The sequence below is a fragment of the Episyrphus balteatus genome, chromosome 2, assembly GCF_945859705.1.
Source record: "Episyrphus balteatus chromosome 2, idEpiBalt1.1, whole genome shotgun sequence".
NCBI lineage: Eukaryota > Metazoa > Arthropoda > Insecta > Diptera > Syrphidae > Episyrphus > Episyrphus balteatus.
The window spans coordinates 88,367,096-88,439,184 of NC_079135.1; the positions used below are offsets into that span (position 1 = coordinate 88,367,096).

The window sequence follows — 72,089 nt, forward strand, 5'->3', positions numbered from 1 at the left end:
TGTTCTGTGAGTCGATATCCTTCGCATACAATTGAATTGGAGTTGAAAAATTCACGTTTGGAGAAAATGACTTTTAAAAATGTTTAAATCGTCATAACTCCTTAACCAAGCGTCTGAACACTATCAAACTTGCAAAATTCAAAATTCTCTAAAAACAAAACTACAAGTCCAAAACTTATAGAAAATACATTTTTGTGCTCTGTGAGTCGATATCCTTCGCATACAATTCAATTGGAGTTGAAAAATTCACGTTTGGAGAAAATGACTTTTAAAAATGTTTAAATCGTCATAACTCCTTAACCAAGCGTCTAAACACTATCAAACTTGCAAAATTCAAAATTCTCTAAAAACAAAACTACATGTCCAAAACTTATAGAAAATACATTTTTGTGCTCTGTGAGTCGATATTCTTCGCATACAATTGAATTGGAGTTGAAAAATTCACGTTTGGAGAAAATGACTTTTAAAAATGTTTAAATCGTCATAACTCCTTAACCAAGCGTCTAAACACTATCAAACTTGCAAAATTCAAAATTCTCTAAAAACAAAACTACAAGTCCAAAACTTATAGAAAATACATTTTTGTGCTCTGTGAGTCGATATCCTTCGCATACAATTCAATTGGAGTTGAAAAATTCACGTTTGGAGAAAATGACTTTTAAAAATGTTTAAATCGTCATAACTCCTTAACCAAGCGTCTAAACACTATCAAACTTGCAAAATTCAAAATTCTCTAAAAACAAAACTACAAGTCCAAAACTTATAGAAAATACATTTTTGTGCTCTGTGAGTCGATATCCTTCGCATACAATTCAATTGGAGTTGAAAAATTCACGTTTGGAGAAAATGACTTTTAAAAATGTTTAAATCGTCATAACTCCTTAACCAAGCGTCTAAACACTATCAAACTTGCAAAATTCAAAATTCTCTAAAAACAAAACTACAAGTCCAAAACTTATAGAAAATACATTTTTGTGCTCTGAGAGTCGATATCCTTCGCATACAATTCAATTGGAGTTGAAAAATTCACGTTTGGAGAAAATGACTTTTAAAAATGTTTAAATCGTCATAACTCCTTAACCAAGCGTCTAAACACTATCAAACTTGCAAAATTCAAAATTCTCTAAAAACAAAACTACAAGTCCAAAACTTATAGAAAATACATTTTTGTGCTCTGTGAGTCGATATCCTTCGCATACAATTCAATTGGAGTTGAAAAATTCACGTTTGGAGAAAATGACTTTTAAAAATGTTTAAATCGTCATAACTCCTTAACCAAGCGTCTAAACACTATCAAACTTGCAAAATTCAAAATTCTCTAAAAACAAAACTACAAGTCCAAAACTTATAGAAAATACATTTTTGTGCTCTGTGAGTCGATATCCTTCGCATACAATTCAATTGGAGTTGAAAAATTCACGTTTGGAGAAAATGACTTTTAAAAATGTTTAAATCGTCATAACTCCTTAACCAAGCGTCTAAACACTATCAAACTTGCAAAATTCAAAATTCTCTAAAAACAAAACTACAAGTCCAAAACTTATAGAAAATACATTTTTGTGCTCTGTAAGTCGATATTCTTCGCATACAATTGAATTGGAGTTGAAAAATTCACGTTTGGAGAAAATGACTTTTAAAAATGTTTAAATCGTCATAACTCCTTAACCAAGAGTCTGAACACTATCAAACTTGCAAAATTCAAAATTCTCTAAAAACAAAACTACAAGTCCAAAACTTATAAAAAATACATTTTTGTGCTCTGTGAGTCGATATTCTTCGCATACAATTGAATTGGAGTTGAAAAATTCACGTTTAGAGAAAATGACTTTTAAAAATGTTTAAATCGTCATAACTCCTTAACCAAGCGTCTAAACACTATCAAACTTGCAAAATTCAAAATTCTCTAAAAACAAAACTACAAGTCCAAAACTTATAGAAAATACATTTTTGTGCTCTGTAAGTCGATATTCTTCGCATACAATTGAATTGGAGTTGAAAAATTCAAGTTTGGAGAAAATCACTTTTAAAAATGTTTAAATCGTCATAACTCCTTAACCAAGCGTCTAAACACTATCAAACTTGCAAAATTCAAAATTCTCTAAAAACAAAACTACAAGTCCAAAACTTATAGAAAATACATTTTTGTGCTCTGTGAGTCGATATCCTTCGCATACAATTCAATTGGAGTCGAAAAATTCACGTTTGGAGAAAATGACTTTTAAAAATGTTTAAATCGTCATAACTCCTTAACCAAGCGTCTAAACACTATCAAACTTGCAAAATTCAAAATTCTCTAAAAACAAAACTACAAGTCCAAAACTTATAGAAAATACATTTTTGTGCTCTGTGAGTCGATATCCTTCGCATACAATTCAATTGGAGTCGAAAAATTCAAGTTTGGAGAAAATCACTTTTAAAAATGTTTAAATCGTCATAACTCCTTAACCAAGCGTCTAAACACTATCAAACTTGCAAAATTCAAAATTCTCTAAAAACAAAACTACAAGTCCAAAACTTATAGAAAATACATTTTTGTGCTCTGTGAGTCGATATCCTTCACATACAATTCAATTGGAGTCGAAAAATTCACGTTTGGAGAAAATCACTTTTAAAAATGTTTAAATCGTCATAACTCCTTAACCAAGCGTCTAAACACTATCAAACTTGCAAAATTCAAAATTCTCTAAAAACAAAACTACAAGTCCAAAACTTATAGAAAATACATTTTTGTGCTCTGTGAGTCGATATCCTTCGCATACAATTCAATTGGAGTTGAAAAATTCAAGTTTGGAGAAAATCACTTTTAAAAATGTTTAAATCGTCATAACTCCTTAACCAAGCGTCTAAACACTATCAAACTTGCAAAATTCAAAATTCTCTAAAAACAAAACTACAAGTCCAAAACTTATAGAAAATACATTTTTGTGCTCTGTGAGTCGATATCCTTCGCATACAATTCAATTGGAGTTGAAAAATTCAAGTTTTTAGAAAATCACTTTTAAAAATGTTTAAATCGTCATAACTCCTTAACCAAGCGTCTAAACACTATCAAACTTGCAAAATTAAAAATTCTCTAAAAACAAAACTACAAGTCCAAAACTTATAGAAAATACATTTTTGTGCTCTGTGAGTCGATATCCTTCGCATACAATTCAATTGGAGTCGAAAAATTCACGTTTGGAGAAAATCACTTTTAAAAATGTTTAAATCGTCATAACTCCTTAACCAAGCGTCTAAACACTATCAAACTTGCAAAATTCAAAATTCTCTAAAAACAAAACTACAAGTCCAAAACTTATAGAAAATACATTTTTGTGCTCTGTGAGTCGATATCCTTCTCATACAATTCAATTGGAGTCGAAAAATTCACGTTTGGAGAAAATCACTTTTAAAAATGTTTAAATCGTCATAACTCCTTAACCAAGCGTCTAAACACTATCAAACTTGCAAAATTCAAAATTCTCTAAAAACAAAACTACAAGTCCAAAACTTATAGAAAATACATTTTTGTGCTCTGTGAGTCGATATCCTTCGCATACAATTCAATTGGAGTTGAAAAATTCAAGTTTGGAGAAAATCACTTTTAAAAATGTTTAAATCGTCATAACTCCTTAACCAAGCGTCTAAACACTATCAAACTTGCAAAATTCAAAATTCTCTAAAAACAAAACTACAAGTCCAAAACTTATAGAAAATACATTTTTGTGCTCTGTGAGTCGATATCCTTCGCATACAATTCAATTGGAGTCGAAAAATTCACGTTTGGAGAAAATCACTTTTAAAAATGTTTAAATCGTCATAACTCCTTAACCAAGCGTCTAAACACTATCAAACTTGCAAAATTCAAAATTCTCTTAAAACAAAGCTACAAGTCCAAAACTTATAGAAAATACATTTTTGTGCTCTGTGAGTCGATATCCTTCGCATACAATTCAATTGGAGTTGAAAAATTCAAGTTTGGAGAAAATCACTTTTAAAAATGTTTAAATCGTCATAACTCCTTAACCAAGCGTCTAAACACTATCAAACTTGCAAAATTCAAAATTCTCTAAAAACAAAACTACAAGTCCAAAACTTATAGAAAATACATTTTTGTGCTCTGTGAGTCGATATCCTTCGCATACAATTCAATTGGAGTTGAAAAATTCAAGTTTGGAGAAAATCACTTTTAAAAATGTTTAAATCGTCATAACTCCTTAACCAAGCGTCTAAACACTATCAAACTTGCAAAATTCAAAATTCTCTAAAAACAAAACTACAAGTCCAAAACTTATAGAAAATACATTTTTGTGCTCTGTGAGTCGATATCCTTCGCACACAATTCAATTGGAGTTGAAAAATTCAAGTTTGGAGAAAATCACTTTTAAAAATGTTTAAATCGTCATAACTCCTTAACCAAGAGTCTAAACACTATCAAACTTGCAAAATTCAAAATTCTCTAAAAACAAAACTACAAGTCCAAAACTTATAGAAAATACATTTTTGTGCTCTGTGAGTCGATATCCTTCGCATACAATTCAATTGGAGTTGAAAAATTCAAGTTTGGAGAAAATCACTTTTAAAAATGTTTAAATCGTCATAACTCCTTAACCAAGCGTCTAAACACTATCAAACTTGCAAAATTCAAAATTCTCTAAAAACAAAACTACAAGTCCAAAACTTATAGAAAATACATTTTTGTGCTCTGTGAGTCGATATCCTTCGCATACAATTCAATTGGAGTTGAAAAATTCAAGTTTGGAGAAAATCACTTTTAAAAATGTTTAAATCGTCATAACTCCTTAACCAAGCGTCTAAACACTATCAAACTTGCAAAATTCAAAATTCTCTAAAAACAAAACTACAAGTCCAAAACTTATAGAAAATACATTTTTGTGCTCTGTGAGTCGATATCCTTCGCACACAATTCAATTGGAGTCGAAAAATTCACGTTTGGAGAAAATCACTTTTAAAAATGTTTAAATCGTCATAACTCCTTAACCAAGCGTCTAAACACTATCAAACTTGCAAAATTCAAAATTCTCTAAAAACAAAACTACAAGTCCAAAACTTATAGAAAATACATTTTTGTGCTCTGTGAGTCGATATTCTTCGCATACAATTCAATTGGAGTTGAAAAATTCAAGTTTGGAGAAAATCACTTTTAAAAATGTTTAAATCGTCATAACTCCTTAACCAAGCGTCTAAACACTATCAAACTTGCAAAATTCAAAATTCTCTAAAAACAAAACTACAAGTCCAAAACTTATAGAAAATACATTTTTGTGCTCTGTGAGTCGATATCCTTCGCATACAATTCAATTGGAGTTGAAAAATTCAAGTTTGGAGAAAATCACTTTTAAAAATGTTTAAATCGTCATAACTCCTTAACCAAGCGTCTAAACACTATCAAACTTGCAAAATTCAAAATTCTCTAAAAACAAAACTACAAGTCCAAAACTTATAGAAAATACATTTTTGTGCTCTGTGAGCCGATATCCTTCGCATACAATTCAATTGGAGTTGAAAAATTCAAGTTTGGAGAAAATCACTTTTAAAAATGTTTAAATCGTCATAACTCCTTAACCAAGCGTCTAAACACTATCAAACTTGCAAAATTCAAAATTCTCTAAAAACAAAACTACAAGTCCAAAACTTATAGAAAATACATTTTTGTGCTCTGTGAGTCGATATCCTTCGCACACAATTCAATTGGAGTCGAAAAATTCACGTTTGGAGAAAATCACTTTTAAAAATGTTTAAATCGTCATAACTCCTTAACCAAGCGTCTAAACACTATCAAACTTGCAAAATTCAAAATTCTCTAAAAACAAAACTACAAGTCCAAAACTTATAGAAAATACATTTTTGTGCTCTGTGAGTCGATATCCTTCGCATACAATTCAATTGGAGTTGAAAAATTCAAGTTTGGAGAAAATCACTTTTAAAAATGTTTAAATCGTCATAACTCCTTAACCAAGAGTCTAAACACTATCAAACTTGCAAAATTCAAAATTCTCTAAAAACAAAACTACAAGTCCAAAACTTATAGAAAATACATTTTTGTGCTCTGTGAGTCGATATCCTTCGCATACAATTCAATTGGAGTTGAAAAATTCAAGTTTGGAGAAAATCACTTTTAAAAATGTTTAAATCGTCATAACTCCTTAACCAAGCGTCTAAACACTATCAAACTTGCAAAATTCAAAATTCTCTAAAAACAAAACTACAAGTCCAAAACTTATAGAAAATACATTTTTGTGCTCTGTGAGTCGATATCCTTCGCATACAATTCAATTGGAGTTGAAAAATTCAAGTTTGGAGAAAATCACTTTTAAAAATGTTTAAATCGTCATAACTCCTTAACCAAGCGTCTAAACACTATCAAACTTGCAAAATTCAAAATTCTCTAAAAACAAAACTACAAGTCCAAAACTTATAGAAAATACATTTTTGTGCTCTGTGAGTCGATATCCTTCGCACACAATTCAATTGGAGTCGAAAAATTCACGTTTGGAGAAAATCACTTTTAAAAATGTTTAAATCGTCATAACTCCTTAACCAAGCGTCTAAACACTATCAAACTTGCAAAATTCAAAATTCTCTAAAAACAAAACTACAAGTCCAAAACTTATAGAAAATACATTTTTGTGCTCTGTGAGTCGATATTCTTCGCATACAATTCAATTGGAGTTGAAAAATTCAAGTTTGGAGAAAATCACTTTTAAAAATGTTTAAATCGTCATAACTCCTTAACCAAGCGTCTAAACACTATCAAACTTGCAAAATTCAAAATTCTCTAAAAACAAAACTACAAGTCCAAAACTTATAGAAAATACATTTTTGTGCTCTGTGAGTCGATATCCTTCGCATACAATTCAATTGGAGTTGAAAAATTCAAGTTTGGAGAAAATCACTTTTAAAAATGTTTAAATCGTCATAACTCCTTAACCAAGCGTCTAAACACTATCAAACTTGCAAAATTCAAAATTCTCTAAAAACAAAACTACAAGTCCAAAACTTATAGAAAATACATTTTTGTGCTCTGTGAGCCGATATCCTTCGCATACAATTCAATTGGAGTTGAAAAATTCAAGTTTGGAGAAAATCACTTTTAAAAATGTTTAAATCGTCATAACTCCTTAACCAAGCGTCTAAACACTATCAAACTTGCAAAATTCAAAATTCTCTAAAAACAAAACTACAAGTCCAAAACTTATAGAAAATACATTTTTGTGCTCTGTGAGTCGATATCCTTCGCATACAATTCAATTGGAGTTGAAAAATTCAAGTTTGGAGAAAATCACTTTTAAAAATGTTTAAATCGTCATAACTCCTTAACCAAGCGTCTAAACACTATCAAACTTGCAGAATTCAAAATTCTCTAAAAACAAAACTACAAGTCCAAAACTTATAGAAAATACATTTTTGTGCTCTGTGAGTCGATATCCTTCGCATACAATTCAATTGGAGTTGAAAAATTCAAGTTTGGAGAAAATCACTTTTAAAAATGTTTAAATCGTCATAACTCCTTAACCAAGCGTCTAAACACTATCAAACTTGCAAAATTCAAAATTCTCTAAAAACAAAACTACAAGTCCAAAACTTATAGAAAATACATTTTTGTGCTCTGTGAGTCGATATCCTTCGCATACAATTCAATTGGAGTTGAAAAATTCAAGTTTTTAGAAAATCACTTTTAAAAATGTTTAAATCGTCATAACTCCTTAACCAAGCGTCTAAACACCATCAAACTTGCAAAATTCAAAATTCTCTAAAAACAAAACTACAAGTCCAAAACTTATAGAAAATACATTTTTGTGCTCTGTGAGTCGATATCCTTCGCATACAATTCAATTGGAGTTGAAAAATTCAAGTTTGGAGAAAATCACTTTTAAAAATGTTTAAATCGTCATATCTCGTTAACCGAGCGTATAAACACCCCAAAACTTGCAAAATTCAAAATTCTCTAAAAACAAAACTACAAGTCCAAAACTTATAGAAAATACATTTTTGTGCTCTGTGAGTCGATATCCTTCGCATACAATTCAATTGGAGTTGAAAAATTCACGTTTGGAGAAAATCACTTTTAAAAATGTTTAAATCGTCATAACTCCTTAACCAAGCGTCTAAACACTATCAAACTTGCAAAATTCAAAATTCTCTAAAAACAAAACTACAAGTCCAAAACTTATAGAAAATACATTTTTGTGCTCTGTGAGTCGATATCCTTCGCATACAATTCAATTGGAGTTGAAAAATTCACGTTTGGAGAAAATGACTTTTAAAAATGTTTAAATCGTCATAACTCCTTAACCAAGCGTCTAAACACTATCAAACTTGCAAAATTCAAAATTCTCTAAAAACAAAACTACAAGTCCAAAACTTATAGAAAATACATTTTTGTGCTCTGTAAGTCGATATTCTTCGCATACAATTGAATTGGAGTTGAAAAATTCACGTTTGGAGAAAATGACTTTTAAAAATGTTTAAATCGTCATAACTCCTTAACCAAGAGTCTGAACACTATCAAACTTGCAAAATTCAAAATTCTCTAAAAACAAAACTACAAGTCCAAAACTTATAGAAAATACATTTTTGTGCTCTGTGAGTCGATATTCTTCGCATACAATTGAATTGGAGTTGAAAAATTCACGTTTAGAGAAAATGACTTTTAAAAATGTTTAAATCGTCATAACTCCTTAACCAAGCGTCTAAACACTATCAAACTTGCAAAATTCAAAATTCTCTAAAAACAAAACTACAAGTCCAAAACTTATAGAAAATACATTTTTGTGCTCTGTGAGTCGATATCCTTCTCATACAATTCAATTGGAGTCGAAAAATTCACGTTTGGAGAAAATCACTTTTAAAAATGTTTAAATCGTCATAACTCCTTAACCAAGCGTCTAAACACTATCAAACTGGCAAAATTCAAAATTCTCTAAAAACAAAACTACAAGTCCAAAACTTATAGAAAATACATTTTTGTGCTCTGTGAGTCGATATTCTTCGCATACAATTGAATTGGAGTTGAAAAATTCACGTTTAGAGAAAATGACTTTTAAAAATGTTTAAATCGTCATAACTCCTTAACCAAGCGTCTAAACACTATCAAACTTGCAAAATTCAAAATTCTCTAAAAACAAAACTACAAGTCCAAAACTTATAGAAAATACATTTTTGTGCTCTGTAAGTCGATATTCTTCGCATACAATTGAATTGGAGTTGAAAAATTCAAGTTTGGAGAAAATCACTTTTAAAAATGTTTAAATCGTCATAACTCCTTAACCAAGCGTCTAAACACTATCAAACTGGCAAAATTCAAAATTCTCTAAAAACAAAACTACAAGTCCAAAACTTATAGAAAATACATTTTTGTGCTCTGTGAGTCGATATCCTTCGCATACAATTCAATTGGAGTCGAAAAATTCACGTTTGGAGAAAATGACTTTTAAAAATGTTTAAATCGTCATAACTCCTTAACCAAGCGTCTAAACACTATCAAACTTGCAAAATTAAAAATTCTCTAAAAACAAAACTACAAGTCCAAAACTTATAGAAAATACATTTTTGTGCTCTGTGAGTCGATATCCTTCGCATACAATTCAATTGGAGTCGAAAAATTCACGTTTGGAGAAAATCACTTTTAAAAATGTTTAAATCGTCATAACTCCTTAACCAAGCGTCTAAACACTATCAAACTTGCAAAATTCAAAATTCTCTAAAAACAAAACTACAAGTCCAAAACTTATAGAAAATACATTTTTGTGCTCTGTGAGTCGATATCCTTCTCATACAATTCAATTGGAGTCGAAAAATTCACGTTTGGAGAAAATCACTTTTAAAAATGTTTAAATCGTCATAACTCCTTAACCAAGCGTCTAAACACTATCAAACTTGCAAAATTCAAAATTCTCTAAAAACAAAACTACAAGTCCAAAACTTATAGAAAATACATTTTTGTGCTCTGTGAGTCGATATCCTTCGCATACAATTCAATTGGAGTTGAAAAATTCAAGTTTGGAGAAAATCACTTTTAAAAATGTTTAAATCGTCATAACTCCTTAACCAAGCGTCTAAACACTATCAAACTTGCAAAATTCAAAATTCTCTAAAAACAAAACTACAAGTCCAAAACTTATAGAAAATACATTTTTGTGCTCTGTGAGTCGATATCCTTCGCATACAATTCAATTGGAGTCGAAAAATTCACGTTTGGAGAAAATCACTTTTAAAAATGTTTAAATCGTCATAACTCCTTAACCAAGCGTCTAAACACTATCAAACTTGCAAAATTCAAAATTCTCTTAAAACAAAGCTACAAGTCCAAAACTTATAGAAAATACATTTTTGTGCTCTGTGAGTCGATATCCTTCGCATACAATTCAATTGGAGTTGAAAAATTCAAGTTTGGAGAAAATCACTTTTAAAAATGTTTAAATCGTCATAACTCCTTAACCAAGCGTCTAAACACTATCAAACTTGCAAAATTCAAAATTCTCTAAAAACAAAACTACAAGTCCAAAACTTATAGAAAATACATTTTTGTGCTCTGTGAGTCGATATCCTTCGCATACAATTCAATTGGAGTTGAAAAATTCAAGTTTGGAGAAAATCACTTTTAAAAATGTTTAAATCGTCATAACTCCTTAACCAAGCGTCTAAACACTATCAAACTTGCAAAATTCAAAATTCTCTAAAAACAAAACTACAAGTCCAAAACTTATAGAAAATACATTTTTGTGCTCTGTGAGTCGATATCCTTCGCACACAATTCAATTGGAGTCGAAAAATTCACGTTTGGAGAAAATCACTTTTAAAAATGTTTAAATCGTCATAACTCCTTAACCAAGCGTCTAAACACTATCAAACTTGCAAAATTCAAAATTCTCTAAAAACAAAACTACAAGTCCAAAACTTATAGAAAATACATTTTTGTGCTCTGTGAGTCGATATCCTTCGCATACAATTCAATTGGAGTTGAAAAATTCAAGTTTGGAGAAAATCACTTTTAAAAATGTTTAAATCGTCATAACTCCTTAACCAAGAGTCTAAACACTATCAAACTTGCAAAATTCAAAATTCTCTAAAAACAAAACTACAAGTCCAAAACTTATAGAAAATACATTTTTGTGCTCTGTGAGTCGATATCCTTCGCATACAATTCAATTGGAGTTGAAAAATTCAAGTTTGGAGAAAATCACTTTTAAAAATGTTTAAATCGTCATAACTCCTTAACCAAGCGTCTAAACACTATCAAACTTGCAAAATTCAAAATTCTCTAAAAACAAAACTACAAGTCCAAAACTTATAGAAAATACATTTTTGTGCTCTGTGAGTCGATATCCTTCGCATACAATTCAATTGGAGTTGAAAAATTCAAGTTTGGAGAAAATCACTTTTAAAAATGTTTAAATCGTCATAACTCCTTAACCAAGCGTCTAAACACTATCAAACTTGCAAAATTCAAAATTCTCTAAAAACAAAACTACAAGTCCAAAACTTATAGAAAATACATTTTTGTGCTCTGTGAGTCGATATCCTTCGCACACAATTCAATTGGAGTCGAAAAATTCACGTTTGGAGAAAATCACTTTTAAAAATGTTTAAATCGTTATAACTCCTTAACCAAGCGTCTAAACACTATCAAACTTGCAAAATTCAAAATTCTCTAAAAACAAAACTACAAGTCCAAAACTTATAGAAAATACATTTTTGTGCTCTGTGAGTCGATATTCTTCGCATACAACTCAATTGGAGTCGAAAAATTCAAGTTTGGAGAAAATCACTTTTAAAAATGTTTAAATCGTCATAACTCCTTAACCAAGCGTCTAAACACTATCAAACTTGCAAAATTCAAAATTCTCTAAAAACAAAACTACAAGTCCAAAACTTATAGAAAATACATTTTTGTGCTCTGTGAGCCGATATCCTTCGCATACAATTCAATTGGAGTTGAAAAATTCAAGTTTGGAGAAAATCACTTTTAAAAATGTTTAAATCGTCATAACTCCTTAACCAAGCGTCTAAACACTATCAAACTTGCAAAATTCAAAATTCTCTAAAAACAAAACTACAAGTCCAAAACTTATAGAAAATACATTTTTGTGCTCTGTGAGTCGATATCCTTCGCATACAATTCAATTGGAGTTGAAAAATTCAAGTTTTTAGAAAATCACTTTTAAAAATGTTTAAATCGTCATAACTCCTTAACCAAGCGTCTAAACACCATCAAACTTGCAAAATTCAAAATTCTCTAAAAACAAAACTACAAGTCCAAAACTTATAGAAAATACATTTTTGTGCTCTGTGAGTCGATATCCTTCGCATACAATTCAATTGGAGTTGAAAAATTCAAGTTTGGAGAAAATCACTTTTAAAAATGTTTAAATCGTCATATCTCGTTAACCGAGCGTCTAAACACCCCAAAACTTGCAAAATTCAAAATTCTCTAAAAACAAAACTACAAGTCCAAAACTTATAGAAAATACATTTTTGTGCTCTGTGAGTCGATATCCTTCGCATACAATTCAATTGGAGTTGAAAAATTCACGTTTGGAGAAAATCACTTTTAAAAATGTTTAAATCGTCATAACTCCTTAACCAAGCGTCTAAACACCATCAAACTTGCAAAATTCAAAATTCTCTAAAAACAAAACTACAAGTCCAAAACTTATAGAAAATACATTTTTGTGCTCTGTGAGTCGATATCCTTCGCATACAATTTAATTGGAGTTGAAAAATTCACGTTTGGAGAAAATTACTTTTAAAAGTGTTTAAATCGTCATAACTCCTTAACCAAGCGTCTAAATACCATCAAACTTGCAAAATTCAAAATTCTGAAAAAAACAAAACTACAAGTCCAAAACTTATAGAAAATACATTTTTGTGCTCTGTGAGTCGATATCTTTCGCATACAATTCAATTGGAGTCATATCTCCTTAACCAAGCGTCTAAACACCATCAAACTTGCAAAATTCAAAATCCCATAAAATCAAAACTACGCATCCAAAACTTATGTAATATACATTTTTGTACTCTGTTATTCAGTCCTCTTCGAATTGAATAAAATTTTGGCAAAAAAATATGCACCTTCAAAAAAATATCATATGTTTTCATTAAAACGGCCATAACTCGGTTAAACAGCCTCTTTTCGGGGTCAAACTTTGCAAAATTCAAAATCCCATAAAAACAAAACTACGCGTCTGAAACGCGTCCGAAACGCATCTAAAACACGTCTGAAATGCGTCAAAAACGCCTCCAAATCGCTTCAAAAACGCGTCCGAAACACGTAAAAACAAGGTGGACGCGTTTTGGACGCGTTTTGTAAGCGTTTCGGACGCGTTTCAGATGCTTTTCAGACGCGTTTCAGACGCGTTTTGGACGAGTTTCAGATGCGTTTTGGGCGCGTTTCGGAGACGTCTTTGACGTGTTTCGGACGCGTTTCAGATGCGTTTTGGACGCGTTTTGGATATGCGTTTAAAAGGCAAAAAACAATTTCTCTTTCTAGCCACAAGAGCTCCAAGAGTTTACGAATGTCTTAGTAATAAGTTTATTGTGATGTTCGAAATAAAAAAAAAAGACTTGGTTGACTTTATAAAATTTGGTTCTTTACATCTCGATGGTTTGACTAAGAATAAACTTTAACAAGCTTAAAACATAATTTACAGTTTTAAATTTACTCTGAAAGAACAAATAATATTTAATACATATGAGTACAATAATTGCAATATGTAATAAAAATGTAATAGATTTCCAAGTTTAGGTTAGAACAATGAGTCAATGATCCATTTATACAATTAAAATTAAACTGAAAGTTTAAATAAAAATTGAGAAAATTATAAGTTCAAATTTTATTGTTGTTGATAGTTTGGGTTACGCTCGTTCGTTACAGCTGGAAGATAGTTTAAAAGGATTTTTTTTAATACAAATCAATGAAGTATTGATTAAATTTTACATATACATTAAATTTACTTAAAAAAAAATAGTTAAAATTCATATACAATACAATTTTATATACAATAATTAAAGCAATTAGTTAAAAATTAAAATCATCAGTCTTACAAATGAAATACTTAGTAACTAACCTAATAGATTATTTAATTTTTGCCAAAAGAAACTGATTTTATTGTTCTCGTTGTTTTTTCTTCTCTGTTCAGCCAAATCGTATTTAAAAAGAATCCAACTTGTTCGAACTTCTGGATCAAGTGGTCCCCAATCATCTGTAGGTTTCATTATCGTCCTCAAGGTCTAAATTAATTAAGTGGAAATAATAAACGACTTATAGTTCAAATTACAAAAAAAAAAAAATTATTATTATTGTTACCAGCCAGGGATTACTCGCTCGATGATTAGATGCAACCCATATAAACCATAAGGGGAATTGAGCAAAACCAATTGCTAATATTGTCCATCCAGCAACTTTATAAAAAAAATTATTTAACTAGCTACAGGAAAGATATTAAATATGATTCTTACTTGTGGCAGAATCAGGATATTCCAGGCCACTATATTTAAGTGGTTCGATGGTAGCCATTGAATAAATAAAAATTATTATCATAAGTCCTGGGGTAAAGACTGTCCAACATAAACGCCAATACATTGTGACTTTCTTATTCATCATAAACTCAACATCATCACACAAATTTTGCAATCCTTTTTAGACAAAAAAAAAAAAATTAAAAAGAACAAAAATCAAATATTTAGACCTACCGTAAATCCAAGCAATGCCGATCATTTCGAAAATAGCCAAAGCGAAAACTACAAATGTTCCTCCAAAGAAATCTACCAAATTTAATATCCATTGTCCTCCCTAGAATAAAATAAATTATATATTATATATATATTATATAATTTAAATGCTAGCCTTACACATGCTGAATCTTATATCAAGTTCAAGTCTTGAAGAGGCTTGGATTTCTATTATAAAAATTAAGAACGAATTCAAAATACAAATTTTTGTATGGTATTAGCGGTATCTGACATAGAATCGTTTTCCTGATTTTGGACTTTCTCGTAAACGACTTATTCGATTTCAATAAAATAAATTTTATAGAAGCCATTGAGCGAATATTTTAAAATTACATTTATAGACTTTCAAATCAAATTCAAATTAAGCAACCTAATCCAAAAAAAACGAAAATAATTTGAGTTCCTTTTTTCAATAAAAAATGTAAGTATTCAAAATTTAAAACGAACCGGTCACTGTAGCGTATGTGTACCATTTTATTTTAGGCAAATTTTTTGTATTTTATACAAAATTTTCTCGTCACTTATCTACCTTAAACGATAGCTCAGCCTCTTAAATTCTGAACATAAGTTCAGAATTCTTTCATTGAACCTGATGAATCCTTTTTGTAATAAAATACTTACTGGTGTCACGTATACAATGCTGCATAAAAAGCCCAAGAAACAAGTAACAAAAGCCACATAAGCGAATTTAAGTGAAGTAAATCGATCGCAAATTATTGTAACTATTGTACTTTGCAATGCTACAATGGAACCCACTCCAAGAACGAATAACATGAAGAAAAATAATACCGCAAATAACTGAAATTGAACAAAATAAAAAAACATTCTAAATAAGTGATATTCGTATTATAAAAGATTCAAATATAAAAATAGGAAATTTTAGAGCGTATTAAAATAAAATGCACTCTGGGTTGCACGTACTCGCTAAAATGTTTAAGATTTATTTTACAAATTTGTTAAATTTAGAAAAAAAACACAAAATTCGTTCTTCAAATAAAAAACAACTCTTTAAATGAAATTGAGCTCCAAAATAAATAAAGATGTATTTCTAGAAAATTATAAGTAACTTTTTGAAAAAAAAATTTTTAAAACAATGCTGGTTTGAAATTATTAATCAACATCTAAAACATTTTTGAAAATTCCGTTTTTCAAACAAAATTATCAATTTTTTTTAAATCCAAAAATTACAATTTTTTTAAAAATCCAAAAATTAGTTTTTTTCAACATTTTATTTTTGATTTATATAAAAACTGTATAAGTACTTTTGTTTGAATTTCGTTGAAATTGAGTAATTTGTTTGGGCAGATTTTAAATAAAATGCACGACTGGGTTGCACGTACTTTTGTAAATTTATATGAAAATAAAATTTTTTGAAAAAAAAAACTCTTTTACTGAAAACGAGCTCCAAAAAAAGTATACAGTTTAATTTCTTTTATGGATTTTTGTAAGAAACACTTCAAAATCGTAAGAGTCGTTTTTTTTAACTAATTTTTTATAAAAATATTTTGAAAAAAAAAAATGTTTTAAAATAAAGTTGGTATGCAATTTAGCAGAAACTATTAATCACCACTTTAAACCAAAATTTCAAAAAAAATTCAATGTCTCGTTTTCGAAAATTCGATTTTTCAAAAAAAATTTTTTTTTTTAATTTTTGTATTTAAATCCAAAAATTTTTTTTTCTTATTTAATTTTTGATTAATATAAAAATTATAAAATTGCTTTTGCTTAAAAAATTTCGTTGGGAGAAAATCAGATTAAAAAATAAACCGTTCTATTGGAGGTACCGTTAATAACGATTTTTGCATTCTCTATCATCGTAATATCATGGAAAATTGTTATCACAACTTTTTTTTTTACGAATGGATAACTTGTTGTTATATCGCAAGTAAAAAAATTGTTTTATGGCAGACACCATTAAAAAGGAAACAGTGTAAACCACGTCGTTCCATCAAAGAAATACAATGCGTTTACAACGTGTAGTAGGTACATTTTGTAGTCAAAAACATTGTGGAAAGTATAAAATTTTGCAGACTTACCTGAGGTATAAACTGAAATTTAGCAATAGCATCAGGATATGATATAAATGCTAAGCCAGTTCCACCACGTACAACTTCAGAAATATTTTCCACTTTCAAATTATGTGCTAGATTGCCTAGAATTCCAAATATTGTTATTCCTGCTAGCAGACTTGTAAAAGTGTCCAATGTAGTTACAATCATAGCATCTCTAAATTGTATGAAAAAAATTAATACAAAACAGGATTTACGAGAAGATGTGGAATAGCGTTTTACCTATAAATTCCATAGTTAAATTTATTGTAAGATGAAAACATAACAATTGGTCCAAGGCCAACAGCTAATGAGAAAAAACACTGAACAACAGCTTCTTTCCATACCTAAAAAGTATTTTCGAAAATTGATGATATAAAATTGGACCAAATTTTAAAAAGAATTGTTACCGTTGGATTAGCCAATTCAGACCAGTTTGGCTTCAAAAAGAAAATAATTCCATCTATAGCGCCATCTAGCGTTACAGCTCTTATAAGCAAAGCAATAAGAACCACGTAAGGGAAAAGTGCTAAAAAGTAAGCAGCTTTTCCAGAACTTTTCACACCTTTCGCTATAACAAGGAATATGACAACCCATGATGCAAAGAGCGTTCCTGTAAGATCTAGATTTGGATATCCAACTCCGTCAGTGATATCATTTTTCTCGTTCAATACGTTTTTCCTGTAAATGATATATACAACTTGTATAAACAGCTGAACAAATTAACATTATAGTTTATGACTCACAAAAAGTACATCTCTGAACTGGTCTGCAGCTGACCGGTGACATCAGAAGAGTTATGGGAACTTCCATTTGATGCAACACAAAGTGGACCCCATTCATCTCTACAATAAGTCCATGGCAAAACAGCTTGAAAAGATACTATAAAATAATATAGTGTCAGAGCTAGCAAAGATGAGTAATATGTAATAATGCAAATTGTTGCAAAAGCTTGTCCCATTCCAACACCTGTAAAAACATTTCAATAAATCATTTAGTTAAATAGAAGTTTGAACTTTATCAATCATTCATACCAATAAAAGCTGGACAAACAGACCAAAGCTTGACTGAACTTCTACTTGTAAATTGACCCAAAATCATTTCCAAATAGTACATTGGTTTTCCTTTAATATAAAAGTTATAAATGTTAGTTGTATTTAATTAAAGGTTTCATGGTTATTTAATTTTACCAATTAGTATAAGAACAACAATGTAGGGTATCAAAAAAGCTCCACCTCCATTTTCGTAAGCAGTAAAAGGAAATCGCCATACATTTCCCAATCCAACGGACATTGAAATGCAGGACATTAGAAATTCAAGTCCATTGGACCAATTTGGTCTTTCTGATTCATCAGTTTTATTGTTTTTATCCTTTTCAGGCGCCTGTAAAGAGAGTATTTTATGGTATTATAAAAATACTGAGTTAATCATCTTTCGTAAAATAAAATTTATAACATTTGCTCTTGAAGAAAAAATTACAAAGAATATTAAAACTTTAAAAACACAAATTTTTTGGAGCTATTAAAAAGGATAAGGATGTTAAAATTAACTAAGAATCGTTCAATGGGTTATAAAAGAAGATAAAACCGTGGAGTGCGATTAAATAAGAGGGTTAAAATTGAATATAAGGGTTTTTTTTTAACATATCTCGTAAACAAAGCAACATTTTGATATATTGTATTTAACACTTTTTGTAGAGAGTTATTTGCTTCGACTGTTTTGGTATAGAAAGAAGTTGATAGTTTATTTCAATTATTGAGTGCAAGCATTTATTTAATTTCGATTAGATATTAGATCAAATTAGATTAGATTGGCATCCCACGCCAAAGTTGTTATTCACATTATTTGCACGTTGTTCACATGCACTGTGGCGTATACTTGATTTTATATTGGCTGCTTTTCTTTTTTCCCGTTTCTGCGTGAACCACGTACCTACAGCTAATTTTGCTCAGTTCTTAAAAGAAATATACATTTTTCTTGAAATTAAAAATATGAATTGAACAAAAGGAAATCATGTTTAAGACATATTGATTGAGTTGTTTCTAAACTAAAACCCTTGTATCTATTCTTTCTGTAAGTTTTAGAGCAATGTTTAAAAGAAAAAACAAATCTTTAAAAAAATGTACTTACGAGATTTAAGCAGAAACGGGAAGATATGCAACAAATAATGGAAAAAAAGATGGCTGATCACGATAGAAAATTTAGGTGCATGCAATCATATTATTTTAAAACATTTAGGTAATAAAGAATAATTGTGATTAAAATTAAGAGGGGTAATTTCAGTTAATTTTTGAATTTTGTGAACTTTAATGTATCTGAACAATTAAACATACTACATTAAAACTTTTGACCTTGGGTATAACAAATTTGAATTAAAAACTTTGGGTTCATTATGGAGTGTAATTATTTTTATTTTAAAAACTCCATTTTTTTAAAGGTTTCTGATCTACTACCATTGAAAAATACGAAACAGAACCATTTTTGACTTATTTTGGGGTTAATGAAAGATAATTTTTTTCAACATAACAATTTGTAACGGTTTTTGAAATAAATATTTTTCAAGTTAAATCTGTTTATATTATTAAGATATCTCCAGTGTTATTCTATTACACGCAATCTATTGTCAGAAGAATGTGATTGCAATAAGCTGGTTCTTGCATTCCGAAAGCCAGAAATCAAGATTTTCTAATACTATTTTTTTTTTTTTTTTTTTTTCAAATTTTCAACAAGTCTCTTTGAACAAATAAATCTATCTTTCCTGTATTAAAATGGAACAATGAACACAAATGATAAAACGAACAGTTATATGAGTACCCTGTACCTATTAGTTAATAATAAATACCTACATAATATGTAGTTTTTTTTAGAATGCACAAAAAATATAGGTAAACATTACCTATACATTTTTAATAATAAGTTTTAAATGACACAAAACATTTACTCAGTTCAAAAATCAAATAATAATAAAAAAAAAAATAATAATGCACAATATAAAACAAAAATTATTTACAACAGCATTAAAATTGTTAGAGTACTAATTTTATACCCTGCACGACACCTGGATAAAAATAAATAGATAAAATTATTCACTCAAAAGTTGTCATAATTTTTTGTTTTTTCTTCTAAATTAACATACATGGGGTTTTTTACTTGCATATGTCATAACTACCCACGTTTAAAATGTTACCGTCATTACTTTTTTTTGCAATTGTAATGTTATTTGTTGTACAGATACAGAATTTTTTTACTTGTGGATTAAATCAATTAAATAAAATTGTAATTTACACAATACGACCAGTAGAACAAACAGGTTGTCTGATTTTCCGTCAACATCAGAATTATTATATTGGTTAAGTTTTTCCCCCTTTTAATTCAAAACCAATAACATAATATGAAGTGAGCAGCATTGTAGGAAAATCTTTATGCTTAGTTTATTCAAATAAGTGTTTCTGCTTAAGGAGAAAAATTCTAGACAATTGGTTTTGGCGGGATTTATCGAGTTATTCTGTAAGAAAAATATGACAATCACAATCGCAAGAATTATTTTTGTTATGGTGTTTAATGTTCCTTAATATCGATAAATATTTATTTTTAAATAAATTAACACAGCACAGCGGTGCAGAAACCACTATTGCAATGTGGATTTGGTCTCATGTGTAATATTTTTTATTTTTAATCGTAAAATGGACTGCTAAAGTTTATATCTATAGAGTTATTTGATGAATTGCACTTTTGTGTAGGTATTGATTTTTAATTCAAAATTTAAGATTGAGTGAAATTTGGTCTTAAAGACGAGGTATCTCACTTACCGAGCTATTAATTAATACTTAAAAAATTATTTTATTTTGACAAAATGATATTAGAGGAGCAAATATTTTGGAAAACATTAATAGTACAGTCAAATAAGGCGAAAAAAGGGGTAAACCTCGGAATGAATTCTAACAAAATTTGTTTGCCAATATCATCGTTTTGGAATTCTACAACTTCCTCAAAAGTCTACAAAAATGTCATGTCCACAAGTCGCGATTTTAAGGTCAAACCGCAAAATGGAGTATTTCAAAATTATAATAGACAATGGTATTAATGCACATAATGAACATGGTAACTTGTTTAGGTAAAACTGGAGTTTATCCTTTTTGAATTTATTACATATAACATGAGCTAAAACAATCGATTAGTATACCTAATTGAGTAAATTAAATTCAGTAATAGTTTCCACAATGATTTACAGATACTAGGCGCGTTTATATCTACAAGTGTTAAAACACAAGATTTAAAGAAGTACTACAATGGCCGGGTTCACCAGGGAAGCGTCTTGAGTCCTCTGCTCTTTATTACCGTTCTTGATTACCTGCTTGAAGGCAAAGTGACGGACCCAAAAGTGCATCAGTTATTCTTTGCTGACGATGGAGCCATCATAAGTGAAGACCCGATATCCCTGCAACGAGCACTTGATGTATGGGTGGATGTTCTAGAAGGTAATGGGTACCGCATAAGCGCGAGAAAGACAGAATACCTATGCTGCCCATTTTCTGATCCACACAGGCCTATTCCTGACATTTATTTGAATGGTGTAGTGCTTCCCAAGTGTGAAAAGTTTAAATATCTGGGGTCTATGATAAATAACGAAGGTACTTGTGATGACGATATCAATCATCGCGTAAGCGTTGGGTGGATGAAGTGGCGGGAAAATTCTGCTATCTTCTGTGATCGAAAAATGCCCCCTAAGCTGAAAGGAAGGCTCTACACCGCAGTTGTGCGTCCAGCACTCACATCAATTCACTATGTTGGACAATGTACAAAAAGTATGAGAGTAAGTTAACGGCAGCTGAGATGAAGATGCTTCGTATGACAGCAGGAGTAACAAAGCTTGATAGAATTAGAAGTACGAAGATCCGAGGAAGCCTTCATGTTAAAAACACCATCTCCCAAAAAATTGAACACGACCGACTCAGTTGGTATTGCCATGTTCAAAGGAGAGATCCTGAGAACCCCGTCAAAAAAGCAATATCATACAACGTTCCAACACGAAATAAAAAGAAAGGTAGGCCTAAAAACTCCTGGTACAAGCAAATGCAAAAACACCAGCATTCAGTTGGCCTTAGAAATGGAACAATACAAAACCGGGAGGCTTGCCGCCGATTTCTGAGGTCAACCCGGCGAACCCCACAAGCGGATCACTAGTGTGAAGCAGTAACGTGGGATAGTTATGATCCCCTCGACATCGAGATCATAACAGCGCCGAGAAAAAAGGAAGAAGAAGAAGAAGAAGACTACAATGGCCGGGTTCAAAGCATCATCTGAACTTAAGATCAGATTTTTTTGACGTTGAAGCCTGGTACGCTGCTCGCGCTAAATTTTAGCTCCCATACCAATTATCGAAAAACTTTAGCTGAGCTAAAATGGATCCCATACAAATTATCGATAACTTGTATAGGAATTTTATCTTGGCTAAAATTTGCTGAGCAGCGTACTAGGCTTGAACGCAAAAAATCATCTGAATTTCAGATGACGCATTTACCAAGAATCTACTTTTTTTCTTTACTTTGATTGACTTTAAAAAAAGAACATTTATTTTTCTAGGATAATAAAAATATTTCGAGTGATTGTAAAAAAAGAGTTATGTATTTATTAATATTTTCAGTGAGATCACTTCAGTATTTGTAAAAATTATTTTTTTGATTCATAAAATTCCTTTCTGCTATCAACTTATGTATGCTTAGTTTTGATTTAGTTCCCATAAACATGCGGAAGAAGAACACAATAATATATTAATTATATATGCATTGTAATATCATATCAACAAATAAGAACAATACCGCAACAAATGCCCAAACACAAAAGAAATATAAACAAATCCATTTATAACTTGTATTAAAATAGCAAAGTTCAATTTTGGTGTGTAGCACATTTGGCACGTTTACCAACTTCACCAACACAAACACACCCATCTGAATTTTCAGATACAAAATTTCCACCTGAAAATCGTAACTAAATGTCAAAAAAACGTAACTAAATGCCACCTAACATCTGACCAATCAGAGCCTCTGAAAATTCAGATCTTAAAGCAGAAACACAATGGGTGCGTTCACGTACCGATCCAAGGGTATCCGATTACCTTTGTGTTGTTGTAATCCCATATAAAATCTCAGCTGATCGTAAACATGTGTTGACAATCAAAAAAAAAAGAGTGTGTGTACACATGTACACGCGACTGAAGTTATACTTCTCATTCAGTATATGTATGTAAATGATTTTCATTTGATATTTTTAATTTCTATTATTAAATTAATTAATCCACTCTTCGTTTTTTTACATTTTTATCAAGTGAACAATAAATTAATTCTTTCATCCTCCTTGCGTCCATGTAGTTTTCAATTTATTCTGAGAAATTAACTCATGTTGTGCGGTTCAGAACGTACGGTAAATGCTTAACGAAAGTAAATGAATTGCGCATAAAATGTGAAATATGGTAATTTTATGAGAATTGTGTGTGCTTCAGCACTAATAGTAGCAATATGGAACTTGCAGGGTTGAGCTGATGTTGGGTGAGCTGAGCTGTGATAGGTGAGAGGATACATTGATTTTTATTTGGAAAGTATAATGAAATATGAAGATATTTTAAACTTTTATAAAACACCATAGCTTAAGATGTTTGGTTCTAGTTATTAATGGAATTATTTTAACACATGGATATTTTTATAAATAAACAGATAATTTTTCGTGATCTTTTCTCTTGGTTTTTTTAATAGTAAATATATTCCTATTTTTTTAGTAAAATATTTCTTTTTTTATCATAAAAAAAAATTCCGGTACAATCCGGTTTTTCGACTTTTTTCAAAATTCCGAGAAAATCGCGTTTGAAAGTTGGGGTAAATTTTTTTTTTTCGAAAAATCCCCGAATCTTTGAACGCTTCTGGAAGCTAAACCGCTTGACAGCAATTTTTGGGAGTGATGCCAAATGATAGCTTGTGTCATGGGCCTACGCTTTGCACATTGTCAGATTTTTAAAAAACCGCCTTCCATGTTAAACCGCCACATCATGCCTATTTTTTCAGAATCGTGCCTATTTTTTATTTACTTTTAAGTTTTCCCGGTTTGAGAACGCGGGGACCTACAGGGATGGGAGTTGTACCCAAATGTAGGTTAGAATCCCCGCTACCTTTTGGCATCAAAAATTTTATTTTCATTTTCTTTAAAATTCAGCGATTTAGGCGTTGGCGTTGGAACGCTTTGATCTAGAGACAGGGGAGTGGTGCCATATGAAAGCTTATATTCTCAGCAACCCGATAGTGGTATAATCCGGTTTTTCGATTTTTTTCAAAATTCCGAGAAAATCGCGTTTGAAAGTTGGGGTAAAATTTTTTTTCGAAAAATCCCCGAATCTTTGAACGCTCCTGGAAGCTAAACCGCTTGAGAGCAATTTTTGGGAGTGATGCCAAATGATAGCTTGTGTCATGGGCCTACGCTTTGCACATTGTCAGATTTAAAAAAAAAAATGCCTTCCATGTTAAACCGCCACATCATGCCTATTTTATCAGAATCGTGCCTATTTTTTTTTTTTTACTTTTAAGTTCTCCCGGTTTGAGAACGCGTGGACCTACAGGCATGAGAGTTGTACTCAAATGTAGGTTAGAGTCCCCGCTACCTTTTGGCATCAAAAAATTTTTTTTCATTTTCTTCAAAATTCCGAGATATAGGCGTTGGAAGTTGGGGCGCTCACTTTCAGCTCAGCTCAAATGATCTGAGCTATGGTACCTGAAATGTGAGCTTTTTGCAACCCTGGCAACTTGCCACATGGAAATTACCACATGCAACTTGTCACATGCAACTTGCCACATGTAACTTGCTACATGTAACTTGCCACACGCAACTTGCCACATGCAGCTTGCCACATGCAACTTGCCACATGCAACTTGCCACATGCAACTTGCCACATACAACTTGCCACATGCAACTTGCCACATGCAACTTGCCACATGCAACTTGTCACATGCAACTTGTCACATACAACTTGCCACATGCAACTTGCCACATGCAACTTGCCATATACAACTTGCCACATGCAACTTGCCACATGAAACATGTAACTTGCAACGTGTTGTGTGTTTTATGTTTGCCGTACTGCGGCGTACTGCATTTTAAAATACTAAAGTACTGCCTACTCTAAAGGTGAAACGACAGCCCTGCTACCCAGTGTGATCGCGTCATAATCCCTTTGACATTCTTGTCAAAAAGTAAATTTTCATACCCACCCTCCCATAAGAAGTATAACTTCAAAAATGAAAGCTTTGATTTTGACACTTCTCACGAATCTGTTCTAACCTGATCTGACTCAAAAGCAAGAACAGAAAATCCTGTTCTAAACTGCTCTAGATTTGTCAATGAACAGGTAATTAGAACAGTTCAGCACAGAAAAAACCTCAATGAACAGCAAAAAGCTGTACTTTTCTGCCTAGAACAGTCCAGCACAGCGTCAGTGAACAGAGCTATAATTTGTTCTTTTTCTATATCAACTCAACGTACGCCTCTGGCAGCTTGACTTTAATTTTTATACCACGTAATCGAGTTCTCATCGAAATCAGTCTAGTAGAACTTGAAGGATTCAGGCATTTTTTGTTTAATCTTCAATAATGTTATACCTACATTTCCATTTTATTTTCTTTAATTTTTCCACAAATGCTAGTTTCATTATCCTTTTTATAAGAACATTCAAGTTTACCTACTTAAAATATCTGATTCAAACTGCTATGCTCGGGGGCGGTTTTGAACATGTTCGAAATTCCTCCAACACACTTGTTCAAACCAATAATACAAAATTTACAATCATTTAAACATTAAGCTAGCTAATATTTTTTTAATGTTAACTATTGTGTTGCAGTTTTGTCCTATGTTACAGGAAATACGTAGATTTACTAACTGCCTACTAACTTTTTTGTTTTATTAAAATGATATTGTTTAATTTAACATTAATTTCGCAAATTTATGCATCACTTTTTAATTATTTAGGTAGGTATAGGTATAATTTGTTATTTATTATATTCATATTTATACTTTAACATGTACATTTTGTATGTAGGTATAATGAAATATGAAGATATTTTAAACTTTTATAAAACACCATAGCTCAAGATGTTTGGTTCTAGTTATTAATGGAATTATTTTAACACATGGATATTTTTATAAATAAAACAGATAATTTTTCGTGATCTTTCTCTTGGTTTTTTTAACCCTAGAAAGATAATCATAATATACGTCTCAGAGACGTATGATTCTAAAAAAGATTTTTGGTCTTATGTTAACACTTTTTGTCATATTTATTTAACTCATTACTTAGATTAATTTAAAGAAGTGATATAATAAATCAAATCAATTTAACAAAAACCCAGAAATTTGAATTGAATTAGAAAAAAAAAGTTCTTTACACGCCATACGTCTTACAGACGTAGATTATCTTTCTAGGGTTAATAGTAAATATATTTCTATTTTTTTAGTAAAATATTCATAAAAAAATCAGGTACAATCCGGTTTTACGACTTTTTTCAAAATTCCGAGAAAATCGCGTTTGAAAGTTGGGGTAAATTTTTTTTTTCAAAAAATTTTTCAAGCTAAGCCGCTTGAGAGCAATTTTTGGGAGTGATGCCAAATGATAGCTTGTGTCATGGGCCTACACTTTGCACATTATCAGATTTTTAAAAAATCGCCTTCCATGTTAAACCGCCACATCATGCCTTTTTTTTCAGAATCGGGCTTAACTTTTTTTTTACCTTTAAGTTCTCCTGGTTTGAGAACGCGTGTACCTACAGGGATGGAAGTTGTACCCAAATGTAGGTTAGAGTCCCCGCTACCTTTTGGCAACAAAAATTTTTTTTTCATTTTTTCAAAATTCCGAGATATAGGCGTTGCAAGGCTTTGATCTAGAGACAGGGGAGTGGTGCCATATGAAAGCTTATATTCTCAGCTACCCGAAAGTGGTATAATCCGGTTTTTTGATTTTTTTCAAAATTCCGAGAAAATCGTGTTTGAAAGTTGGGGTAAATTTTTTTTTTCGAAAAATCCCCGAATCTTTGAACGCTCCTGGAAGCTAAGCCGCTTGAGAGCAATTTTTGGGAGTGATGCCAAATGATAGCTTGTGTCATGGGCCTACGCTTTGCACATTGTCAGATTTTTAAAAAATCGCCTTCCATGTTAAACCGCCACATCATGCCTTTTTTTTCAGAATCGGGCTTAACTTTTTTTTTACCTTTAAGTTCTCCTGGTTTGAGAACGCGTGTACCTACAGGGATGGAAGTTGTACCCAAATGTAGGTTAGAGTCCCCGCTACCTTTTGGCAACAAAAATTTTTTTTCATTTTTTCAAAATTCCGAGATATAGGCGTTGCAAGGCTTTGATCTAGAGACAGGGGAGTGGTGCCATATGAAAGCTTATATTCTCAGCTACCCGAAAGTGGTATAATCCGGTTTTTTTATTTTTTTCAAAATTCCGAGAAAATCGTGTTTAAAAGTTGGGGTAAATTTTTTTTTTCGAAAAATCCCCGAATCTTTGAACGCTCCTGGAAGCTAAGCCGCTTGAGAGCAATTTTTGGGAGTGATGCCAAATGATAGCTTGTGTCATGGGCCTACGCTTTGCACATTGTCAGATTTTTAAAAAATCGCCTTCCATGTTAAACCGCCACATCATGCCTTTTTTTTCAGAATCGGGCTTAACTTTTTTTTTACCTTTAAGTTCTCCTGGTTTGAGAACGCGTGTACCTACAGGGATGGAAGTTGTACCCAAATGTAGGTTAGAGTCCCCGCTACCTTTTGGCATCAAAAAAATTTTTTTAATTTTTTTCAAAATTCCGAGATATAGGCGTTGGAAGTTGGGGCGCTCACTTTCAGCTCAGCTCAAATGAGCTAAGCTATGGTACCTAGCTCAAATTTGAGCTGAGCTGTGAGCTGAGCTGAAATATTAGCTTTTTGCAACCCTGGCAACTTGCCACATGTAACTTGCCACATGCAACTTGCCACACGCAATTTGCCACATGCAACTTGCCACACGCAACTTGCCACATACAACTTGCCACATGCAACTTGCCACATGCAACTTGCCACATACAACTTGCCACATGCAACTTGCCACATGAAACATGTAACTTGCTACGTGTTGTGTGTTTTATGTTTGCCGTACTGTGGCGTACTGCATTTTTAAATACTAAAGTACTGCGTACTCTAAAGGTGAAACGACAGCCCTGCTACCCAGGGTGATCGCGTCATAATCCCTTTGACATTCTTGTCAAAAAGTAAATTTTCATACCCACCCTCCCATAAGAAGTATAACTTCAAAAATCCAAAGGTATCCTAAAAATTTCTGGATTCTCGTGTATCTTATGGGAGATTTGATGAACAGCTGATTCGTGTTCACAAACGTATCGGATACAAAGGTATCTTGGATAGGGTATCTGTGCGTACGTGAACGCACCCAATCACGCTTTGCCAGACGCGTCATCGCGTTACGTTGAGAAATCCTCAAAGCGCGCTTCTGTCACTTTGACTTCGAACAGCTGATTGAAACATAAAATCTGATGTCAAATAAAAAAAAACACAGTCACTCACAAAATGATTGGGCCTAGTCTTTATCTTGATTTAATTGTGGAAAAATGAAGAAGGATATTAATGTGTTTAAAAAATACATAGAAAATTGTTTATTCTTTAATCCTATAGTTATAAAAACAAAACCAATCAAAATAAATTGTTTTTACCAGTAAAACTCAGTCTACAACATCATTAAATTATTTTTGTTTTTAATAAGTAAATTGTTTTGATTTAAAATATCTCGATGTCGTTTTTATGTGCAACATCTATAAAGAGAAATCAAAAAACACACCTAGTTTTGCAATAATTTATTTTTTTTTTTTATTCACATTTGGCGCAATAATTATGTGGGTAACTGTAACTATGTCTGATAAATGTCAGAAAGCGAGCAAAAGTTCAGTCTGGTTGAACTTTTGCTCGCTTTCTTACGTTTCCTTACGTTTGTCAAAAAAAGCGTACGTAAGAAAAGCGTCATTGTGGGAGGTTACACAGATTTCGTATGGTTGAACTTTTGGCAGTTGTCAAAATCGACGGCAAAGCGTGATTGTGTTTTTGCTTTTAAGTTCAGGTGGCCTGAGTTGAACGCGGGGAATATAGCAATTGTCGTGCTTGAAAGTAAATAGCCACCTTTATCCAGTTGTTAGCCTGCATGTGTTTCTTTTCAATGCCGCACTATGACTTAAACCCCGCATTCAAAGCAGCACACTTATTCTGAATTTTTAGAGGTTCTGATTGGCCTGAACCAAATGTCACCTAAACGTCTTTTTTTATGACATCTGATGAATCAATACCCTCTAAAAATCAAAAACATTTTTTTTAAATAACATAAGGTTTATGAAATGGTGTAAACTCGTGGTAAACCTGGTAAAACTGTAACCAACTGTCTAATCCATACACAATTTTGACACTTTCGAAACAAATGGTTGATAACTTTATTCTAATTGCTGTTCGTGCGCTGGCGCTGCGTCAATTTATTGCTGTTGCGGCAACACTGCGGAAAAAAAACGCGAGAACGAACAACGACGCAGCCTTATCGAACTCAGACCTCTGACTTAATAGATTATCGCTTAACCATCGCGCTACATGGTACTACAGACACTTCAAAAAAAAAATAGGAGTAATTACACGAACAATCAAAGTCTGGTGGCACTGTCAACAATTTCTGCAAGCGATGTAATCGTGGGAATGGAGGGGTCTTACAAATCTATCCCGAATATGAAGGTCTGACATGGGATGCACATACTCATGACAAGGGGTATTCTTGGGTACTTTGTCAATTTGTGGCAAGATCAAAAAAGATGGGATTGGCTGGATTCTAATCTAGAATTTCACTTAACGGTTCATTACAGTAGCCATTACGGCTCGACGCACGGACATGATTTGTTTTTAATGTTTTAAGAAGTTTTTACCCGTTTTTTTTTGTCACTCATCTTTTTTTTAATTTTTTAACGATAAATAAAAAAAAATTATTTTCGTACTCTGTTTGGTAATTGAATTCGTAAAAATTCATAACAAATGATTTTTTAACACAAAACTCGAGCGTGAACACCCTAATGAAAAAAAGATTAATATATTTAATGATATGGGTATTCTAATTCGCCATATCTATGACACATTGATAATTCCATTTCAAAAAATTAAATCCCATATTTAAAATCTATAAACCAGTCACTAAAATACATTTAAATCTAACGACAAATTATCAAGTATTTTACATAATGTATAAACTAAAAACATTTTTCTTCTAAAATAAAACACTCTCTTGAATATAGAGACTCCCCGAGAGTTAATTACTCTGTTGGAAAATGTACCATACATGCAGTTATAACGACACTTTAATTTTGTATTTTCATATTTCTTTTCCTAGAACTGGGGGTCAATTCCCGAACTGTGAAACAGTGAAGTGATAAGTTTTATCATGTTTTCATAATAAATTCGATTCTGGATTTACAAAAAAATTAAAACAAACTTCGAAAATTTTTCATATGAAAACTTTGTAACGTTTTTTTTTAACCAAGCTAGCATTTGAAGCAAACTTACTTCAATGTTAGGTCCTGTGTTCTGTAGTTCCATAACGAATACTCTAATACTGCGATGTTTAAATTCACCAAACTAATCAATTAGTTTCCACGACAATTTTATTTTCAAATTGCGAACCGCGCTAAGATAACGTTAGATACTCTTCGGTGTTAGAATATAACTAAACGATCAATGCCAAGCTTACGGATCACTACAGCTAAGGTTAAGGTGAAACTAGCATTTCCATAACCACTATTGAAAGAAAGAATACTTTCAATGCTCTCATTGGGCACTTTTTCCCACTCGTAGTCGGGTAATTATTATTTTTTTTTTTTTTTTGTTAAATGCAAGTAAATGTATCTTCTAAATCTATTTATTTAATCATACAATTTAATGGAAGTGACTACTATTCTGTGAATAAATCAAGTTTTATTTAATCACTGTCGCATCTTGGTTTTCAAACGGTTTGAACAAGCAGTTTTGTAATAAATGCATTTTGTAACAATAAAAAGCTATTATTACAAACGGTTTGAAGAAAAAACAAAACCGAAAGTAAAACATTAATTAGTAGTTATTGAAATTATGCAATATTGATAATTATTGTAATGATTGTCATTTGTTTAGAAATAGTAATAATGCATTAGTACCTACTCATTTTCTATTACCAAAAACAGGTAAAGGTAGAGCACCCCTTTATTATAATATTTAAAATAGTTATGCATTTGCTTTTTAGTCATTTTAAATTTTATAGTCGGAGAGGCGACCGTCGTAAGTTACTAAGCTCATAAGGTAAGAGCTAAGAGGTCACAATTGGTGTCGATTGAAAGATAAGTTGATACTATAAGTGAGTCCCATGAGACATGTCTCATGAGACATGTACCATGAGACATGTCCCATGAGTACGGTGATTTAACCCTCTGTAGGCACACCTCTTTTTTGTGACGTGATAGGCACACGGGTGCGAATTTGGTTTATACTTTTTTCATGTCACTAGAACTTTTTTCGGTCTCAATATTTTATAGAGAATAATATATGAAATTGATGTAGAATTTTCCGAGGAATTCGAATATTGCATTCACAATTTCAAAAAAATATATTTTCACCCTTATAAAGATATTTTTTTGTGACCACTTTTTTGAAAAATCGTAATTTTTTTTATTTTTGTCCTGCCAAATTCGCACCCGTGTGCCGACAGAGGGTTAAGAAACCCGGGACGTATTCCCGTCCCGTATTTTGCAATCTGCCCAGTTTTTGTCCCGTATATTCTCTGATTTTTTTATTATGGGGAACAAGAATACAGTGGTTGGGAAATAAAAGTTTCCTTAATTTTTCAGATAAAAGCAATAGTTTTAAAAAATGTTCGTCAATTAAGTACCCAGTTTCAGCTTATTTTTGTTAGGTTGAAAAGCTACACCAGAAAAAGTTTTTTTTTTCTCAATAATGAACAATACTCATAAAGAAACCAGCTTCTTTTAAGAGCTTTCAAGGATATATTTAAGGCTGTACAAAAGAGTGACCGCAACTCCCATAGAAAAAAATTTTTGTCGAATTTTTTTCGGGGGAACCCGAAAATCGAGTTTGCACTTCAGCTCTTTTTGAGGTGAGTACTGAAAATTTAAATTGATGACAATATTTTGTTTTTTTAGTAAAACTTAACAAATTTAGCATCTGAGTTATGTGTAACACTACCTTTAATTTAATATATAAAAAGTGAAAATAACCCCCTCTGTTTGGAAGCTAAAGCTAATTTTCTGCGAAAAACAGTGAAAAAACAGAGATTTTTGATACTTTGAGCGAGTGTCGGCACCATTTAGACTTATCCAATCGAACTGAAATTTTGGCTATCTAAAAATCTGCAAAGGCGGAACATTTTATGGGGTTCCCCCGACCAAATTTCGAAAATCGATTTCTTGCTGTCACTCTACTGTACAATTTCAAAATCATGGGTAATTCCATGAAAAAGTGGACACGAATTTTGAACAAATTATGCCGTTTTTTTTACTTTTTGTAATAGCAAATTATTTTTTACAAACGGTAACACTTAATGCAAGTTGCAAGAAAAGATTCTTTGTTGTGTTCCCTTATGCATAGATAAATTCAGGGAGTATAAATAATCTTAAAACATTTTTAAAGCATAAGCTGTCAACTACAGAAGAATTTCACATGAAAATGACGGAAAAACAAGCCCACAGAAAACTAGATGAATCTAATAGTGACGATGACAATATCCCCTCGTGATTGCTAAAATAAGCAAGCTTCGTTACACAATATTCGATTTTAAAAAAAACTTAAGTGAAAATGCATCTTTTCTTTACTTTTGGAACCACAAATCGCAGGTAACATGAGTTACCAAAATAATGTAGCGTGAGTTACCTAAATATTTTAAAATTTTTCCTCGAAATATTGAACAAATGTTTGGTTTTGTCACTAATATTAAAAGCTTGTAATTTTGTATGTATGGAATCTTCATTAAAAACAAATAAAGGTTCTTAACTTCGCAGAAAAACTTCATACTCTCGGACTCTAAAAACTCTTGTCCGATTTTTGTATCGTGAGTTCGTGAGTTACCATCATACTTTTATTTCTCCCAAGTAAATGCTAAAAATAAAGAAAATTTTTTTTGTTAATTATGAAAGTAATAGTTATGCTCCATTCATGGATAGTAATTTCGTATCAATTTATATCAAAATTAACAAACAAAAAAATTATTTATGTATAGGAAATTTTTGTGAATGTAACGTGAGTTACCATGGAATTGCCCTCATATAAAATAAAAGCTAAAAAACAGGTCTCGCGATTTTGATTAAAAAAAAATATTTTTTAACAGCAGAACCGTTTTTTGTATTTCTGACTATTTTGTAACCGACTTAATTGATTTCAACTAAAATGTTAGGTACCCATAGAAATGTTTACATTGATATCAAAACTATGACCTAAACTAATTTTTGTCCAGGGTTTAGCTGCCAGAAATATGGTCACCGTACCCATGAGACATGTCCCATGAGACATGTACCATGAGACATGTCCGATGAGACATGTCCGATGAGACATGTCCGATGAGACATTTGTCATGAGAAATGTCCCATGTGTAAAGTCCCATGAGACATGTCCCATGAGAAATGCTTCATGAGACATGTCTCATGGGACATGTCTCACATGGGAATATCTTATGAGACATGTCTCATATGGGAATGTCTCATGGGACATATTGTCTCATCGGACATGTCTCATGAGTTAAGTCCCATGAGACATGTCCGATGAAATATGTCCCATGAGACATTCCCATGAGACATTTTTTCATATATGTTAATGTTTTACAAAGAGATACAAATACTTATGCTAGCAAAACTAGTTAAATACATTTTGTCATTCCAAACGTCAGTTTTCACGATTGTAAACAAATTCTAAACAATTTATGAAAAAATTAGTTTAGTAGCACAGATTTAAAACTGTTCAATCTATATGGATCAAATGGGATAGTAAAAAAACGGCCAGTATTGAAAGCGTTTATATTATGAAAACAAAATGGCTTCGATTTGACTGATAAATTGGCATTTTGCCAGTCGTGTAAATGAGACATTAGGGGTATTCACGATCCGGTGCAACAAAAAGGTGTAAGATTGCTAAATTTTGTTTTTCTACTACTACAACTACAACAGACAAATTTTGCACCATTGTATTTTATTTTTGCAATAGGGTTAGGGTATAGCCAAAGTGTAAAAGTGTAAAAAAAATTGTAGTCTGTATATTTGGTTGTTTTATTTTAAGAAAATGTTACACTTTTGCACTTTTACAACGACAACGATACAAGACCATTTGCATCGAATCGTGAATTGAATACCCCTATTGCAAAACTAGCATCTCTATTCTGGCAAACCTCACAAGTTATGAGAACCTCACAAGGTCAACTGAATTTGATTTTGTGAGGTTTTCGCGTCATAAAAAACTTTCGAATTTGTGATCTGCTCTAAAGGAGGCACAACTCATAAGTTGGATTTTTTCTAGTAAGAAATAAATCCTCACAAAATCGAGTTACATTATGATCGTCTTGTGAGGTTTTTGTGACTTGTGAGATTTGCCAGAATAGGGGGGTAGATTTCATATTTTAGCAGCGTTCCTTTGGGAATATTTATCTACTGCTTACTACTTAAAGCTGCTTTGAACTATTTTTTCAATATAGCAAAAGTAGTTCATACTTCAAAGTAGTTTTGAGTACTAAGCAGTAAAAAAATATTCCCAAAGGAACGCAGCATTTATTAGCGAGGAAAAATCTGAGATTAGGTGTGTTTTTTGTTTATCTATATAGATTTTGTGCAAAAAAACGACATCGGGATTTTTGAAATCCGTCCAAATGTTTGACACCACTGTACATACACTTTGGCCATGATATAAAAAGGCAAGGTATGATCATTAGAGCCGCCATCTTACAAAATGGGGTAGTAAGGTTTTGACGTTTAATAATATTATTTGGCAAAGTCAAAAGCAACAACAATTTCCAAGACAAATTTGTTTACAACAACAATTTCAATGGGCAGCTGTCAAAACCTTAAGTAGCCATTTTTAAGTTTTGACAGTTCTCGATACAGAGTTTTTTCTAATGATCATACCTTCTCTTTTTATACCATGCACTTTGGCAGCTGTCTGTCAAAAATGTGCCGTGCTCATGTTTTTTTTTTTTAAACTCCGTAGTGGTATGGCCATTTCATCCGTGATGGATTCAAAAAAAATTTTTCACAAAAAACCAAAACCATTCGTATGGCCATTGCATGACCGCCATCAACTTAGCAGCACTTAGTGGGGACTTTCAAAATTTTTTATGCAAATAATTAGGTGAGAATTAGGTGAAATTTAGTGAATCAATTTTACAATTTGGTGAATCATAGTTTAAAAGTTATTAACAAATTACGTAAGGCGTAAAGTTAGCAGCACTTGGTCATGAAATTCAGAAAAAAATTCTCCATAATTCAGTGTCAATTTAGTGAATCGAATTTGATCAGTTTCATAATTTGGTGAATCATAGTTTATTAAATAATAACTAAAATAGAAAAATTAACAAACGTGACGTAACGTAAAAAAAGCATTTGTTAATCATGGACACAAACCTCACGAATGAGAATGGCAGAGTTCAACACACCAAAACTGAACCTAAATTCAGATTTTTTCACATTGAACGCACTTAATATAAATGTATACTATGAAGGCTTGGCCACACCGGAGGGTATGCGGTAGCGGTACGGGTAGCGGTAACGATATTTGTATGAAAAAAATTCCACATCTGAACGTTGATATGTCAGTTTGGAATTTTTTTCATACAAGTACCGTTACCTCTACCCGTACCGCTACCGCATACCCTCCGGTGTGGCCAAGCCTTTAAGATTCACCAAATTATGAATTATGTACCAAAATGCTTGTGGTCTTTTTCTGAATAAATGTTCCAAAATTCAGAATTTGGTGAATCATACTTTTGAAGTAATCATCTGCGGAAGTTCAAAAATGTTCCAAGACGCACGCGAAAAAAACAAAATCGCATGTAACTCTTGAATTAAGATTCACCAAATTATGAATTATGTACCAAAATGCTTGTGGTCTTTTTCTGAATAAATGTTCCAAATTTCAGAATTTGGTGAATCATACTTTTGAAGTAATCATCTGCGGAAGTTCAAAAATGTTCCAAGACGCACGCGAAAAAAACAAAATGGCATGTAACTCTTGAATTAAGGTTCACCAAATTATGAATTATGTACCAAAATGCTTGTGGTCTTTTTCTGAATAAATGTTCCAAATTTCAGAATTTGGTGAATCATACTTTTGAAGTAATCATCTGCGGAAGTTCAAAAATGTTCCAAGACGCACGCGAAAAAAACAAAATCGCATGTAACTCTTGAATTAAGATTCACCAAATTATGAATTATGTACCAAAATGCTTGTGGTCTTTTTCTGAATAAATGTTCCAAATTTCAGAATTTGGTGAATCATACTTTTGAAGTAATCATCTGCGGAAGTTCAAAAATGTTCCAAGACAGATCAGTGTCCAAGACTCATGCGAAAAAAAAAAACAAAATCTTTCTTGTGGGTAACTTCCACTGAATGTTAGTTCTGGGCTAGTGAAGATGTAAACAAACTTTTTTTGTATTATAAAATAGCATTTTTGTTGTAACTCGCATTGGAAATTTTCAAATCAAAGTGTATCTTGTAAATGAAAAACGTCAACTGAACGCATTGTCATAGTATACATTTATATTAAGTGCGTTCAATGTGAAAAAATCTGAATTTAGGTTCAGTTTTGGTGTGTTGAACTCTGCCATTCTCATTCGTGAGGTTTGTGTCCATGATTAACAAATGCTTTTTTTACGTTACGTCACGTTTGTTAATTTTTCTATTTTAGTTATTATTTAATAAACTATGATTCACCAAATTATGAAACTGATCAAATTCGATTCACTAAATTGACACTGAATTATGGAGAATTTTTTTTTGAATTTCATGACCAAGTGCTGCTAACTTTACGCCTTACGTAATTTGTTAATAACTTTTAAACTATGATTCACCAAATTGTAAAATTGATTCACTAAATTTCACCTAATTCTCACCTAATTATTTGCATAAAAAATTTTGAAAATCCCCACTAAGTGCTGCTAAGTTGATGGCGGTCATTGCATGCATGTCTATGTTTAATTCAAAAATTTTTTTTTTAAAAACCAAAATTCATTTATATATTCTTAGCTACATTTTAAGACCATGAGTCCATGACCTTAACATATAAGTTGCGTCGTTATTGTATTATAAGCGCTTAAAGGTAGCCATCAAACGTGGAAACTTTTTTATTTTTATTTCTAATTTTTCAAAAAAACTTTGGTAATTTTATGTATATGTTGGTTCAACAATCTTATCAGTCTCCATTTCCATTCCATTTCAAACAAATTTTTTATGATTTTTTTCTATTTTTCATATTTCTGTATAAAATACCTAAACCACAATAAATATAGAACTTGGGCACTACTGTTTTTATCGAGAGAAAGTAAAATCTGGATAATAAATTATCTGTATTTTTCAAAAATCTATACAGATAAAGTTTTTGTTGTTTTTAACAAGTAAATTGTTTTGATTTCAAATATCTCGATGTGTTTTTTTTGCACAAAATCTATACAGGGTGTCCCACAGTCACCGCCCCAAATGAAAACCATGGATTCCTGAGGTCATTTTAAGTCGAAAAACCTAAGAGGTAATTTTCTCTTGTTCGCCCCGTTTTCGAGTTACCACGGTTTTTATGATTTTTGCTCCCTTGTCCTTTAACTGGCCTTATCTTTGCCAAACTACGTTTGATTTGAAAGATTTTTTTTGCAACCAATCAAGAATTTATTGCAGTTTAAGTTTGTCTCAAAAAATTTTTTTTCTGCGGACAAACGTTTCTCCACAATTTTGCATCAAACACAATTTTCTTCGTTTTTTAAGTTTTTTTTTTTAAGTTTTTTTTAACTTTCATATCATTTAAGTCAAAAAAAACACATTAATTAGTATTAAAATGACCTCAGGAATCCATGGTTTTCATTTTGGGCGATGACTGTGGGACACCCTGTATAGATAAACAAAAAAAACACACCTATTTTTACACAAAAATATCAAAAGCAAATAATAGAAAACGACATAAAATTATAATCGAACATACCTAAGAAAAAAATCGCTTTTTTGACAGCTCAAAAAAGCAACAGATAGCTAACTTATCTCCATCTCTTTTCTTCTTACTTCAATTAATATTTACATCTCTCTCTTTCAAGATTGACTGATATGTGATTGGTTTTCATTCAAAAAAAAAAAAAATTCTTTCGAGTGCCTATTTTCAAAATAGTTTTTCTATTAAATTTTGTTTATTTATTTACTTAAATATCAATAAAAATTTATTTATAAATAATCTAAAAACCAATCAAACTATTTAAACAAATATACAAAATCTATTTTACTCATAAAAAATCAAAACAAAAGAACAACAAAAAACAAAAATCGTGCCTGTAGAGCTGGCAGCTTTTTTTTTTTTTTTAATCGAATCCAGGCAGGAAATCACCCAAAAAATATGGAAAATTAAAAAAACTATAATTTCTATTTTGTGACAAGAAAAACCAAACAAAAAAAAACAACAATGAATTGCTTCAGTGCCATCAGTGTTCCCACTCTCGGCGAAATGGAACAAACTATTTGCATGCTCGAGCGAGGAACCATCGTTACCAAGCTCTTCTCCAAACATCGCCCCGAGCAAAAGAAATTGATACTTGTTCGTGAAACAAGACAACTTCTCTGGTCGCCTGTTAATTCAAATACTCGCACAGATTTTGAAGGTTCATTAGATTTGCGCGAGGTAAAGGAAATTCGTGTTGGAAAGAATTCCAAAGAATTTCGTAATTTTGCCGAAGAAACTAAGAAATTCGAGACTGCCAAATGTTTTGTTGTTCTTTATGGTAGTTCTTTCAAGCTTAAGACATTCTCAATTGTTGCTCTGAGCGAACAAGAATGCGAAAATTGGGTTAGAGGGTTAAAGTATATGGTTCAGGACACTATTATTGCTCCTTATCCATTGCAAGTTGAACGCTGGCTTCGGCGGGAATACTATGCCATTGAGAATACTAATCAGCATTCCAAAGAAGGCATTAATGTCACAGTAAAAGATTTTAAAGCATTCCTAGCCGGAGTCAGTTGCAAAATGACGACGGGAAAGTTAATGGATTTCTTTTCCGAAGACGACATTCGTCGCAAATGCGATCTGAGATTTGATGACTTCTCTCGATTGTATTGTCGTCTTCTTGTACCGACGACATTTGTTTCTGATTGCTTTCTTGACAATCAGTGTAAATATTCCAGTGACTCGGAAACTGTGAGTCTTCGAGAGTTCAAGAAATTCCTTCTAACCGAACAGCAAGATCCAATGGGTCATGACGACATAATGGCTTCCAACTTTGTTCGTGATTTCATACAAGACATCGAACGTGATGTCCAAGAGCCATATTTCACTATATTCGAATTTCTTGATTTCTTATTTTCAAAACAAAATGATTTATGGGATCGTAATTGTGACAAAATTTACATGGATATGAAACAATCTATGTCGAATTATTGGATTGCATCGTCACACAATACTTATTTGACTGGCGATCAGTTTTCGAGTGAGTCGTCGACTGAAGCTTATGCTCGGGCTCTTCGTATGGGTTGTCGTTGTATTGAATTGGATTGTTGGAATGGTCCAGATAATTTGCCATATATCTTTCATGGACATACGATGACTTCGAAAATAAAATTTAAAGATGTTATTAAAACAATTAAGGAACATGCATTTGTGACGTCGGAATTTCCGGTGATTTTGTCGATTGAGCAGAATTGTTCGTTGGAACAGCAGAGGAATATGGCGCAAGCATTGACTGAGGTAATACTTATATTTGAATCTTTTTATTTGAATCCTGTTTTAGTAAAATAGAACTATGACTAACAATCCGGAGTGAAACAGGGCTTCATTCCATGCATTCAGTTAAATTTTGTTATGATCGCGTTCCACTTTTAAGGGTTTCCTTGGCCAGTGGAAAAGATTATATTCTACTTGGTTGATATCAGATCCTCTCAGAAATAACTTTAAAGTACCGCTGGTAAGGATACTTTGTCTATTTTATAATTCTTCCTATCAGAGGGGTTGATTGGTTGGGCATTTTTTGTAATTCTTTTATTTTGTTGGCTTTTACTTGGTGGAAGTCTTTAATATTTAAACAAATCATTTTTTTGATTTTGGTACTTTCACTTTGTTTTTATTTTTAATTTGTTGTTTACAGCTGTTTCGGCACAGTCTGAGGAAGGTACTGTGTGCCGAAACAGCTGTAAACAACAAATTAAAAATAGAAAAAAAAGTGGAAGTACCAAAATAAAAAAAATGATTTTTTTAAACAAGTTCTGTAAGCTTGATTAGATAATGCTGTCGAGTTTTATATTTTTAAGTTCATCAAAGAGTCTATTGTTGCTGGAGTATTTTTTAAGTATTTTATCGAAGATCCTCTGGAAAACTGCTACCCTATTTAAAAGTGAGATTTTGCTCTAATGAACCATATCGGAAAATAATAGGGTCGGATGTGGAAGGCGATACCTTTTTTACGACATCTGATGCTTGGGGGTTAAAGCAATACGTCTCGTTGTACTGTAATGCAAGGTATTTTAACTTATTTTTGCCCCGTTGATTCATCGGGAAGGTTAATCTTAATCTTCCCACAGTATCTAAATGAGAGCACTAACATTTTCAGAGGTAGCTGTTCTTCAAAAAAAAAATATTAGTCTTGATGTTCAAGGTAATTCGTCTTCAAACAGCAGAGTCTATGGTTGTTGTTGGTTTGCTGCTGAGATATTGAACTAGAAATGTTCTTTGATTCGATCCTTGCGCAACTCTGGCAATGATTGTACTCATTGTTGATTGGCTGTTTTCTATTTTTACAAAGAACGATCTGCAATGAAGTTTTGAATTTTGAAAGAGTTTGTGAAAATATCCAAGTGTCCAAACACTTTCTAAGTAAACGTTGTACGTTGACTTGGTTTTCTTCTAGAAGGCAGCAACAACGTACAACAACAACGGAATATTTATAGAAAATTATCGTTGAATTTATTAGACTTTTCAGGACTAATTAACAGATTCTATCTGGTCCCGTTGATATCTTTTGATGGCTTCTTTGTAGAATTTGTTTTATTTCTTGAGCACGTGGCGTCATTGGTAAGATTGTTATTGATGGTTAAAAAGATTTGACTTGTATTGAGAAAAGTGGGATTTAATTTAAATTATTTCATGAATTAGTAGGGAAATGCTTTAGGTGTATCTACGCTAGTTGTGATGTTGTGATAACGCCTGTCGTACCAGAATTCTTCTCGATGTTATTATTGGTCTTTTTAACTGTATCAGAACCTTAACCTTAATGCTTGCAACCTCTTCTGTAGCTGGTTATCGTTATGGTGTGCAAGATACTTTGGGAGTTGCTATTTTTTACTGATGATAACTTTTTTGTTTATAACTTTAAAAAAGTCTTCTTTCTAAACCTTTTGCACCGACTGCTCGTCTCCTTTTGTATGACAGTCTTCTATTCCGGGCTAGCATTCTTTTTTACTATTTGTTAGAATTATGGAACATCATCCCCGTTATAGTTACCATAAATATACTCAACCGCTTAATCCTTGTGCTCCATATTTGTTTTGTTGGAAATGCCCTACAATCTTTAACAGACGGTAAAGCAGCAGGAACCAATGGAATCCCGGCAGAGTTCTTTAACCCTTAACTATAGTGGTGAAAATTTGTGGTGTTTTGAAATGATAAAATAAAATACAAAATTGAATTTTTTTATAAATTTTGTTTTTAAGCATCAAAAGATAACAATTTAAAAAAAAATAAAAAAATAAAAAAAAAAAAGAGAAAATTCATTTTCAACGGTTTTTATTAACTTTTTAAAAGTTGATGTGGGTCCCCTGGACCCACCACTATAGTTAAGGGTTAAATATAACTCAGAAAATTTCAAAAAACATCTTACAAAAGCTCTGAACGTTATCTTTAATTTTGGCACATTGCCAGAGCAGTTTTACGAATCTTTAATCTGGCCAATTTATAAAAAAGGGGATCCTTGTGATCCGGCTAACTATAGGGGTATATCTTTCTTAAACTCATCCGCAAAATTATATTCGACTCTGCTTTATAAAAGATTAAATAACTGGGTAGATGCCAATCAAAAACTCAGTGAATTCCAGGCTGGATTTCGGAAAGGGTATTCTACAGTTGACAATATCTTCGTCCTAACTTCAATTGCCCAATTTAAACTGGATCAAAGTAAGAAATTATATGTTTTCTTCGTAGATTTTAGAGCAGCTTTTGATACGGTTAATAGAAGTGCTTTGGTTTATAAGCTGTTCAACCTCGGAATATCATCTAAATTCGTGCGAGCGTTGGAAAAGATATACCAGCAAACAACAGCAAAAATATTCAATGGTCGTGAGCAATCAGAAAGCTTTGAAATAAACAGCGGAGTTAAACAAGGTTGTAATCTGAGCCCCCTTTTATTTGCACTATTTTTAGATGATATAGTAGATTGGTTAACGTGTGGAGTTGAAATTGGAAGTTCAAAAATAAAAGCAATAATGTACGCAGACGATATAGTTATACTCGCAGAGACTCCATGCGCGCTTCAACTAATGATCAACAAACTGTTTGAGTATTGCAAACTATGGGGTTTGGAAGTTAATGTCGCAAAATCGAAAGTGATGATATTTCAAAAAGGAGCTGGCAGGTTAGCAAGAGGTGAAAAATGGAAATTTGGAGAACAAACACTGGAAGTTGTTAAAAAATATTCATATCTTGGTATGGACCTGACATTTAATTTGAAAATGGAAAAACATCTTAAAACTAAATTGGAAAAGGCTAAGATAGCAATCTGCTCCAATTGGAAAAGGATCTTTTGCAACAAACTGATAACTTTTAGTACAAAGTATAATGTCTTTAATGCTACGGCACAGGCCATTCTCTTTTATGGAGCGCAGGTGTGGGGTGCGCAGAAATTCGAAATCGTTGAATATCTGTTACGTTTTTTTCTAAGAAAAGTTTTTTACTTACCAATTAATACACCAAAGTATATGTATAATCTAGAATCTGGTCTCCCAACAATGTTCATTTCAACTCTAAAATTGAATGCTGATTATCTATTAAGAGTGGTAAAAATGAGTGATTCCAGGCTGCCAAAGCTGATAATGCGCCATGCAATAAAAAATAAAACTCTTTTTGTCAAGGAATGGACAAAAATAGCGGCCGATTGTGGTGTTACGATGAACTGGGAGGAGAGTAACATAGCTAACTGGAAAAAGGATTTATACGAAGTCATCATGCTTACTGACGAAAATGAAAGGTATGCCTTTATGGCAAAAGCTCGTGCGTCGACAGAAAGAGTGTATTACTCAAAGGCTAACCTTAATCTAAATGAGTGTAACTATTTCAACAGTCGTTATTCCTGTTATGTCATTGGGGCGATTTTCAAAATCAGAGGTGAGCTGATCAAGCTGAATGCCATGCCGCACCGAAACGAGGGTCCAGGTCTTTGCAACTTGTGTAACTTACAAGCACGGGAAGATGTGTATCATTTCATCGGCATCTGTCCAATTTTAAAGGAAATAAGGCGAGTCTACTTCGGAAAAAATGTTTTAGAGATGGAAGAGGTGCGTGAATTTCTGAATGGTGGTGATTGGAAGCTACTTTTTGATTATTACACGGAAGCCAGCACTTACAGATCCAAAATAATTAATGAAGTCTTTTAAAATAGTAAATAGTAAAAATCAATTTAAAATCAATTCTGGCAAGCTGAAAAGTATCTCTAAATTTTGTTTTAACTAAACTAAAAGTCCTATTAATCTACTATGATGCGTAAAAATTATATTTAAATTTTGTTTTAACTAAACTAAAAGTCCTATTAACTCTTAAAGAAAAAAAAAAAAAAAAAAAAAAAAAAAAAAAAAAAAAAAAAATGCTGTAATAGATTCAAGCAATTTTGCCACTCGGGCAGACGACATATATGTCATGCCTTTAAATATTCAAGTTTTTTTTCTCAATGACTTTATGTAAAAATTATTATATTGAATAAAGATCTATCTATCTATCTATCTATCTATTTGTTTTGTCTTTAAAGTCGGTGTTCCTTCTCCTTTTTCGAGGAAAGCTCACGAGCTTCGTATAGTAGGCATTTATTTTGGTTCATTCGGCCATTTCCTATTTCATGTCGAACTAAAGATTTCGTTTAAGTCGCCTACAGAAATCCAATATCCTAATATTACCTAATATTAAGTTTTTATATTTTGGTTTCTTTGAACGGTCGAATGTCAAAGGTAGTATGAAAATATAAAAAGGATTTATTTGGTGGTTTGCCTGGTTCTTCACATCATCAACCAATTCTTGATATCATACAGATTTTTCCAGTTTCAGTTGTATTGATCTATTTGTTGCGATCCATCTTTAATAATAAAATATTAATGTAACTACATAACAGTGCATTACTCTGCTTCTGTTCTATGGTGGTTTTGAATACTTTCGTTGAGTCTTTCCTAATATTGACTAATCGACGAGTGTTCTGGTGTAAAACAACTTCACTCTTTTAACACCATCATAAGTGGTAATCGATAAGGTGTTAAATTCGTGAGTCTTTTCAAGGATTTGTCGCACTGTGAAACCGAATTGATAAAGGCAAACGCCTGTACACCTTCACGCTAAACTTTTCTTGCATTGTTTCTGTATTAATTATGGCAAGTCACATCGTAATTTTCACGTGAAAAATTTTAGTTATGGCTCTAATTCCTGCCTTGACAATAACTTATTACTTTCAAACCTCGTTTGGCATAGGCCACCTTTTATTATTAATATCTTCATTTTTGTATATATCAATGTTCAATTTTCTTTTAAAGGTCTTTGGAGACATGTTGCTAACCCAACGTTGCGACCGTCTCGAAACTCAAATGCCATCGCCATATCAACTTAGACGAAAAATAATCCTTAAACACAAAAAACTTCCCGAATACGAAGATGGCTCAAGTTTGAGCAGTGTTGGTGGTGGCTCTGGAGTTTCCATACGCTCTTCAGATGACAATGAAAACACCCGCAATGTCATCAAAGAAGGCATGCTCTACTACAAAGATCCAGTGGATAAATCATGGAATATCTATCACATTGTTCTCACCCAACAAGAACTAATCTATTCCTCTGAGACTGATGAAAATCGTGACGAAGAACACGAACACTCCTCGTCATCATTAATGCCAAAGCCCAAAGAAAATCTAGTCAATGATGAATTGCATTTCGGTGAAAATTGGTTTCATGGTAAGTTGGAGGGAGGCCGTCAGGAAGCTGATACTCTGCTAGATGCTTATAAACATCTTGGCGATGGAACATTCCTTGTCCGTGAATCGGCTACATTTGTAGGAGATTATAGTCTTTCATTTTGGCGTCGAAATCGACCCAATCATTGTCGTATTAAGTTGAAACATGAAAATGGAATGACCAAGTACTATCTGGTTGATAATTTCATTTTTGATAGTCTATACAGTCTGATTGTGTACTATCGCAAAAATATGCTCCGTAGTTCAGAGTTTTCCATCACACTGAAAGAACCAGTGCCACAACCAAAGAAACACGAAACCCAAGAGTGGTTTCATCCGAATACCACCAAAGAACAAGCTGAACAAGTACTTATAAAATTAGATGTTGGGTCATTTCTTGTTCGTAATAGTGTACAGAATGCCAATGCTTTTGTCATCTCCTTCACCATCAACCGAAAAGTCAAACACTGTCGAATTCTTCAGGAGGGACGGCTCTATGTTGTCGATACGACACAATTTGAGAGTCTTGTTAGCCTGGTTAACTATTACACTCGAAATCCGCTCTACAGGAATGTGAAATTGCTCTATCCTGTATCGCAAGAGCTTTTGAAGCAAAAACTGTTAGCTTGTCAAGTGTCATTGGTAAATGAAACTAATGGCAGTGATTTTAACGATGCATCCAGCTACATGGATCCTAGTTTGGATGATCGTGTGACTTGTAAGGCTCTATACAGCTACAAGGCTGATAAACCTGATGAATTGTCATTCCCAAAACATGCGATTATAACTAATGTCCAGAGAAATAATACAATGTGGTGGCGAGGGGATTATGGGGGAATGATTCAGCGCCATCTACCGGCAAATTATGTCAAAGTAATTGATGCTTCAAGTGATGAATACAATTGCTTTGTAGGAGACGAAGGTAGCATCAGTGAAAGCTTTTCCCGTACTGATTCTATTGAGATCCATGGAGCCATTGCAAATCTCTATGAATCCAACGAGGAAGGTATCTTAGTGAAAATGCACATTCAAACCCCTACAATGCAAAATGCCCTAGTTATTGGCTTTGATAATCAAGAACAAGCTGTTGAGTGGATAAAGGCTATTCAAGAGGCAGCTCAGATTGCCAATCAATTGGCTACGGAGAGGAGAAAAAAGGAACGCAGTGCAAGAGTTGCCAAAGAAATGTCAGATCTTATAATTTACTTTAGAAGTGTTCCGTTCAAAGAGCACGGTTGGGTATTTTATGAAATGTCCAGTTTCCCAGAGACGAAAGCAGAAAAACAATTTCTCCAGCAAAATCTGCAACTCTTCCTGGCCTATCATCGTAATCAAATAAGTCGTGTGTACCCCAAGGGACAACGTTTGGATTCATCGAATTTCAATCCTGTACCATTTTGGAATGTGGGCTCTCAAATGATTGCCCTAAACTATCAAACTGGCGACAAGGCAATGCAAATGAATCAGGCCAAATTCCGAGATAATGGCAATTGTGGATATCTTTTGAAGCCTAAATTCATGTGTGTCGATGGTTTTGATCCAAATAATCCACTTACTATCAGCCCAGCTGAAGAAAAGATCATAACAATTCGAATAATTGGTGGTCGACATTTGTTCCGAGGTGGAAAGAGCAATAATCCCCTCGTTGTTGTTGAAATAATCGGTGCGAGCTTTGACAGTGGCATCAAACATAAGACTAAAGTCAATGATAATGGATACAATCCAGTGTGGAATGAAATTTGCGAGTTTTCTGTTCGTAATCCTCATTTTGCATTATTACGATTCGAAGTACAAGATGAGGATATGTTTGCTGAAACACATTTTATAGCTCAAGCGGTTTATCCTGTAAATTGTATAAGAACTGGTTATAGAAGTGTTATATTGAGAAATAAGTTTAGTGAAGAACTCGAACTATCATCGCTTTTAATACACATATCGGTTATAAATGGAAGCTCCTTGAGGGGTATTTGATTTTTATTTAAGAAATATTTGCAAAACTAAAAAAAAAAATGAGCAAAATCAAAATGATCAAAATATATATATTTTTTAAGATTTCCTAACAAAATTTATTATGTAGGGTAGTATACACTTAACAGTATCTTTGCATTTTATATACATATTTGTTTTCGTTCGTAAATAATCTCTTAGTATGTTTTAGCTTAGAACAAAAAAAAAATGAGATAAAGTTAATGTCGAAGCATTTGCAACTAAACACATCAAAAAAAAAACTTCCTAATTATGCTTGAGACTTAAGATTAATCTATCATAGATGGGGAGGGTAGTAATAAGTACGCCTTCATTATAAAAAATAATTATTAAATGTTGTCTGCCTAAACAAAAGTATATATTTACAATTTGTAAAAAGAGAAAATATTTGCAAGGGAAAGTAATTTCCTTAGAAAATTTTAGTTAAAAAAAAATTATATCGGAAGCACATACTGTACTGAGTACTGTCAGACAAAATAAAGTGAAAAACATTCTTAATCATTACTTTTTGTACAGAAAAATCGAATGCGGAAAGCAAATTGTTTTAGCTCCATAGAATTTGTTAGAATCTTAGAACAATTTTGCTTTCGCCGACGAAAAGTTTTTGTTCCAGTTTTTAAATATTAAATAAATTGAAAATTTGGGCACAGCGCAATCTATTGTAAAATATTTGGCATGTTCAAAATGTTTCAAAAAACGCTCGTGAAAAAGCTGTATAAAATATCAACATATTTAATGTTGTAAGAGCTTATATGACAAACATTCAACTTCACGAGCGTTAATAAAGACAAAGCATCATAAGTATGAGTCTTTTCAGTTGATATATGAACTCGCTTAAAACTTTAAATTTTCGAATGCAATGCGGATTTACGTAAGGAAACTTCCCATTTTTATTTTTTTTTTATTGTACTTTCAAAGTGCTGTTCTTGAGAGTTTGTCTAGCAGTGACAGAACAAACATTTTCTTTTGTACTATAGATAAGATATTACGTTTTGAGATTGCATAAGTAGTTTTGCAAAAAAAAAATCGGACTCAGTACTCAAAAATCCTTTAGAAAAGTATGGTTCTGTTCAAGCTCTATTTTCTTTGCCGACCTAACTATGTATTTTTTTTTTTTTTGCTACTTTCGCATCTGTTCGAAAGTTAATTTCAATTATACTTCCTCGTCAAACTGCGTGTCTTAAATGAATAATAACAATCTTAATCTTCCAAATAAAACCTAATAAAAGATTTGACATGACTGGAGCTGTATAATTTTCATTTTTTACAGAATTACAGAGATACATTTTTTGCGAATTCGAACACATTTTTTGTAGAATCGAATTACATAGTTGGGCCCCAATGTAATTGTTATCGCTTTGTTGAAATAGAAATAAAAGATCTCGACAAAAATAAGTCTGCCATTCAAGATTCTTTAGGCCTTCTTCAACTTTGGCTAAACCATTGCGTAAGATTTTTTATCTATCTTCCTCTTCTGGCTTATTTTTGAAAAGATGGGAAATAATATTGAGATATAAGAATTGAATTCCTGCTACAGCTAGTAATTTAGTCGACTAGTGCTTTTAAGCTTTAACATTTCACTCGGTAAATAACTGAATATACCAAAAAAGGAGAACAATAGATAAAATTAAATGTAATTTCACATTGTTTCTGTCCGATAGTATTGGCCTTACTACTTCAAAGTCATCATCTAACATTATTTTCATTGGGCCCTACCAATAATCAAATTTAGAACTCACTTTAATATTTATCTGAATTCTACATATTTCACCATACCAAAAATCAATTTAAAAGCCGGTTTAAAAGCTAACGGTCGGTTAAATTTTATAGCTGTGAAACTCAACCAACTATTAATATGGTATGGTGAAATATGTAGAAAAGTGAGCTTTAAATTTGATTATTAGTAGGCCTTATTAAATTATTGTTATTCAGTCTGTGTGTTAAATCAGTTTTCAATTTCCATTGGCATGTTTACAAATTCAGGCTTTTGATTCTTAAAACCATCTAGAAACATACATATATTCAAAAAAAAAACACGTTAATTAGAATTTATGCTGGGAATTATTAATTTCTTAGGAGCATTTTTATAGATAAAATATATATGTACATACGTACATGTATGTATTTTTATATATCGTAATATTTTAATAGTATGTATACACTTAAACTATTATATTTACACAATTTTATTGATTGTAATTTAAAAAAATACAATTTATATATTTTTTGTATAATTTTAACTTTTTATCAAGCAATTTATTGTTGTCTATAAGATAAATAAAACAAAAGAAAAAACCTATATTTATACATTCTGTGTCAATTAACTGAAAACGCATTTCTTTATATCCATTTCCATAATACATATATTCATTATGTAATACAAAAATTAAAAAAAAAAACACAAATACGTAATTAAATTTTATAGTTTACTTAAAACGGTCTGTAAAATTTATAAAGACCCTTGAAAAAAGTTAATTCCTTAAATATTTGTTTAATATCTCAAAATGAGTACTAATTTACATAAATCTTTAAACAAATTTCCACCGATTTTCTTAGTTAAATTTGTCAGACCGTTTTATTTTCAAACAAAATAGGTATAGATATTAAACTTAAAATGATAAGATTTTTTGGTAATTAAATTTCAGAAGATTGTAAAACAAAGTATCTAAAGAAAATGCGAGATTTATAAAATTAACAAATATATATTTTTAATGATTATATGGATTATATGAATGTTATATGTTGTTAAAATAAATGTATGGTCTTTTGTGAACAAATATATGGAAATATAATTATCAATGTACTGAATCGTTATAAAAATGTATGTATACAATATTAAAAAAAATAAATTTAAAATCATATGCATATGAATTCAGTTTTTTGTTTGTTATATATTTTCAAGTTGTTTAATAATTTAGGATTTTGTTGGTTTGTAATAAAAAACCCACTACATTTGGACACTACATTTACGGCAAATGGTATGAAAATGACAAAAGAAGTAGCTAAACTTGACCGAAAAATAAGCAAGAAAATTTGAAAAAGAGGGAAGCCCAAAAACTGCTAAAACAATTAAATGCACGTAAAAGTGAGTAAGCTTATACTTAAATTGTATTTATTTAACTTAAAAGAAACACGGTTTTTCTGGGTATGAGCAGATGGTAATAATAATAAATAATGATTTTATGATGTCTTCTGGGGTTTATTATAATTTATACCCATTTTAATTTCAATTAATTTAAAACTTACTTCAAACGTTAATCATAGTGTACTTGTACAGAACTGAATCAGTATTCAAAATCTGTGTCAATTAGCTTTATTCTGCTTTTCGTTCCTCTTGTAACTTTCTAACAGAATTTTTATAACGAATACAAGTTAGTCTTATGGAAGTTTTTGTAAAGAATCCAGGGGGTCTATTACGAAATACGAAACGAGCGGAGCATTGTAGTTGTCCATGCGTTCCACATGAACTAGTCATTTCAGTCGCTGCATCTTTACTAGTTTAGCAAGGTTAGTGCCTTTGTTTGTGCAGTATGATGTTGTATCATCTTCTCTAATCACCATCGATTCGGACGGGCCGGGACCAAAATCCCCCGAAGACTTTTTCTCTTGAAACAATCGAAAGAGTTTTCATTCGCCTTCGTCAAAGTCCATTCCTGAACTTGGACTAGGATGATAAGAAACAATATAATTGCTCAAAGATGATGTTAAAGAAGTCTAAACCTTTTTGACCCCTTTTTTATAGAATACAATAAACTTTTAAATTTCTCAAAAAAAAAAAAAAAAAAACTGCACACATTTTTCTAATGCATATTATGTAATACAGTAATTTATTTATCTTATTTTAACTTTTAGGCACGTATTTTATTTTTCTAAAATAATATAAAATTAATGGAAAAATATCTTTGCACTGCAAAGATTATAGTAAAGTAAATTATATTCCATTTGATGTGTGGTTATTCGTTTCTCAGTCAAAGCTAGTGTTTGTTGAAGTTTTTCATTTTCATCTTTGCGTCCAGCGACATTTGAATTGATTTCATTGCGCATCAAATTGATTTTTTTCCGTTCGGCTTCGAAACGTTCTGTAACATTTTCAAACCAATGCAATGAATTAAATTCAGAATATTGATTTAATAATTTTAAAATGTATGCAAGACCAACGGTGAAACCATCATCGAATAAGACAGCTTCTTGTTTGTCTTTTTTGTGGATTTTATCTTTGGCATTTAGAATGTACTCAACGTAGTTGAGTGTTAAGGCTGGTATGATGAGATAAACGTTCTTCAAATGAATATTATTTGGATTGCTGAAGAACGGTTGGAATGCTTCAACGAGAATCTGTAAAAGAAATATATGCAAATGAAACAAATATTTTCTATTATGATGCTTCGGACAAACCTTAAAGTAATCAGTTCCGTCGGAAAAACTCTCCGATAAGTTTCGAATATTTGTTTCGAGATTTTCGGCTGCCGAAATAGTAACATCGTTTAATTGAGATTTCTTGGCGTAATCGACAAATTTAAGATTTTCATCGAATTTGGGAAGAAAAATGCTGGCACTGTAGTTGGCATGTATGCTTCCTGAACGTACAAGACGAATGTAACCCATTGCGTTCCCTAAAATAAAAAAAACGATTATAAGGGATCTCTCATTCTTCTCTCATTTATCTACAACACTCACCAACATGTGTTATTACAGTTCTAAATAAATCCATGTACGTTTTTCCATCCTCAGACAATCCTAATTTTCGAATGTCCTTATTAAATGCATCAGCTCTCTCATATGGATACAATTTACGTGAGTTTTGTTTATTCTCTGCTAAGGCACGAAGTTCTTTCATCAATCGAGATTTTATTTGTTCATCGTAGAGAAATTGCGAGAATGTGTAAAATTTTTGTCGAAGAAATTGATAGGTAAAATTAACGGTGGTATTTATAATACCAGTTCCATGAGTTCGTAACGAATTAGCAATGTGACGTATACCAATTGTATCTAAATGTTTGTTGGAACTCTTTTGTTCGACAAATATTTGTGTATTCATGTTGTAGACGTATTTTGAAACAAAAATATGAATATTTCGCATGATTTCTAATACATCTATACCCTGAAAATATAAATTGAAAATCAAAAAGGAAAAACAATTTAGTATGTACAAAATGTGTATATTAAATTATAAGAATTTTGTATGCACGTTTGAAAGGCAATCATAAAAGTTACATCATAACTTCAAGGATGTTTAATAGAAATATAACCATTTGTTTTAGTTTTCATTTACATATATAAACAAAAATACTAGGTGTCATTGTTAGTTAACATGATCGATATCTATCTTTTACTCTCTATAAGCTATTGGTGAATGGGCTTCAGGTCAAATGAAACAAATATTTTCTTTTTGTTACAACGTTTCGTACATGATTAGATATGGAAAAAAACATCCTTACATCCTTATGAAAGCTCAATTTCTTGCTTTCTATTCCAAATGTTACGTTTTTACCAAATTTAAAAAACACCATTTAAACCATGATATTGTTATAGACGCTTCAGATTCTTGTTTCTTATCTCAAAAGTAACATTATTGCTGAATTTCAATAGGATACCGCACTATTATTTAATTTTTCAATGAACCCACACTTTCTCTACACCTAGAAAAAACACCCTTTCACATTAAAAAAAAAATATACACTTATTTTATTCGTAATTCTCATACCAAAGACAACATTTTTAATAAATAACTTAAGTGTACCTTTTATACCATTGATTTTATTGGACTTTTCGCGGATTTTCCTCATTTCCAAAAAAAAAAAAACAACCTTTCACCTAAATTATTTTTATAGACTGCTTAGATTCTTGGTTTCTGACACTTGGTTTGAAACACTTCTACCAATTTTTATTGGGGTACCATTTTTGTCCAGTTTTTGTGGTACTAATTCTGAATTTCATCATTTCTTAAAAAAAACACCCTTTCACTCAAGATAATTTTGTAGTATTTAGATTCTTAGTTCTTATAACATACGAAACTTTTTCACCAAGTTTAAACATTAACAAAATTTATGTCAGCTGTTATGATACCTTTCTCAAACATAATCAACCTATCAAAAAAGCACCCTTTCACCAAAAATTTTTTTAGGAACTTTATAAATCATCTGTCCTTGCTTAACCTATAACCTTCATCCCGAATTTCATTAGTGTTTTATGTTTTTCACATGGGTTTCGTTATATTTTACCTGTTGAAGTAAAAAACAAGCACCCTTCTATTTAATCGGCAATTACTTTTCTTAAGGGGGGAAATCCCTCTGGAAATTTTTATTTTTGCATTAATTTTTTTTTGCCTTATAAATTCATTTATCAACCGAAGAAACTATTTTCAGTGGTCTAAGCCTTAAATGAAGCCTCAAATGCCCCAAGATAGTCCCGAATCCCATGCCCATTGAACCTACTTCAGTACGAAAACGAAAACTTTAAACGCTTTTTCCTCAAAACGCACTTATTTCCGCGCCGTGCAACGTAACTCAAAAACTAATGAAGCTACCGACTTGAAATAAATTGCAAATTACTCTTTAATTTATTGGCCATTGCATGAACCTTAAAGTTCAACAAAATTTCTATAATAAATATTTTTTTTAACAATTTGTTTATAAAAAAACATTGTCTTTTTTCGTTTTTTTGGTCTCTAATTTTTATTTTACACTTTTTTTTACTAAATTTAGGTTCATGCAATGCATAAATATATTTTATTGGAAAAAAAATTTCTTTTTTGATTATAAATAATTTTCTGGACCTGGACATTGCACGGCGCAAACTCGAGGCGTCAACTTTAAAGAGCTGTAGAGCCGCCATTTTGTTTTTTTTTGTACTTCAAAAAAATTGTATCAATACTTTATAATATCAATAATATCACATACTTTCCCAAATTTCAATAAGTGCTTTCAGTTTTCCAAAAGAAATTATTGAAAAAGCTGTCGTCCAGAGGGATTTCCCCCCTTAAAGCTATCGTATTGACTTTATTTTTATGTCATTAGATTTAACAATTTATTTTTTAAAAGTCTATTTTTTCCTGTACTAAAGGTCAAATCTGAGTTAGGTAATACAATTAACCGATATTTTACATGTCTGTAAAGCAGTCATCACAAAATTTCTCTTGAGAATTAAAGCCTTGTCTTGGAAAAGCAAATCACTTTACTTTGCTGGCCTCTTTTCTACTTAGCACCCTATTCTTTATAATCGATTAGCAAAATCCGTTCCGTATCCCAAAAACTTGAAGCCATGATATTTCCGGAGAAAAGGATCTTTTTTCCAAGACAAGAGCCCCCTAAGCAATTGACTTGCTTTCAATTTAATCTCCAAAGTTTTGTTCTTATCTAGTCAAAACCTTAATCACAGCTAGAAAATAAATTGTATCCACTTAATTAAAGCTCAATAACTAATGACCCCTTTTTAACCAAACTTGCTATAAATTTCTCTAATGAATGTCTAATCCATATAAGGTAAAAAAAAATGTTCTCCCTGGCTTCTCCAATCCCTTCATTCCGCAATATTTTCAACCCTTGCTCTTATTACCCTACATATTTAAATTATTGTAACAATTTTCGTTCCCAGTTGCATCCTTTTTTTTAGTTTTTTTTTTAAACATCCTGTTACCTACATCAATATGCTATTATTATACTAAACATACCTGTTCGATTGTTTGATTTGGTAAATAGTCTTCAATTGGATTCAAGTTAAGTCTATAGTTTCCCAATTGACGCATTTCTTCATATGTTTTCCAATCATGCAACGATATTGTAGTCAAATTATAAAACATGTTGCTTAAATAGTTTTCAACGTGATCTATAAATATAAATTACTTGTTTAAAAGAGCAACTGAAATAAATTTGTAACAAAATTCTTACCTTGTAATATTAAATACTGTCCATTTAATTCAATAGGACAAATATTAATTAAATCTCTATAATCATTGATATTCTGTTCGAATGGATTCATTTTTTCCAATTGTAAACTGGAATGAACTTCTAAACGAAGAAATGTTTCAATTTGCGCACACAAATTACTTGTGATTTCAGTTTTAAAACTTTCGAAATTTGATTTCTTCAACATATCCGCCAATTTTATGTTGCCGAGTTTTAGCATGTCAAGTGATCGTCCACAATCGTTACTGGATTTCACAAGAAACTGTTAAAATTGAAAATAATGTTTATGTAACAAAACAACGAAAAATTGAAAATTCATTAAATTTACCTGAAACGAATTGAAATCCATTTTCTTTTCAATTATTTGCTTTAGATATGCAGATAAAAGAGATTGATGCCAATAAATGAACGATGTATCGCAGAGTTGTTTCAAGTTTTCTTGAAATGTAGCCAATAACTCGATTCGGTGTATTATACTGGTGAATCTATCATATTGGTCAATTGGGAGTGTTCGACCAGCTGAATTGGTAGCATTAACAGCAAGGCAAGCAACTAATATTCTTGTACGAGTTGCAGGTCCTTGTAAGCATTTTTCACAAATTTTCAAAGCAGCCAAAGCATCCACATTTCTATCGTGCATGGTGGTGCTGGTGATTTTTTTCTGTTGAATAAAGATATTAAAATAAAAATATTCAAAATCGCCTTTAAAAATGGGAAATCTTCAAAATCTTTTAAATGTTTCTTAAATTTAGTTGTTTGAAATAGCGATATATTAAATCGAGCGTGAATAAAATAAATGTTAACTTAAAACGGTATGCTGGATGTAAAATCATTTACATATTAATTAATCGATAAAAATCGATAGTTTGGGGAATAATATAAATTACGTAGGTATGCTTTCATTTTATGATTTTTTTTTTGCACCGAACTGTAAACTGGATCTTAAATTTTAAACATAGAAAATGGTACAACGAGATTTTGTTAAGACAAAGCCATAGGCACTTTTTTTTGTATATCAACATATTTTTAAGACTTTGGTTGCTGTCCAAAGTTTTTTACTTTCCAAAGCTCAGTCATACAAAAATCCAAAAAATTTATTTTTTTTTTAAAGATGTGAAGTAACATTTCTGATAACCATAATAAATTGCAAAAACATTGCATAAAAGTAAGCATGCTTAAAATTTTAAATTGCCACCCATCCACATAAATCCCAGTGAATTCACTGTAGAATGATATTTAAATACAACATGATTTTCATAGTTAATAAATTCGACATCTTTACTTTTGATTTAAACTAAAGAATGTCAATTTGAAAATATTAAAAAGGCTTCAGCGTATTGTTCGAGGTTGAATTCTTATTTGACTGTATTAAACATACTAAATTTTTGTATCAAAATGTCAAATCTGAACTGTTTCGATATACGACTTTGTTGTTCTCGGCCTACAGCATCACCGCAGCCTCAACAACAACAGTAAATTGACGCAGCGTCACCACATAAGCGACAAATGGCGTCTAAAAAAGGCATGTGTGCACCGGGCCTTAAAGATAGGCTTGGTTTTCAAGTAAAATTTAAAAAAATTGAAAATCGACCAGTGTTGCCGTTTTCTCAAGAATGCACCAGTGGATTTATCAACATTTTTTTGGCTTAAGAATACTTTTATAGCAAGGAATAAAACTCAGCAATAAAAAACTATTGTACAGTTTTTTTTTCAAATGAGGGTCTGTTCAATAGACTATTACTCACTCAAAATAATAAAATTGTGTAGGTAAGTCTTTAAAATTACAGAATTATTGCAATTTCACAAATATCTCTTATTTCCATGCGTTTTAAATTCTATTTAAAAAAAATAGAAGAGTTTTGGGTTATCTATATCCCGAAAACAAGACAAGACTTGTCGTTTCTGAAACAGGATTGGGTTTCGATATAAAGTTTTCTATAGCGCCACATTAAAAAAAAAATCCCTTTTTGTTAATCCCACATTTAAAAATACTGTTTACCCTTTATAAAATACCACTCTTACTTTCCTTTACAATACCACTTCTTATTTTCCCACTTTGGCAATCAAAACATGTTGTTTTATCGCAAGAGTTAATTCTACTTATTAAATTATACTTAAATCAGCTATTCCAAAAATTATAATCATAAATATCAATGAATCAGTAAATAACTTACCTTTGCAAATAAAATAATTTGTAATGCTTTATATTGCAAATACTGTACAATACAGCTAATAGTTTTTGCAATACTCTCTACATCACTCTGGAATACAAGTTGAATCATCTTTAACATTTCGATGAATTTACAAACAGACAACAGAGTATTTTTAGTCATAGCTGTTTGTTGGAGAACATGCATATTAATCACTGCCTTTATAATATAGCTCAATTGTCCTGAATATTGCAATCCTTGTAACAACATATTAGCATGCTCTTTAAATTGCTCAACTTTAAGTTCAGATGTAGCTGATTTGAGGGATGTCTTAACATTAATTATCCACAATGATATTTGACTGCAATAAAGTTTACAATCACGTTGTAAATTTTGTACACGATTATCGAGATAAATTTGTCTTTGTTTTGTTGTGTCGTTAAGAGATTTTTCATATGGTCGTACTAAGGTTTCAGCGTGTTTTCGCAAAAACTCTCCAGGCGTCCAAACTATATTGCCAATTAGTGTTATTCCCATGTGTTTGTTGTTGGATTCTTGGATCATTTTGAGAAATTTCAAATCAAATTGTCCAAAGAAATCATGACAGAGGACACATAGAGCATTCATTTGCACAAGAATTTGTGTTTCACTAAAGTCACATAGATCTGTTGGTAGTTTTTCGATTTTGTTTAGTTTCATACGAAGATATTCTTGAAATTGTGAACCTAGTTGACTGAGAGATTTTGGACCAATTTTTTCCTTTATCATAAATGTGCTGTCGAGGAAACTCTGAGGAAAAATATGAAAAACAAAAAAATGTTATTCTTATTAAGACGGAAGACATTAAATGGAACTTGGCATTGTTTATTTATTAATTTATTTACAAAGGTAGGATAGTATGATTTTAATTGACTGCAAAAAAAAAAAAGTTAATTTAAATTTACAAGAATTTATTATGTATTTCTTTATCAAACTTAGCCCTGATTTTTCAATCGTCAGTTAGACTGTCAGAAGAATAAATGTCAATATAAAATAAAACTTTTATTCGTAGGAATAAGCCGTAACTGGGGCATATCTGGCTATTGAAAAATCGGCTCTTATTCTAAGAATTTTAATTGTGTGAATTAAAGATTTTATTTAAAGGTGAAAATTGTTCATAATTAGTACGATAGTTTGAGATTAGTATACGTTTTTGTATGTTTTTAAATTTTTTTTGTGAAATATTAAAGTTAATACAAGACAGAAAGTGCTAAAGTCTGATTTATATAAAAATGAAGACAAAACATAAATAGGAAAGTCTGTTCTCAAGACTGGGTAGATCAATAAGTCTTAAGTCTGTTGTTATAAGGTGGGCGATCATAAGGATTTACCCGCCCTAGTCATCTGAGCGCAAATCTTAGAAATCTTTTTTGAACCTATTCCCGTCTATTTTTATGGCAATCATAATAAGGTGGCCAAACCTGACAAGCATATTCTAGGATGGGTCAAACAAAAGATATAAAAAGCTGCTTTGTAACGAAGGGATTGGTAAATTAAATTTTATCCAACCAAGAATTGGATTAGCTTTTTTTAGTAAAAGAATTAATATGTTGAACAAATTCGGGTTTGTGATCAAATGTGACACTGAGAACAGAAACATCATTTCACTGTTAAAAAATAATTTAACGACTTAAAAAAAAGTTTTCATATAAAACACCTATGTACTTTTACATTTATTCAGAACTTGATGTGACAACTTTTCAAAGCTTCTATGCCTGATTCACAGTATTGCGAGACGACACGCCGCACAGTGCGTTGATTCAGTGCAAAGTATGGAAAAAATTCAAAACAGCCTGATTTTTATGATCTTTTCTTTTAACATTAATTTTTAGTCTCATGACAAGTAAATAGTGTATAACAAATTTTGATTTCAAGTTTTTGTCACATAAGTACACTAAGGATTGTTATTTTTATAACTCAAAAGGTGCGTTTTTCATACAAATTGTGTATAAAAAGGCTTGAACAAACAGTGATAGCCAGCAGGGACGCGGGTGGACGCGGATGAATGATACCTTTTTGGAAAGGTCGAATTTCCCACTTTATAACCTATTCACTTTTTTGATGAATGCACCTGAATCAAAAATGATGCTGAAGTTTGAAAATAAGCTACTTTTGGGAGAAAAAAACCGTAACTTAACAAATTATTAAAACGATCGAAGGCTTTCGAGTGCAAAAAAAAAAACAATAAAATATATTAACCTTACTCTTCTAAAGAGTATCCAATTAAAAACCGGATTATTTGTAGCAATTTAACTCCGCGGTGCAGCGCTTCGTAGATCATCACTAAATGACCTACTTTTGACATGTTACCTTTAAGAGGTTGTATAGCTTGCTGCAGGTGCATTTTACAAAAAAAAACCGTTTTAGAAGATCAAATTTTTTGACATTTTTCCACTGGTCGCCGCACTGTGCGCCGACGAGACGAGAGCGTTGCGAGAGTAAAATTGATATCCAGTTTTCGATGTTTGGCCAAATAATTTCCTTATTTTCATACACATTCTTCTTATCCTGCCAAAAATAATCAATTATAAAAAACAAATTTTAAAATTACCGAATAACTGAGGATTTAAATGACCAAGAAAAAATCTCGTCTCGCTCTCGTCGTCTCGCAATTTTGTAAATCAGGCATTACTGAAATCAGTAAATATACATACTATGTACTTTGTACTTGTTTATTTATTTTTAAAGGAATCATTAAAGTTTTCAGCCAGCTCTATTAAAAAAAAAAAAACTACTGTGGAGCGACCTTTTGTTAAACCATGGTGATCACAGATTTAACATAAAAACATAATGATTCACAAACAATAGCCTCAAAAAGCTTTGAAATTACAGATAATCTGGCAATAGGCCTATAGTTTTTATTATTTCGTCTTTGTTTCCTTTTTTATTCAGAGAGATTATAAATGACCTATTCCAAATAGACGGAAATACACACAAAAAATTGAAAAGGTAAACCATCACTACTTGGTTAACAACTATCGTCAAGGTTATTATGTATAAACTTTACAATGTTCATATCAGTCAAATAAGTAAAAGATTTCAGTTGGTCAAAATTTTTAGACATTTCGTCAGATTTATCACAGTGTCAGAGCTTATAGTGAGTCATTACTTGTAGTGTCATTGAGCTTGAGAACAGACGGGTAAGAAAGTGTTTTTCTTAATATACACTATGTATTCATTTTCAGATCTCTTTGCATCTTCTGAATGTAATTCAGATACTTTAAACTTGATTTTCTATTGTATTTAAAATATATCTGGATTCACAGTAGTTTTTAAAATTTATTTCAGTTTGAAATAGCTTAAAAGTAGATCATACAATTTTGTTTCTTCGATTTTTTTTAGATTTTTCGTTTCACTATCGTACCAGTTAAGAATAATAAATCTAGATTTAATATAGCTATAAGAACAGATTTAAGAAAGCAATCAAATAAAATATTATTAAATGCAATAACCATTAAGTTAATTTAGTTTTGTAGAATCAGTCTTTTTGAAGTTGAAAGAGCAATTATTATAATCAGTTATTTCACTATTTAAAATGTGAAAGTTTGAGTGCGTTTTACGGTAATCTAAGTGAAACATGCAACTAATCTAATTAGGCTCTTTTAGAAAAATAAATCAAATGTTTGAAACTAGTACTAAAATAGAACTTACCTGAAAAATACTTCCCGAGAAAAGAAACTCAAGTTCATTCAAACAGTTGATTAGCCCAACAATCTCAGCTTTTGTACAAAAATCCAACTTGTCACTGTTTCTACTGATTTTTTCAACCGTCTTCTTATACGACGACCAAAATCGATGGAAATTAGAACTCGACAAAATTTCATCAAATACCAATAGATGAAACAAAATGCTTCCCAAACTATCAAATACATTCTGGAAATAAACACAAAATGTGAAACAACAAATCCAGTCTAACAAACATGTTAAAAAAAAAACTCACAAAGAATTTAAATTCAAAAACTTGATTTTCAAATGCAAGAAATGCACCACATTGATGCAATACATTGCTCGCTAGCAGAATACAACGCTGAACCAGAAACTGAATGTTGCACAAGAAATCTAACGAACAACTCATTTTGTGCAAATATTGTTGATTATTCGATTCAGATTCGTTTTTATCTGGAATTTGATTGATATCATCGCCATTAGATTCTAAAGTACAAAGATCTTCATCGATGTAGAGGAATTTCATTTGCATGGATTTAGCAGCGATGACAATTTCTTCGATTTCATTGCAAAGATAAGCAAAGGTGAGAATACTTTTGTTTAACAATCGATCAGAGTCTATTAGTTTTAGGAGTGGCAAGTTTTCTTGATTCGAATCGTAATTGACTTTAATCGGTTGATTGAATTTATCAAGTTGAGGTTTTAATTTGGTGTTGTTCAAGGATTTGCCAAGTAATTGTTTGAGAAGTTGGTCATGTTTCTCTAGGAAATTGCCGAAATTTTTTAGTTCCTCTTCGGCTGATGAAACTGTTTGAAAAATTATAATAAGTAGCTTATAATGGTTATATTATATTGTACAAACTTTGAGTATTTTGATCCATAATTTTTCTTGGAATTTTTAAAATCCAATTTTTTGAAGAAATAAACAAAAATAATTTTTGTTTTTAATTTTGGGTAAACAACAAGAAAAATCCTAGTCACACACAAATCATCTGTCAAATGTCAAATGGATAAGTTCTGTTTGTTTGGAAATTTATTTGGTGTGTAGAAAGAAACATAGAAAAATGGTTGCCGGTGCCGGATGTAGACATTATTTTAATTTTGAATTTCTATCGTTATTTTGTTTATGATTTCATCGAACTGAATAAAATCAGGGTATTTTTATTCAACGATTTTTACTTGCGATATAGGTACTATAGGGCAAGTTTAGGATTCGTAAAAAAAAAATCGAACTCGAGATAACAATTTTACATGACATTACGATGATAAAGAATGCCAAAAAAGTGGGTCCGGCAATTCTGTCTGTCTGTCTGTCTGTTTGTCTGTCTGTGTGTCTGTCTCTATCTGGAGCTGCAGCCCAAACGAGTGAAGTGATTTTCTTCAAACTTGGTAGTTAGCAGTTTTTGGTGATTCACTAGAGGGGAAATCGATATTTTTTTTTATGACCAAAACTAACGGTACCTGCCATATAACGGAAATAGAAAAGTTAATTTTGTTCAAAAACGGCTCTAACGATTTTGATTAAAATTTTTGTGTGTAGTACTACACATAAGACCCAATTTTTGAAATAAAAAAAATATTTTTTGTACGGTTATTAATGGTACCTGTCATAGAACAGTTTTTTTTCGTTTCTGAATATCTCGTACAACAATATCCCGATTTCAATGAAAATTTATATACAAAAGTGTTTAAGTAAAGGTGATATTAAAATTTTAAAAAATTTTCAAAAAACGCATTTTTGGATTTTTAAAAAATATTTCAAATTTTTTTTTTGAAAAATCAATTTTTTGAAAACGAATCAATGAAAAATTTTGAAATTTAGTTTTTATGTGTAAATTAATTATTTCTTCAAAATGGCATACCAACTTTTTTTTTGAAAAATGTAAGAAAATTTGTATATATAAAAAATTATTTTTTTAAAAAACCGCTCCTACGATTTTTGAAAATTTTTTTTCTAAAAATACATTTTTATACAAGTAATAAAATGGCATACTTGATTTTTTTTTTTTAAACATCATTTAAATTTTATTTTATTTTTGTACACTACCTATGAAATTTCTTGAAAATATTAAATTTTTCCTAATTTTCTTGAATAAAAAGCTTTAACATTAGAGTTACTTTGAGCATAAGAGCAAGTACGTGCGACCCCAGTCGTGCATTTTATTTTAGCTGTCGGGCGAAATGTTCACACAAAAATATTTTTCCCATATGTATGTATGAATTTTGTAGTCTTTATTGTTTTTTTATTTTCGTTGTGAAATTAACAAGAATTGGCACACGAAGAATTAAGTCATTCTTGTGAATTTAATATATGATTTGTTTTAAAATAATGACACAAAATTTTAAATGATTAAGGCCCAATTTATTGACACTCCATTAAATTCAAAGTTACCATTAAAATATTGAACTTTTAAATTGTGTATGTGATTTCACAGATTTTTTTTTTAATGGGGACTTTAAATACATATAATAGAGAGTGAATAAATTAAACCTAAGCAAATTCCTAAAGCCATTTTAGTAAGTTACTAAGTCAAAAAGCGGACTAAATGGCTTTAGCAATTTAATTAATCGTTTAATATTTTGCGCTAAGGAATTTACTCAGAATTTGAACAGATGCAATGATTTAAAAAATAAAATTCATTTTCTAAATTTAATGTTACCTATAATAAATAAAAAAAAAAAACAAAGAATGGTTTTCAAATTAACAAAAACATCCTTATCATATTTAGGTATTATGAGGAGAAAATTTAGAAAAATGAAATTTAAACCATTTAAAAAATATTAATTTTCGTATAGACAAATTTAGTCATTAAAAAAAAATAGTATCCCATTTAAATAAAATAATAAATAATTAGTATCCCATTCAAATAAACAGAAAGTTTCAAAAAAACTCATCGACGCGATTTCAAAAAACTGAAAAAATCAGTTTGAATTTAAATAATCCAAAAATGTGTCTTTTCGAAAATTGTATTTATTTTTAATTTTTTAAACGCTTTTTATAAAAAAAATTTGTTGAATCGTTTACGAGTAGGTCAGAAATGAAGAAAACGGTTCTATGACAGTTACTATATGGATTAATAACGGATCTACAATTTTAATTCGAAAGTATAGATCACACAAAAATTTTAATTAAAACAGTTAGAAAAGAAAAGAAAGAAAATTATTTTTTATTTTTCATGTCTACTGAAATAAATACATCACTTCAATAAAATAAAAATTTAAAATAAAAGTTTAAAACAAACAAAAATAAAATTGTATGAATTTTAAAAGTACATTATATGAATAATTTTTAAACTAGAGTTGGGCCCCTGGTCTGTTACTGACGATAAACGGTTTTCAACGTCTCTAAAATCCATTTTCTAACATAAATAAAGCATAATTTCTTTCAAATTGAGAATTTATGAATAAAGAAATTATGATTTTCAACGATTTTTTTTTATAGATAAAATTGTATGAAATTTAAATGTATGAACAATTTTAAAACTAGAGCTGCTATAGAAAATCTAATGCTGTTTTCAGAATATGCCCACTCCATTTAGTCAGAAATGACTAATGTCGTTTTCTTTCACTCCAATGAGAGTACCCTTTTAGTACTTATTTTTGCACTTTTGAAGGTTTTGTGTTCTTTGACGCCACAAAAGTGTAAAAAAAAAATTACTCCGGAGTAATTTTAGTACTACGGAGTACCCCGGATTTACTCCACATTTTTAGTCAGATTCACACCGATTTGCACACGCACTTGCACACGCACTTGCACACACACTTATGAATTGGAAGTTTGACATTTTAAAATTTTGTTTGAAAATTGAAAAATGCGAAAAGTTTTTCTTTCAAACTCTTTTGTTATTAACAGAAAACAACCATTATGAATATATTTTCTACTGTATTATATTCCGCCAGATATATTTCTTAAATTTTTTCGTTAAAAGTGTTCTTCATAAAAAAAAAAAAAAAAATCCTGTGCCATATAACAAAAAATCCCATTTTTTTCTGCGTTGATGGGATATTTTTATTTTACAATTATAAAATCAAACTAAGGGTGTGTGTCAATTAGGATGAAAAAACCGATCAGAAGCATAATGAAAAATATACCAAAAGTAAAACTAAGTCCGCTTCTACACGAAGACGCAAAGCGCGTGACGCACATAAGAGCAAAGGAGAAATAAAGTTCGAAAATAAGGGAAGGAAGATTTTCTACCGTGAGTCTCCGGTACAAAATTTTGTGACTCTTTTTGACGTTTCTCTTTGATCTTGTTCTTTTTTTTTTTGCTGTTCTGCTTTATTTTATTTCGCCGGTTGCGGAATCTGCTTCGTCGGTTGTGTATTATTTGCGTGTATAATAACGTTTTTAATTTATTCAAAAGTTTTCGTTGCACATAGACCCCGCACGGGAGTTGTTTTTTTTTGTATATTTTGCTGTTTTTTTTACATAGTCTGCTTCTACACGAAGACGTAGACCCACAATATGCACATAAGAGAAAAATCGATCTTTCTCTCTCTCTTGTTCTTATGTGCATCTCGTGCGTCTACGTCTTCCTGTACAAATCGTCATACGAAAACAAGAACAAAATAAAACCAAAGAAAATAACTGTCAAATTTGCGTCTTCAAAAAAATAATAAGTGTAGAAGTGCGTGACGCACCGAAACGAAAATGAAAAGGAAATTGGAAGATGATTTCTGCCAGAGATACCCAAAAGAGATGAGAAACTTCTGACGTCATACGGGTTTGCCTACAAGCTGCTTTAGACATTTTTGGATAAGTATGCGTGAAAAAATATACATTTTTGGCTAAGTATGCGTGAAAAATCGTACATTTTTGATTATGTGTGCGTAAAAACACCGTGGCTACACTATGTGTGTTTTTCACATTTATTCACGAATACAAAAGAGATTACAACAACACGAAATAAACAAATGGGTTTTGGGGGGTAAAACGTACGAAAGTTTCCCATCTCCTTTGGGTATCTCTGATTTCTGCGCCTTCCGTCTTCGTGTATTATGCTTCATATGTTATTAATATTAATTTTTCTTTTCAATTCATAAGATGTTTTCCCTAGGCCTGTTATCACTAATTTTTTCAAGGAAATTATCCATTTTTGCCTTGTCACACACACAATTACATAAAAAAAAATTACATAAAAAAAAATGAGACATTATGTTCTTTCACTCCAGAAAAAGGAGTAAAAATTTAGAGTACTCCTTAATAGAGTGAAAGAAAACGACATAAGAATGGTCTGGAAAATGTTTGTGTTTGGAACAAAATAATCTAGGTAATCTTTGTCAAAATTATAAATATTAATCACAGTGTGCGAAAAAAAAACGTTAAGTACTTATTATATTTGTCTTAACTAGGTTTAAATAAGTTGCAGGAATACATTTTTTCTTTAAATCATGTGAAACTGTTCAAACGATAAGTCCTCATTTAAATTTACAAAAAAATAAAGAAAATTGACTTTTTGTCAGCGTTCTGCTTATTTTGTTCATCATTGTAGTATGATGCCTTTATCTTCCTTCTTAAACACATTTTGAGATTTTCATATCGGTAAATTGGTGTGTGATGAAAAATTGAGCTTTTATTTTATTCTCCTTCCTTGAGTCTTCGAAAGTGTTTTTTTTTGTATTAACTACATAACTTGAACGTGATTCAAGTTTTTGTAAACTATGCTCTGTTTTGCATGAAAAACGAAAAAGGATTAAATCAGTTCAGCACGCGGTTGTTTTGAAGCCATTCATGAGCTTAGCTATAAATTTTTTCTTTGTTTAAAAAATAAGAAAAGAAAGTCTAAAACACTCTATATTATTTATTTGGGTATTTTATTGTTACAAAAAAAATTTAAATAAATTAATAACATAAATTTGTATGTACAAAAACACAGATAAGATACATATTTTAACATTTATTTCTTATATTTATTAATATTATTATAAATAATGTGAAGTGTTTGGTATGTGGTAAAAGGTTTATAATTTTTTTTATGAATAGTGAATTTTATGAAATCTATTGTAAGTTATTGTTTTAGGAATAATATGATTTATATGAGTTAAATATTACAACCAAGTCTTGAATATCACTTAAAATATATAAAAGAACAAACATTCAACAACAAAACTACATTAAGTACAATATTTCTTTTTTTTTTAATGCTGAAACATATTATATGTATAAAATAAACTGAAAGTTAATTTAAAAAAAAAATAATGATTCTATTTCAATTGATAAATAAATAAATTCAACACAAAACAATAGGTGTGTTTTTTATTACCACCGGTCTTAACTGGACAAAAAAAACGCATCGGGGCTTAACCTGAAATCTTGGCAGCACTGTATATTGAATGTTCCGAAAACAGCAGACACAACAAAAATTTAGAGTTGTCATATTTTTCGCTTTCGTCATTTTCTTGTATTTTACATATATGTTTTACAAAGAGATACAAAAATGTATGCTAGCAAAACTATTTTAATACATTTTGTCCTTCCAAACGTGAGTTTTCACGTTTTTAAACAAATTCTAAACAATTTATGAAAAAATTAGTTTGGTAGCACAGATTTAAAACTCTTCAAAAAGTTAAGCCCAGAGAAATCTCCGGGCTAAACAACTAAGCCCAAGGGGCTAAGGTGTTGTTGTATTTAACATGTAAATTGCTTAGCCCAGACTGCGTTTTTTTTGTCAAGTTAAGACCGGTTGTAATAAAAAACACACCTAATATTATATAAAACTAAACCTTTTAGTGGTTTATGTCATATATTTTTTTTATTGGACATTTAAAAATTGTTACTCTTAAAATGTTTTTTTTTTAAGAATAACTTGCATGAATGCTAGTATAAGATAGGAATATTATGTTAAAATGTAGGATAATTTTTATATCTATTCTATCATTAAATTAAATTATATTTTAATGCAAATATTTTAATTCATTTGCTTTCGTATGCAATAGAGATCAGTTTGAAAGCTAAATACAATTTTTTTAAGTATTTATATTTATGATTTTTCTTTTGTTTAAACCTATACATTTTTTATTCAGTAAAACTTTTATGATTATTTTTTTTTTTTTAATTTATGCAAATAAAAAAAGACCTTCAAGCCTAAAGGAATGTTTTTTTTTTTTAATAAAATGTTTGATAAATTAAAATAAATTTATTGCATTATTTTTTGTTTTTTTTTTTTTTTTTTTTTTCCCACTTAACTATAACTAAACTAATATTTTAGTAGTGCTTAGTTTTAAATAAGAACTAAAGGTATGAAGATGTAATAATTGTTCTTTTGATTCAAAGCTAAGTATATTAAAAGCTTAACATTTAAGTAACTGAGTTAAGCATCAACTTTAGTCATTGGTTCGCTTTTTTTAATTACTTTCTAATGGCATATGTTTCGACTGGCACCTTGATCTATATTTGGGGTTATTCAAAATCTTCTCTGAATAACATGATTTACCATACAAAGGAGAATGGGCAAATTTGTATGGAACGTGGACGTTACGCGGCCATTTATGAATTTGTTATTTTATGATGTAATTTAGTCTAACATAACACTTTATGTAGATTGTCTTAATGTTGTAACTTAAACATGTATTTTACATGCAAAATATGATTGTCTGTCATTTTCCCTGAACCTGAAGACCTATATCTTGAAAATCCAACCAATAGAACCCAAACTATAAGCTTTTTAAAACAACAGTTTCGAGTCAATTTTGAGAGTTTTGCTATTCAATATTTCGTTCTAGTTTAAATCGTTTAAAAACTCTCAAGCTAAATCACGAATTTGTTGACTTAAAAATCTTATATCATGAGTTCTATTGGTTGGATATTCAAGATTAATGTCTTAAGAATCAGGGAAAATGAGAGACCATCATATTTTATATTTAAAATACAAAAATATATTCAAATTGGCCTTATCACACTGAACGATGCATTAACAAATACTAATATTGAAATATCTCACATTCTTAATGCAATAGAGCCAAACCTGCATAGAAAAAGTTTTTCCTATGTTATAGTTCTTTCATTTGATACCAATTTCATTAATGGCCGCCAAATGTCCAAAATTCTTTGCTTTGTAAGAAGTTACTCATCCGGATATTCTTCACTTTTTAATCGGCCAGCTAAATTTCCTAATATTTTGAAATATTGAGAATTGAAAGCCATAAGTGTGACACCGATAGTTGCAGAGGCTAGAATTAAATGCCAAGTAGTGAACTACACGAAATTCACACTAGCACAAAAAGTATGCTTTCAACTATTATTCGTAACTAAGTATGCCATAGGTACTTCGTTTTCATGCAGATTCGACAGTCGAGAGATTCTGGGTTTAAAGATCGGATGCAATCCGAATGAATAACTTATTTTTAAATCCTTACATATAAACCATAATAGGTATATACCAATTCAATCTAAAGTAGCTTTACTTCAAACGAGACAATTTGAAAATATGAACATTCATCAGCAGATTTGTCCATACGTAAACGTAGATTTGTCTTTTTTTTTATTATTTTAAAAGTTGACAGAATAATTAACGTTCGTATTAGAGAAGTTTCCAAAAATGTTATTGTTCAATGGTTAGAGCATCGACATCTTCATTTGCATTCAAGGTAATCGATCCAATACTATATTAGACTGGGTAATCCTTTTGATTTGTACTCAAAGGTTCAACACCTCTTTTCAGAACAGAACAACAGAAAGGTTGAATTTCCTGTATTACACTAAAACACTAATGTGTTTCGTTGTATCTCCTCACAATTCCGGCGCCATTTATCAGAATTATTCACAGCTAACATTTTTGAACTTGAGTTCTGAATTTTAGGAAGCTCTGATTGGCCAGATGTCACAAAAGGTTAAATGACATTTAGGTGACATTTGATTATATGACCTTTAAAAATTCAGAACTTAATTTCAGGTGGCCTGCGCTGCACGCGACAAAAAGTTGAAATGGTCTTGCTTCACTTCGAGACGAAATTTCCGATCAACTGATATACCATAGAATTTGAAATTGATGCAAGAGCCCATACATAGAAACATTTTTAGCAGGCTGCATTTTGGGCAAGTGAATAGTTTGAGTTCAAGTCTGTTAGAACTGTTTTGTGAAAAGCAACATTTTCAGAAATGCTAAAAAAAAAATCAAATCATTAACCTAGTCGTATTTTATGGGACAAAGTATTAAAAAATACTATAGCTACTCGGTCACGTAAGTTGGTTCAGAGTTTGTTACTCAAAATTACATGAAAACACGATAGCACGAGAATGGTCATGTGGTGTAAAATAAAAAATATGAAATTACTTAAGTGTATAACATATGTCATGAGTCCATTTTTACCTATATAATCTTAATTGCTATATTTATTATAAAAAAAAAAAATTAGGGATGGATATAAATTAATATACTACCACCTTTTTTTAACTTGAGCGATAGATTTGTTTGTAAATTTTCGTTTTGATTTTCTTCTCTGATGATCTCCTTACATATTTGGACCTCCGTATGATGAAGCATCACTTATACGTCGGCTTAAAGTTGCCTTTCGATTCAAGGTACCCGAATGCGAAGTATTGGAGCGATGTGGATAGATATTCAATGGTGGTATATTGGGATTCTCAATTTTGGTTGGCGAAGATACAAGTGGTCGAGGTGAGCTGCGAGATAGAGTTCCCAGAACTTCTTGGGGTTCTTGATAGCCAGAATCTAAGTCATCGTGATAGGAATCCATAAGAGGAGTTGGATCTTCATAGTCATAATCAATAAAACCGCTATTGTCAAATGACTAAAATGATGAAAAGCTTTTTTAGAACCATTTTTTGTCAATTTTTATGGTAAAAAAATATATTTACTTTAATTGGGGTCCTTTTGACATAATCACGTGCTGGTACAGGATCCTTGGCACGATAATCAACAACTTCATAATGACCATCATGGCCTAAAGGATAGTCTGAAACAAAATGTCTTGTTCCATGCGGAGTCAATGTAGCCCAAAGAAGTCTATTATCGTTGGTAAGCTGATGTTGCAATGAATCTCTGTTTGTTGCACAAGGATATAATATCCCTCCAGCCATAAATGGATTTGCCTTTGAAGGTTCACCCAGAGCTGACATTGTGGTCTGTTTTATGTTGGAATCATGATATGATAAATTGCAACTTGAAAATAGGGTCCTAAATTAAGAATAATACAATAATGTTATTAAGAAAAATTTACAATTTTAATGAAAACTCACTCTCGACACTTGAGCAAAATGATGGCAAATAATGCCCCAAGTATAAGAACTCCAACACATGAACTTATTAAAACAAAGACCCAAGTATTTTCCATGTGATTCCTTCCGGTGAGCTCGATAAACTCTAATCCACTCTCCCTTGGACGTGGATTTGGTTCGCATAGAAATGCAGCAAAACATGGATGGGTGTCATTTGGGGGTAATGCAATGATAGCGGTGTTTGGAATTAGAAATGATGGCAATGGTGGAGGAGGCATGGATAAAATGGTATCAGGGGGTGGGCCATAATGACCGCAGTTTTCTACACAACCAAGCATTTTGTGCGTTGAAACTGTAAAAATAAAACAATATTATTATAGATTTTATTTGTTTAATTTTAATTTGTTGTAATGTTGAAAAAAAAAATTTTAATTGAAACTAAAAGAATTAATAACACAATTTGACCTAACCGTGATTTTATTAGTGAATTACCACTGATTTAGACTATTGAGAAAAGTTGTGAAACAAAAATGGATTTAAGTCCATAATGGGAAATGACTCCATAATTCGATTATGGACTACTGTCCCACCTTAGTGGAACTGAAGCCTATTTGATTTGGGGTAATTACAAATTTGCAATTTTCCCAAAGTTTCTTTGAATTCAAAAGATTTTTGTGAAATAATGAAAATCTATAGTGCACTTCTGTCCCGTAGACATATATTCCTGTGCCAGTAAAATATACTTTTGGCCACTAAGATTTAAAAGTAAGTTGGAAAGAAACCCATTTCGTGGTTCTGGTTACTTATTTGAAAAGAAACACTTCATTTTGTTGTTAGCCAATTATGACAATTTTCTGGAAACAGGTATGCATTAAATTTAAATTGAATTGGTGTTTCCATATTTTTAAGAGCCAATGCCAAAACATGTCTAGTCTAGTGGTGGA

General features: G+C 31.2%; 4 protein-coding genes across 4 annotated transcripts in view; 1 reads left to right on the plus strand and 3 right to left on the minus strand.

Moving 5' to 3' along the window:
- Positions 1–13,588: 13,588 nt before the first annotated feature.
- On the minus strand, positions 13,589–30,564 carry LOC129911324 (sodium-dependent nutrient amino acid transporter 1). The gene is made up of 13 exons (XM_055989081.1): positions 30,395–30,564; positions 17,972–18,164; positions 17,816–17,905; positions 17,528–17,750; positions 17,192–17,462; positions 17,025–17,128; positions 16,770–16,959; positions 15,355–15,531; positions 14,695–14,794; positions 14,461–14,637; positions 14,309–14,403; positions 14,070–14,232; positions 13,589–13,876 (listed from the first exon to the last, which is right to left on the minus strand). Exons 1-13 carry the CDS (start codon positions 30,425–30,427, stop codon positions 13,836–13,838), a joined length of 1,857 nt encoding a protein of 618 aa, XP_055845056.1. The 5' UTR covers positions 30,428–30,564; the 3' UTR covers positions 13,589–13,835.
- Positions 30,565–38,435: 7,871 nt separating this feature from the next.
- LOC129909929 (1-phosphatidylinositol 4,5-bisphosphate phosphodiesterase gamma-1) lies at positions 38,436–48,553 on the plus strand. The gene is made up of 2 exons (XM_055987098.1): positions 38,436–39,782; positions 44,813–48,553. Exons 1-2 carry the CDS (start codon positions 38,508–38,510, stop codon positions 47,192–47,194), a joined length of 3,657 nt encoding a protein of 1,218 aa, XP_055843073.1. The 5' UTR covers positions 38,436–38,507; the 3' UTR covers positions 47,195–48,553.
- Positions 48,554–51,013: 2,460 nt separating this feature from the next.
- Positions 51,014–61,964, minus strand: LOC129910691 (WASH complex subunit 4). The gene is made up of 10 exons (XM_055988161.1): positions 61,831–61,964; positions 61,243–61,775; positions 60,954–61,175; positions 57,288–58,052; positions 55,442–55,774; positions 55,096–55,375; positions 54,879–55,033; positions 51,887–52,310; positions 51,605–51,822; positions 51,014–51,544 (listed from the first exon to the last, which is right to left on the minus strand). Exons 1-10 carry the CDS (start codon positions 61,847–61,849, stop codon positions 51,095–51,097), a joined length of 3,399 nt encoding a protein of 1,132 aa, XP_055844136.1. The 5' UTR covers positions 61,850–61,964; the 3' UTR covers positions 51,014–51,094.
- A 7,712-nt stretch (positions 61,965–69,676) lies between these two features.
- The window catches only part of LOC129912258 (uncharacterized), a 4,624-nt gene continuing 2,211 nt past the window's right edge, over positions 69,677–72,089 (minus strand). The window contains exons 2-4 of the mRNA XM_055990433.1: positions 71,167–71,497; positions 70,786–71,104; positions 69,677–70,718 (exon numbers count right to left, since the gene is read on the minus strand). Of these exons, the coding sequence (XP_055846408.1) occupies positions 70,419–70,718; positions 70,786–71,104; positions 71,167–71,483 (936 nt within the window). The 5' untranslated portion in view covers positions 71,484–71,497 and the 3' untranslated portion in view covers positions 69,677–70,418. The remainder of the gene's footprint in view (positions 70,719–70,785; positions 71,105–71,166; positions 71,498–72,089) is intronic.

What these genes read in the sequence shown, in the direction of transcription:
- LOC129911324 (XM_055989081.1), bottom strand. Translation starts at nt 30,427, where the DNA reads ATGGAACTACAGAACACAGGACCTAACATTGAA. An exon ending in TTTAACTATGGAATTTATAG is followed by an intron (nt 16,960 to 17,024) that starts GTAAAACGCTAT and finishes CATACAATTTAG; the next exon opens with AGATGCTATGATTGTAACTA. An exon ending in AAAATTAAATAATCTATTAG is followed by an intron (nt 13,877 to 14,069) that starts GTTAGTTACTAA and finishes ACTATCTTCCAG; the next exon opens with CTGTAACGAACGAGCGTAAC.
- LOC129909929 (XM_055987098.1), top strand. Translation starts at nt 38,508, where the DNA reads ATGAATTGCTTCAGTGCCATCAGTGTTCCCACTCTCGGCGAAATGGAA. An exon ending in TGGCGCAAGCATTGACTGAG is followed by an intron (nt 39,783 to 44,812) that starts GTAATACTTATA and finishes TTTCTTTTAAAG; the next exon opens with GTCTTTGGAGACATGTTGCT.
- LOC129910691 (XM_055988161.1), bottom strand. An exon ending in TTTTTGAATTTAAATTCTTT is followed by an intron (nt 61,176 to 61,242) that starts GTGAGTTTTTTT and finishes GTTTATTTCCAG; the next exon opens with AATGTATTTGATAGTTTGGG. An exon ending in TCTCGGGAAGTATTTTTCAG is followed by an intron (nt 58,053 to 60,953) that starts GTAAGTTCTATT and finishes ATTTTTCCTCAG; the next exon opens with AGTTTCCTCGACAGCACATT.